General features: G+C 40.0%; 2 protein-coding genes across 3 annotated transcripts in view; both read left to right on the forward strand.

The window, feature by feature from the left end:
* LOC139745721 (uncharacterized) overlaps positions 1 to 389 on the forward strand; it is a 46,207-nt gene extending 45,818 nt beyond the window's left edge. The window contains exon 6 of the mRNA XM_071656181.1: positions 1 to 389. This exon is cut by the window's left edge and continues 885 nt beyond it. Coding sequence (XP_071512282.1) covers positions 1 to 366 — 366 coding nt within the window. The 3' untranslated portion in view covers positions 367 to 389.
* A 29,906-nt stretch (positions 390 to 30,295) lies between these two features.
* Positions 30,296 to 59,734, forward strand: LOC139745722 (2-acylglycerol O-acyltransferase 1-like). 2 transcript variants are annotated; one of them, XM_071656183.1, is made up of 9 exons: positions 30,296 to 30,533; positions 36,464 to 37,106; positions 37,923 to 38,120; positions 38,954 to 39,022; positions 42,205 to 42,385; positions 44,481 to 44,565; positions 46,135 to 46,309; positions 48,332 to 48,531; positions 52,872 to 59,734. In XM_071656183.1, the coding sequence occupies exons 1-9, from the start codon at positions 30,494 to 30,496 to the stop codon at positions 53,024 to 53,026; spliced, it is 1,746 nt and encodes a 581-aa protein (XP_071512284.1). In that variant the 5' UTR covers positions 30,296 to 30,493; the 3' UTR covers positions 53,027 to 59,734. The 2 variants fall into 2 exon arrangements, with proteins under 2 accessions (XP_071512284.1, XP_071512283.1); XM_071656182.1 differs by lacking the exon at positions 44,481 to 44,565 and adding an exon at positions 44,656 to 44,740 and having other exon boundaries at positions 30,298 to 30,533.
* The last annotated feature ends 12,355 nt before the right edge of the window (positions 59,735 to 72,089 follow it).

Genomic DNA, 72,089 nt, shown 5'->3' on the forward strand with positions numbered 1-72,089 from the left:
TATGCGTCGATTCGCCCCCATCATAGCCCAAGGGACGAGGAGAATTACCCCGGTGGTCGAAGCCCAGACGAAGGTGAGCGCTACCCCCACCACAGCCCCAGGGGGGACCAGACTTACCCTGGGGGCAGGTCCTCCACCTACAGGGCACCGAGGGAAGTCCATAGTTACATCGGGGTCAGAGTCCATCACCCCACGAGGGGCGCGCCGCCCCCCGGGGGTCGTCCTCAGCCCACCGGCAGGGAGGTGGGGACTTACCCCGGGGTGCGGGGGGGTCGTGGACGACGGCACGACCAGAAGGTCGTCTCCAGGAGCGACCTCCATTGCCCCGTGGACCAGCTGATCAAGGCGACGGAAACTGTGGTGTAGGACGCGCTGCTGCTGTTGTGGTGGTAAGGAGTGTGGTGGAGTGCTGTTGTGGTTGTGGTGGTAAGGAGTGTGGTGGAGTGCTGTTGTGGTGGTAAGGAGTGTGGTGGAGTGCTGTTGTGGTGGTAAGGAGTGTGGTGGAATGATGTTGTGGTTGTGGTGGTAAGGAGTGTGGTGGAGTGCTGTTGTGGTGGTAAGGAGTGTGGTGGAGTGCTGTTGTGGTGGTAAGGAGTGTGGTGGAATGATGTTGTGGTTGTGGTGGTAAGGAGTGTGGTGGAGTGCTGTTGTGGTGGTAAGGAGTGTGGTGGAGTGCTGTTGTGGTTGTGGTGGTAAGGAGTGTGGTGGAGTGCTGTTGTGGTGGTAAGGAGTGTGGTGGAGTGCGTTGTGGTGTGGTGGTAAGAGTGTGGTGGAGTGCTGTTGTGGTGGTAAGGTGTGGTGGAGTGCTGTTGTGGTGGTGGTAAGGAGTGTGGTGGAGTGCTGTTGTGGTTGGTAGAAGGAGTGTGGTGGAGTGCTGTTGTGGGGTAAGGAGTGTGGTGGAGTGCTGTTGTGGTGGTAAGATTGGGAGTGCTGTTGGTGGTAAGGAGTGTGGTGTGCGGTGTAGAGTGTTGTCTGGTGGTAAGAGTGTGTGGGTGCTGTTGTTGGTAAGGAGTGTGTTGGAGTGCTGTTGTGGTGGTAAGGAGTGTGTTGGAGTGCTGTTATGGTGGTAAGGAGTGTGGTGGAGTGCTGTTGTGGTTGTGGTGGTAAAGTGTGTGGTGGAGTGCTGTTGTGGTTGTGGTGGTAAAGTGTGTGGTGGAGTGCTGTTGTGGTGGTAAGGAGTGTGGTGGAGTGCTGTTGTGGTTGTGGTGGTAAAGTGTGTGGTGGAGTGCTGTTGTGGTGGTAAGGAGTGTGGTGGAGTGCTGTTGTGGTGGTAAAGTGTGTGGTGGAGTGCTGTTGTGGTGGTAAAGTGTGTGGTGGAGTGCTGTTGTGGTGGTAAGGAGTGTGGTGGAGTGCTGTTGTGGTGGTAAGGAGTGTGGTGGAGTGCTGTTGTGGTGGTAAGGAGTGTGGTGGAGTGCTGTTGTGGTGGTAAGGAGTGTGGTGGAGTGCTGTTGTGGTTGTGGTGGTAAGGAGTGTGGTGGAGTGCTGTTGTGGTTGTGGTGGTAAGGAGTGTGTGGAGTGCTGTTGTGGTTGTGGTGGTAAGGAGTGTGGTGGAGTGCTATTGTGGTTGTGGTGGTAAGGAGTGTGGTGGAGTGCTGTTGTGGTGGTAAAGTGTGAGGTGGAGTGCTGTTGTGGTGGTAAGGAGTGTGTGGAGTGCTGTTGTGGTTGTGGTGGTAAAGTGTGTGGTGGAGTGCTGTTGTGGTGGTAAAGTGTGTGGTGGAGTGCTGTTATGGTGGTAAGGAGTGTGGTGGAGTGCTGTTGTGGTGGTAAAGTGTGAGGTGGAGTGCTGTTGTGGTGGTAAAGTGTGTGGTGGAATGCTGTTGTGGTTGTGAGGGGCATGTGGTAAGAGTTGTGTACGAGGGGTGGAAAGGAGTAGTGATGATGTGGCCACAACTTGGAAGTTGTAGTTCATGGGAGTTGTAATTTATAGTTCAGATATTGTGGAAATAAGTGGTGTTGTGAAAATGTTGTGGGTTGTGGTGTTGTAAAGTGTAAGTGAGGCAGGAGAAGAACAACTGGTAGGTGTTGTAGTGTTCAGGGTTGTGATTGTAGAGAAAACTTATTAAAAAGTATATAATATTGATTATAATTAAGACAGGGATCCCTATATGTTTTATACATATACAACAATATACAGGAATACATACGTATTTTTATATCTTAGTTTCTATACTATAAGTAATAGTAATAAAAGATGATAGAATATAAGTAATAAGAGATAATAGAAGTAATAAGAGATGATAGAATAGAAGTAATAGTAATGAGATAGTCTATTATAAGTAATAGTAATGAGATAGTCTATTATAAGTAATAGTAATGAGATAGTAGATTATAAGTAATAGTAATGAGATAGTAGATTATAAGTAATAGTAATGAGATAGTCTATTATAAGTAATAGTAATTAGATAGTCTATTATAAGTAATAGTAATGAGATAGTAGATTATAAGTAATAGTAAGGAGAGGTGGTAGACTACTAACTTAGAAACAGGGTAGAAAGTAGATGGTAGAGGTGTAATTGCGTGGTGGAATGACCCCATAATGGTTATGAACACGACTGTGTCAAGGGTCAGGTCAAAGGTCATGCCGTCGTGCTCAACGACACCGCTGTCGTTAGGCGTCTTGGAAAAGGGGGTTCGTTTAGTCATTGTAAACGACCTCGTTACTCTCGACCCTCGTTAAGACTTGAGAATAACACTTGGATGCGCCTTGATGGCGATAACCCTCTGGCCGTCTAGGGTTCGAACCCAGCCATTACCGCGTTGCAGGCCGCTGGGTCGACCAGTGCGCCGTACTCAAGGGGTTCGATCGTCGTACTCAAAAAAGGGGTTTGAGGTTGAGTGCTGAGTCCGCTACCCTCGTGTGTGAGTGAATGCAATTACAAGAGGATGGGTAATTAGTGATTACATCAGCAGTAATTACATCTCCAGGTCCTGCGGGATGATAATTACATAAGTAATTATCATCTCCAGATCGTGTGGCATTAATTGGAGTGTAGTGTATGTCTTTAACGAGGTCATAGGTCATGACCCAACCACAATATACTCTTTATGACGAATCACATTATAATTTGACCCCCGTTTTTTTTTGTTCTTAATCTCCCGTGACGTCACTAATGAGGCCGTTAATCACTGACGGTAATTACCAGAGTTTATATCATTCGCTGGCGTGGTTTCTGCTGGTCTGAGAATTCTCAAGAGTTAGTGGCAGCATTTGGTGAAGATGATGTAAATACCGAGTATTTAACAACCCGGGTGAACGACCCTTAGAGTTATGGATGAATGCCCTTTGACCTGAGCCTTAAGGTGTGGGTGGGTCAAAGGTCATGCCATAAGGGGTGGGTCAAAGGCCATGCCATAAGGGGTGGGTCAAAGGTCATGCTATCATACTTTAAGGTCGTACCGTCTCAATGCTCAAGGGTCGTACCGTCGTGTTCAAGGGTCGTACCGTCTCAGTGCTCAAGGGTCGTACCGTCTCAGTGCTCAAGGGTCGTGTACCGTCGTGCTCAAGGGTCGTGTACCGTCGTGATCAAGGGTCGTACCGTCGTGCTCAAGGGTCGTGTACCGTCGTGCTCAAGGGTCGTGTACCGTCGTGTTCAAGGGTCGTGTACCGTCGTGCTCAAGGGTCGTGTACCGTCGTGCTCAAGGGTCGTGTGCCGTCGTGCTCAAGGGTCGTGTACCGTCGTGTTCAAGGGTCGTGTACCGTCTCAGTGCTCAAGGTCAACAAAGACAGGGTTTTATTTGTTTTTGTTCTTGTTGTTCTTATTGAATATACCCAAACGTCTACTCAGATATGCAAATTCATTACAATCTCCGTAATGTTCTGTGTTATTGTAGAATGAACAACCTCGCTATGTAGAATGTTCTCTGTACACCAGGAGTACCTCGTGTGTGTGTGTGTGTGTGTGTGTGTGTGTGTGTGTGTGTGTGTGTGTGTGATTGTATGTGTGTGTGTGAGTGATTGTGTCTGTGTGTATGTCTGTGTGTGTGTGAATGTGTGTGTGTGTGTGTGTGTGTGTGTGTGTGTGTGTATGTGTGTGTGTGTGTGTGTGTGATTGTATGTGTGTGTGTGAGTGATTGTGTCTGTGTGTATGTCTGTGTGTGTGTGAATGTGTGTGTGTGTGTGTGTGTGTGTGTGTGTGATTGTATGTGTGTGTGTGAGTGATTGTGACTGTGTGTATGTCTGTGTGTGTGTGAATGTGTGTGTGTGTGTGTGTGTGTGTGTGTGTGTGTGTGTGTGTGTGTGTGTGTGATTGTATGTGTGTGTGTGAGTGATTGTGTCTGTGTGTATGTCTGTGTGTGTGTGAATGTGTGTGTGTGTGTGTGTGTGTGTGTGTGTGTGTGTGTGTGTGTGTGTGTGTGTGTATGTATGTGTGTGTGTATGTGTGTGTGTGTGTGTGTGTGTATTGTGTGTGTGTGTGTGTGTGTGTGTGTGTGTGTGTGTGTGTTGCTTTTCCATGGGCCCGTCTCGCGTGACCCTTACAGAGTTCAGTTACAGCAAGAATAATGCGATAGGATACAGCAGATACAAAATACAGCGGTAATATATATATATATATATATATATATATATATATATATATATATATATATATATATATATATATTTTTTTTTTTTTTTTTTTTTTATACTTTGTCGCTGTCTCCCGCGTTTGCGAGGTAGCGCAAGGAAACAGACGAAAGAAATGGCCCAACCCCCCCCCCCATACACATGTACATACACACGTCCAGACACGCAAATATACATACCTACACAGCTTTCCATGGTTTACCCCAGACGCTTCACATGCCTTGCTTCAATCCACTGACAGCACGTCAACCCCTGTATACCACATGACTCCAATTCACTCTATTTCTTGCCCTCCGTTCACCCTCCTGCATGTTCAGGCCCCGATCACACAAAATCTTTTTCACTCCATCTTTCCACCTCCAATTTGGTCTCCCTCTTCTCCTCGTTCCCTCCACCTCCGACACATATATCCTCTTGGTCAATCTCTCCTCACTCATTCTCTCCATGTGCCCAAACCATTTCAAAACACCCTCTTCTGCTCTCTCGACCACGCTCTTTTTATTTCCACACATCTCTCTTACCCTTACGTTACTTACTCGATCAAACCACCTCACACCACACATTGTCCTCAAACATCTCATTTCCAGCACATCCATCCTCCTGCGCACATCTCTATCCATAGCCCACGCCTCGCAACCATACAGCATTGTTGGAACCACTATTCCCTCAAACATACCCATTTTTGCTTTCCGAGATAATGTTCTCGACTTCCACACATTTTTCAAGGCTCCCAAAATTTTCGCCCCCTCCCCCACCCTATGATCCACTTCCGCTTCCATGGTTCCATCCGCTGACAGATCCACTCCCAGATATCTAAAACACTTCACTTCCTCCAGTTTTTCTCCATTCAAACTCACCTCCCAACTGACTTGACCCTCACCCCTACTGTACCTAATAACCTTGCTCTTATTCACATTTACTCTCAACTTTCTTCTTCCACACACTTTACCAAACTCAGTCACCAGCTTCTGCAGTTTCTCACATGAATCAGCCACCAGCGCTGTATCATCAGCGAACAACAATTGACTCACTTCCCAAGCTCTCTCATCCCCAACAGACTTCATACTTGCCCCTCTTTCCAGGACTCTTGCATTTACCTCCTTTACAACCCCATCCATAAACAAATTAAACAACCATGGAGACATCACACACCCCTGCCGCAAACCTACATTCACTGAGAACCAATCACTTTCCTCTCTTCCTACACGTACACATGCCTTACATCCTCGATAAAAACTTTTCACTGCTTCTAACAACTTGCCTCCCACACCATATATTCTTAATACCTTCCACAGAGCATCTCTATCAACTCTATCATATGCCTTCTCCAGATCCATAAATGCTACATACAAATCCATTTGCTTTTCTAAGTATTTCTCACATACATTCTTCAAAGCAAACACCTGATCCACACATCCTCTACCACTTCTGAAACCGCACTGCTCTTCCCCAATCTGATGCTCTGTACATGCCTTCACCCTCTCAATCAATACCCTCCCATATAATTTACCAGGAATACTCAACAAACTTATACCTCTGTAATTTGAGCACTCACTCTTATCCCCTTTGCCTTTGTACAATGGCACTATGCACGCATTCCGCCAATCCTCAGGCACCTCACCATGAGTCATACATACATTAAATAACCTTACCAACCAGTCAACAATACAGTCACCCCCTTTCTTAATAAATTCCACTGCAATACCATCCAAACCTGCTGCCTTGCCGGCTTTCATCTTCCGCAAAGCTTTCACTACCTCTTCTCTGTTTACCAAATCATTTTCCCCAACCCTCTCACTTTGCACACCACCTCGACCAAAACACCCTATATCTGCCACTCTGTCATCAGACACATTCAACAAACCTCCAAAATACTCATTCCATCTCCTTCTCACATCACCGCTACTTGTTATCACCTCCCCATTTACGCCCTTCACTGAAGCTCCCATTTGCTCCCTTGTCTTACGCACCCTATTTACCTCCTTCCAGAACATCTTTTTATTCTCCCTAAAATTTACTGATAGTCTCTCACCCCAACTCTCATTTGCCCTTTTTTTCACCTCTTGCACCTTTCTCTTGACCTCCTGTCTCTTTCTTTTATACTTCTCCCACTCAATTGCATTTTTTCCCTGCAAAAATCGTCCAAATGCCTCTCTCTTCTCTTTCACTAATACTCTTACTTCTTCATCCCACCACTCACTACCCTTTCTAAACAGCCCACCTCCCACTCTTCTCATGCCACAAGCATCTTTTGCGCAATCCATCACTGATTCCCTAAATACATCCCATTCCTCCCCGACTCCCCTTACTTCCATTGTTCTCACCTTTTTCCATTCTGTACACAGTCTCTCCTGGTACTTCCCCACACAGGTCTCCTTCCCAAGCTCACTTACTCTCACCACCTTCTTCACCCCAACATTCACTCCTCTTTTCTGAAAACCCATACTAATCTTCACCTTAGCCTCCACAAGATAATGATCAGACATCCCTCCAGTTGCACCTCTCAGCACATTAACATCCAAAAGTCTCTCTTTCGCACGCCTGTCAATTAACACGTAATCCAATAACGCTCTCTGGCCATCTCTCCTACTTACATAAGTATACTTATGTATATCTCGCTTTTTAAACCAGGTATTCCCAATCATCAGTCCTTTTTCAGCACATAAATCTACAAGCTCTTCACCATTTCCATTTACAACACTGAACACCCCATGCATACCAATTATTCCCTCAACTGCCACATTACTCACCTTTGCATTCAAATCACCCATCACTATAACCCGGTCTCGTGCATCAAAACCGCTAACACACTCATTTAGCTGCTCCCAAAACACTTGCCTCTCATGATCTTTCTTCTCATGCCCAGGTGCATATGCACCAATAATCACCCACCTCTCTCCATCAACTTTCAATTTTACCCATATTAATCGAGAATTTACTTTCTTACATTCTATCACATACTCCCACAACTCCTGTTTCAGGAGTATTGCTACTCCTTCCCTTGCTCTTGTCCTCTCACTAACCCCTGACTTCACTCCCCAGACATTTCCAAACCACTCTTCCCCTTTACCCTTGAGCTTCGTTTCACTCAGAGCCAAAACATCCAGGTTCCTTTCCTCAAACATACTACCTATCTCTCCTTTTTTCACATCTTGGTTACATCCACACACATTTAGGCACATATATATTATTAACCCCTTGAGTACCATTATGTATTTGGCTTTGACCTTTGACCCATATGTCTACCCACCATCAATTGTTCATTAGCATAAGTTTAATTACATGTTTACATGATATTCTCCAGTTCCTATATGTAATCTCAAGTAATATTAAGGACATTATATATATATATATATATATATATATATATATATATATATATATATATATATATATATAGAATAAGGGAAGTTAAGAATATTTTGTCTTTTTCTTTTGGTTACAGAAAACTACTACTACTACTACTACTACCCCCTTCTCCCCCCCCCCCCGAAGAAGCCGTGGGACTGCCTGTACTCTGCCCACTGTACTCTGTATTCGATGTTACAGAGCTGCCCCGCCCCGCCCCGCCCCGCCCCGCCCCGCTTCCTCCTTGGATCTGCCTGCCTCTCGCTTTCCAAGTTAAAAGTTTCCATTGTTTTAAATAAAAGTTGAAATATTTCCCCCTTGTTATTTTATTGAGACACCCGTCGTGAAGGACAGCATAGAAAATGGGTTGATGGATCACCCATTTTCGCATTATATCAACACTAAATACAGTAAACCTGTGTGGTTTATCCTCCTCCTCTCTCGTGGATGATGCAATGTACCTCCACGAATATTCCGGTACTGGCTAGGTAGTGGCGGAGTCAGTGTACTAGCTAGGTAGTGGCAGGAACAGTGTACTGGCTAGGTAGTGGCAGGGACAGTGTACTGGCTAGGTAGTGGCGGAATCAGTGTACTGGCTAGGTAGTGGCGGAGTCAGTGTACTGGCTAGGTAGTGGCAGGGACAGTGTACTGGCTAGGTAGTGGCAGGGACAGTGTACTGGCTAGGTAGTGGCAGGGACAGTGTACTGGCTAGGTAGTGGCGGAATCAGTGTACTGGCTAGGTAGTGGCGGAGTCAGTGTACTGGCTAGGTAGTGGCAGGGACAGTGTACTGGCTAGGTAGTGGCAGGGACAGTGTACTGGCTAGGTAGTGGCAGGGACAGTGTACTGGCTAGGTAGTGGCAGGGACAGTCTACTGGCTAGGTAGTGGCGGGGTCAGTGTACTGGCTAGGTAGTGGCAGGGACAGTGTACTGGCTAGGTAGTGGCACGGACAGTGTACTGGCTAGGTAGTGGCGGGGTCAGTGTACTGGCTAGGTAGTGGCGGAGTCAGTGTACTGGCTAGGTAGTGGCACGGACAGTGTACTGGCTAGGTAGTGGCACGGACAGTGTACTAGCTAGGTAGTGGCGGAGTCAGTGTACTGGCTAGGTAGTGGCACGGACAGTATACCGGCTAGATTCTGTGATGGAGTCAGTATAATCCATAGGGGGCGACAGGGTCACAGTTACATGTTCTTTTTCATGTTTACGTGTAAAAAACCCCAAAGCTCTCTGCAATAATAACTATAAACTTAACGAAAAATGTTTTAAGTAAACTGAATAGTACTAGAATATATATATATATATATATATATATATATATATATATATATATATATATATATATATATATATATATATATATGAGAGTATTTGAGTATTTCTAACATCACAGTAGAGTATTGTAACACACTGTAGCTATATTACATCAGAGTACAGTAGAGTACCGTAATATACTGTAGCTATATTACATAACAGTACAGTACAGTATTGTAAGACACTGTAGCTATATTACATAACAGTACGGTACAATATTGTAACACACTGTAGTTATATTACATCACAGTACAGTACTATATTATTGTAACACACTGTAGTTATATTACATAACAGTACGGTACAGTATTGTAACACAGTAGTTATATTACATCACAGTACAGTACTATAGTATTGTAACACACTGTAGTTATATTACATAACTGTCACATCACTAGAACGTGAGATATTGTGAAATTTCATATTTATTCTTGTTCTGAATTTTTGCATTGCATGGGAACCGGGAGATGAGAATTTATTTGATTGTGGAAGTAGAATTGTCCAAGAAATAATTTTGAAGTGATTTTTTTTTTCATAATGGATTTTAGTATTGTGAATTTTATATTTTCAGTTAGATGTGGATAACTATGTTGCTGTAGCCGGGTACAGGTCACGCTGTATCCGTAATGGCGATGTGGTTGCTGTACTGTTGACCAGAACTATGTAATTTGACAAAGACCAAATTGGGGTTTTCTAAACCGGAGATAAACCATTAGAATTGCGCTTAAAGAAAATGAATTTTTATCCTGAGGACTTTGGAAAAAATAATGTATTCAGTACAGTATTAATGGCCTCTAAATGGCTAGAGGTCATCCTAACTACATCATAGTTAAGGTCAGGACGAATTACACTTAACGATGGTTGTATTCACATGCGACCGGCAGCCCCAGTCATGTAGGAAGGGATGGTGCAACCGTACGATATGTTTTCCACTGTTTTGGTCCGCCACGTTCGAGTTTGTGTTAAAAAAATGTTTTTTTTAATCGTATAATTAGCGTTGTATTAATTCATAGTACAAAGGCAAAGGGGATAAGAGTGAGTGCTCAAATTACAGAGGTATAAGTTTGTTGAGTATTCCTGGTAAATTATATGGGAGGGTATTGATTGAGAGGGTGAAGGCATGTACAGAGCATCAGATTGGGGAAGAGCAGTGCGGTTTCAGAAGTGGTAGAGGATGTGTGGATCAGGTGTTTGCTTTGAAGAATGTATGTGAGAAATACTTAGAAAAGCAAATGGATTTGTATGTAGCATTTATGGATCTGGAGAAGGCATATGATAGAGTTGATAGAGATGCTCTGTGGAAGGTATTAAGAATATATGGTGTGGGAGGCAAGTTGTTAGAAGCAGTGAAAAGTTTTTATCGAGGATGTAAGGCATGTGTACGTGTAGGAAGAGAGGAAAGTGATTGGTTCTCAGTGAATGTAGGTTTGCGGCAGGGGTGTGTGATGTCTCCATGGTTGTTTAATTTGTTTATGGATGGGGTTGTTAGGGAGGTAAATGCAAGAGTCCTGGAAAGAGGGGCAAGTATGAAGTCTGTTGGGGATGAGAGAGCTTGGGAAGTGAGTCAGTTGTTGTTCGCTGATGATACAGCGCTGGTGGCTGATTCATGTGAGAAACTGCAGAAGCTGGTGACTGAGTTTGGTAAAGTGTGTGGAAGAAGAAAGTTAAGAGTAAATGGGAATAAGAGCAAGGTTATTAGGTACAGTAGGGGTGAGGGTCAAGTCAATTGGGAGGTGAGTTTGAATGGAGAAAAACTGGAGGAAGTGAAGTGTTTTAGATATCTGGGAGTGGATCTGGCAGCGGATGGAACCATGGAAGCGGAAGTGGATCATAGGGTGGGGGAGGGGGCGAAAATTTTGGGAGCCTTGAAAAATGTGTGGAAGTCGAGAACATTATCTCGGAAAGCAAAAATGGGTATGTTTGAAGGAATAGTGGTTCCAACAATGTTGTATGGTTGCGAGGCGTGGGCTATGGATAGAGATGTGCGCAGGAGGATGGATGTGCTGGAAATGAGATGTTTGAGGACAATGTGTGGTGTGAGGTGGTTTGATCGAGTAAGTAACGTAAGGGTAAGAGAGATGTGTGGAAATAAAAAGAGCGTGGTTGAGAGAGCAGAAGAGGGTGTTTTGAAATGGTTTGGGCACATGGAGAGAATGAGTGAGGAAAGATTGACCAAGAGGATATATGTGTCGGAGGTGGAGGGAACGAGGAGAAGAGGGAGACCAAATTGGAGGTGGAAAGATGGAGTGAAAAAGATTTTGTGTGATCGGGGCCTGAACATGCAGGAGGGTGAAAGGAGGGCAAGGAATAGAGTGAATTGGAGCCATGTGGTATACAGGGGTTGACGTGCTGTCAGTGGATTGAATCAAGGCATGTGAAGCGTCTGGGGTAAACCATGGAAAGCTGTGTAGGTATGTATATTTGCGTGTGTGGACGTGTGTATGTACATGTGTATGGGGGGGGGGGGGTTGGGCCATTTCTTTCGTCTGTTTCCTTGCGCTACCTCGCAAACGCGGGAGACAGCGACAAAGTATAAAAAAAAAAAAAAAAAAAAAAAAAAAAAAAAAAAAAAATTAATTCACATGGATTAGTATTTTTTTTAGGTTATTAAATCAGCAATGTAGATGTTATTTTTATGAAATACAAGCAGTTTGGAATCGATTTGATGAGATAAAATCATTTTAGATATTTTACGTGATTTTTTTGTTGACGATTTTGATGGAGAACATGACGTTTTAATTAACTGGTCAACTTCTTATCGAGTTGGTGATGTTTAATGGTTTTTTGCAGGTTTTTATGACCTTCCATAGACAGTTATAAGTATGTAATTATTATATGATATAGAGCACATACGGTATATACTTAATATTTAGTTTAAATATAATTGTCTTGTCTGAAGCCAGTTTAAATATCTTTGTCTTATCGAAGAGCTAGTTTAAATATCTCTACCTTATATAAACGCTAGTTTAAACATCTATTTAAAGCTAGTTTAGATATCTTTATTTTATCTCAAAGTTAGTTTAAATATCTCTACCTTATCTAAACGCTAGTTTAAACATCTGTTTTAAGCTAGTTTAGATATGATTATTTTATCTCAAAGCTAATTTTAATACCTTATCTAAATAGCTATCAATATGCGTTTAATGTCATTATTCACTCGTGTCAGTGCTATCTTCCCCTGCCTCCCGTTTTCCTTGCAGTCTCGTCCTCCGTTTTCATTAACACAGGAAGACACACACACACACACACACACACACACACACCATCACAGATCCACTGGAGGTTTATTTCAGTTCTCAAAAGAAAAAAAAAAATTAGAAAATGGCTTTTGAAAAGCATTTCGCAATGAGAGCAGATGTCTTCATGGCCTACAACTGGAAACAAAAGACAGTCATGAGGGCGTTTTTTTTCACACACACACACACACACACACACACACACACACACACACACACACACACAATGACACACACACACACACACACACAATGACACACAATGACACACACACACACACACTGACACACACACACACACACACACACACACAATGTAAACAACGAATTAGAAAATGGCACGATGGTTTTGTATTGTTCTTCAGAGAACATTATTTGTTCTTAGACGTACAAGAACATAGTTTAGATATTATTATCATCAGGTTCGTTTTCTTCGTGATGTGGTATCCGGATTTAATGATGAGGTAATACAATTTTTAACTAGGTGATTAGATGGTATTTTAGGAGTCTGTCTTGACAGATAGCAGTAAAGGTATTTTTCTAGTGGTGTTACCGGGCTCCGCCTGCTGGAGATTACACCTAGAGTGTGAGGCCACATATAGTGCTGCTCACTTCCAAGGAGTCGGCCTTTCCCTGCTACTGGAGGTAGCGCAGACTGAATTATATTCATTCTCTCTCTCTCTGTCTCTCTCTCTCTCTCTCTCTCTCTCTCTCTCTCTCTCTCTCTCTCTCTCTCTTCTCTCTCTTCTCTCTCTTCTCTCTCTCTCTCTCTCTCTCTCTCTCTCTCTCTCTCTCTCGGGGTCAGACTTAACGACTCGGAGCGAGGTGGGTGATCGTAATGGCCCCGCGCAGGTCGTTCGAGGACGTTAACAGGTTCTTAATTGCCGTGGAGGGTTGGTTGCTGTAGGAGAGGAACCCAGGTACGCCAGTCGGCTCCTGGAGGAGGAGGAGGAGGAAGAGGAGGAAGAGGAGGAAGAAGAGGAGGAGGAGGAGGAAGAGGAGGAGGAGGAGGAGGAAGAAGAGGAGGAGGAGGAGGAGATCCTCCTCGCTATAGGAGGAGACCCAAGTTCAGTAGGCTATAGGAGGAAGATAACTTGATATAAGAAAGATCTAAGTTTATATAAGCTATAGGAGCAAGATAAGTTGATATAGGAAAGACCCAAGTTTATATAAGCTATAGGAGCAAGAAAACGTGATTTAGGAAAGACCCAAGTTTATATAAGCTATAGGAGCAAGAAAACGTGATATAGGAAAGACCCAAGTTTATATAAGCTATAGGAGCAAGAAAACGTGATTTAGGAAAGACCCAAGTTTATACAAGCTATAGGAGCAAGATAACTTGATATAGGAAAGACCCAAGTTTATATAAGCTATAGGAGCAAGAAAACGTGATTTAGGAAAGACCCAAGTTTATACAAGCTATAGGAGCAAGAAAACGTGATATAGGAAAGACCCAAGTTTATACAAGCTATAGGAGCAAGAAAACGTGATATAGGAAAGATCCAAGTTTATACAAGCTATAGGAGCAAGAAAACGTGATTTAGGAAAGATTCAAGTTTATATAAGCTATGGGAGCAAGAAAACTTGATATGGGAAAGATCCAAGTTTATACAAGCTATAGGAGGAAGATAACTTGATATAGGAAAGACCCAAGTTTATACAAGCTATAGGAGCAAGATAACTTGATATAGGAAAGACCCAAGTTTATATAAGCTATAGGAGCAAGAAAACGTGATTTAGGAAAGACCCAAGTTTATACAAGCTATAGGAGCAAGAAAACGTGATATAGGAAAGACCCAAGTTTATACAAGCTATAGGAGCAAGAAAACGTGATATAGGAAAGATCCAAGTTTATACAAGCTATAGGAGCAAGAAAACGTGATTTAGGAAAGATTCAAGTTTATATAAGCTATGGGAGCAAGAAAACTTGATATGGGAAAGATCCAAGTTTATACAAGCTATAGGAGGAAGATAACTTGATATAGGAAAGACCCAAGTTTATATAAGGTATAGGAGCAAGATAACTTGCCCTCGCGTAAGGTCGCGTGCTACGGGGGTACACACACACACACACACACACACACACTGAACAGTAGATTATATAAGTGATATAGAAAAGCGACGAAGCGGAAACAAACAGATATCGAAATGGAATGTATAGGAGGGGGGAGGGGGGGGCACTTGGAGGCGGGGGGGGGGGGGGGGGGGGGGGGTGTGTGAGGGGTCAATGGTCGTTTAAGCCAAGGACTTGGCGCTCGCTATAGATCTCGAGGGGGGGGGAGGGGTCATCCCTGTAGATGACGTCAGGAACGGGTCGCCACTGACGTAGATGTGGTAGAACGCTATGTATGACGTAGGTCTGGATGTGGTAGAACGCTCTGTGATATAGTCTGATGTGGTAGAACGCTATGTATGGCGTAGACCTGGATGTGGTAGAACGCTCTGTGACGTAGTCTGGATGTGGTAGAACGCTATGTATGACGTAGGTCTGGATGTGGTAGAACACTATGACGTAGATGAATGTGGTAGAACGCTATGTATGACGTAGGTCTGGATGTGGTAGAACGCTCTGTGACGTAGGTCTGGATGTGGTAGAACGCTATGTATGGCGTAGACCTGGATGTGGTAGAACGCTCTGTGATGCAGTCTGATGTGGTAGAACGCTATGTATGACGTAGGTCTGGATGTGGTAGAACACTATGACGTAGATCAATGTGGTTGAACGCTCTGTGACGTAGATCTGGATGTGGTAGAACGCTCTCAGACGTAGATCTGGATGTGGTAGAACGCTCTCAGACGTATATCCGGATGTGGTAGAACGCTCTTTGACGTAGACTCGTGAAGGAAGAGAAAACGGGGGGGAGGTAATACTTAAGGAAAATGGACAAGACGAGATGAGAGAGAGAGAGAGAGAGAGAGAGAGAGAGAGAGAGAGAGAGAGAGAGAGAGAGAGAGAGAGATAGGGAAGAAAAGGGAATCTGGAGGAATTTAGGGGACCAATAGAAATAAGGGAAGATGAGAAGAAGAAAATGGTGAACGGGTCATGATGAAGAAAGGGGGGGAAAATGGGAAACAGACCAAAGAAACAGAGAACGGGGAAGAACAGATTAGAGAAATAACGAGAAATAAGATAAAGAAAAAAATAACTGATAAAGATATCAGGAAAGAAAATAAAGCAGAAGTGATCCAGACTATATCATAAACGTAGCATTGAGAGAGAGAGAGAGGGGGGGAAACACGGGAAAGAAAATGGGATGTGGGGGAGTTACGTGTATGTGGGGGGGGGGGGCGTTGGTAAGATGGCGTCTGTAAGATGAAAATGGCGACAAATTCGCTTATACCAGAAGCCATAACTCAGGGTAATGGCGACATCTTCCCTCGCATCGCCGCCTTAAACCCACCATACATTTACCGTCGTGTTTCCTGGCGCTACCTCGATGACGCGGGAAACGGCGATTTAGTATAATGAAACGTACAAATGTATGAGAGAAGTTATACCTCACTTATACACACTGACTTATACCACACTTATACCCTCTAACTTATACCACACTTATACCGTCTAACTTATACCACACTTATACCCTCTAACTTATACCACACTTATACCCTCTAACTTATACCACACTTATACCCTCTCACTTATACCACACTTATACCCTCTAACTTATACCACACTTATACCCTCTAACTTATACCACACCTATACCCTCTCACTTATACCACACTTATACCCTCTAACTTATACCACACTTATACCCCTCTAACTTATACCACACTTATACCCTCTAAGTTATACCACACTTATACCCCTCTAACTTATACCACACTTATACCCTCTAAGTTATACCACACTTATACCCCTCTAACTTATACCACACTTATACCCCTCTAACTTATACCACACTTATACCCCTCTAACTTATACCACACTTATACCCTCTAAGTTATACCACACTTATACCCTCTAACTTATACCACACTTAAACCCTCTAACTTATACCACACTTATACCCTCTAACTTATACCACACTTATACCCTCTCACTTATACCACACTTATACCCTCTAACTTATACCACACTTATACCCTCTAACTTATACCACACTTATACCCTCTCACTTATACCACACTTATACCCTCTAACTTATACCACACTTATACCCTCTAACTTATACCACACTTATACCCTCTCACTTATACCACACTTATACCCTCTCACTTATACCACACTTATCTGTGAGTTTGTAATATCTTCCTTTATCATAAAACTCAACCCATTTGGTCTTCTGCTGTCTGACTTCCTTTGTATATTCTTTGTACCAAAAACTACAATGAACAGAATAAACAACAATAAACAATAAAATAAATAATAATATAGAAATTTCTACGACATAAATGACTTTGAACATACGAGAAAGAGGGAAGATGTGTTAAGTAGGTTAATTGAATAAAGTTGTAAGGAGTGAGATTATAAGTGCGTTAGCCCCACACTGCACACTACTTCACGTTAAGTACTCCTAATAGTGAGGGAGAAATCTACTTAAGTGTTTAATTTTGTAAGTGACCAATTATCCCCAGCTGTTCTGGTGTGTGTGTGTGTGTGTGTGTGTGTGTGTGTGTGTGTTCTGCTTCCTCAATACTTCAACTTTTATTTTTTTCTAAATAAAGTTTGTTATGTAACACGGAAGTACCTACTATCCAGTACCTGCTAGCCAGTACCTACTTACCAGCACGTACTGACCAGTACATACTAGCGAATACCTACTGACCAGTACCTACTTGCCAGTACGTACTGACCTGTACATACTAACGAATACCTACTAACCAGTACATACTAACCAATACCTACTTACCAGTACCTACTAACCAGTACATACTAACTAGTACCTACTAACCAGTACCTACTAACCAGTACATACTAACCAGTACATACTTGCCAGTACCTACTAACCAGTACATACTAACTAGTACCTACTTACCAGTCCCTACTAACCAGTGCATACTAACGATTGACTACTAACCAGTACATACTAACCGGTATATTCTAACCAGTACCTACTGACGAATACCTACTAACCAGTACATACTGATGAATACTTACTAATCAGTACCTACTTACCAGTACCTACTAGCGGATACATACTAACCAGTTCCTACTTACTAAGTACGTACTAACGAATACCTACTAACCAGTACCTACTAAGGAATACCTACTAACCAGTACCTACTTAGCAGTACCTACTAACGGGTACATACTAACCAGTACCTACTTACTAAGTACATACTAACGAATACCTACTAACCAGTGCCTACTAAGGAATACCTACTAACCAGTACCTACTAACCAGTACCTACTTACCAGTACCTACTAACGGGTACATACTAACCAGTACCTACTTACTAAGTACATACTAACGAATACCTACTAACCAGTACCTACTAAGGAATACCTACTAACCAGTACCTACTTACCAGTACCTACTAACGGGTACACACTAACCAGTACCTACTTACTAAGTACATACTAACGAATACCTACTAACCAGTACCTACTTACTAAGTACATACTAACGAATACCTACTTACCAGTATCTACTAACCAGTACCCACTAACCAGTACCTACTTACCAGTACCTCCTTACTAAGTACATACTAACGAATATCTACTAACCAGTACCTACTTACTAAGTACATACTAACGAATATCTACCAACCAGTACCTACTAAGGAATACCTACTAACCAGTACCTACTAAGGAATACCTAGTAACCAGTACCTACTAAGGAATACCTACTAACCAGTACCTACTAACGAATACCTACTAAGGAATGCCTACTAACCAGTACCTACTAACGAATACCTACTAACCAGTACCTACTAACGAATACCTACTAACCAGTACATACTAGCCAGTACCTACTAATCAGTATGTACTAACCGGTACCTACTAACCATTACATACGAACCATTACCTACTAACCAGTGCCTACGCCGAGACTTACCATTGAGAGAGAGAGAGAGAGAGAGAGAGACCATCTATGAACCAACTACGACCAAATTTATATATATATATATATATATATATATATATATATATATATATATATATATATATATATATTATATAAACTAAGTATATAAACTCGTAGGGGAAAATTTTGACATAGACACACGCAGCAGCAGCACCTACCCCCCCCCCCCACCGAGCAACATACCCTGCCACGTGCCAAGGGATACAAGGAGGAGGAGGAGGGGGTTCGAACCCCTTCCGTGTGGGATCCAACCCCACATCTGTACATCCCTAGTTCAGACGTCAGACCTGAACCTCAACATGGAACCCCCACACACACGAGATGGATGAGTTTATAGATTCGAGTTTCCATATAGAACATGGACTATAAACCGTGGCTTTTGGAAGAGAAAGAAAGAAACATAGGCAACCCGCACCCCATTTTCTGTGTGTTGGGGGGGGTGGGTGGGGTTCTGACCCTCCCTCCTCCTCGAATTGGTATGCCCAGCTCGCATCTATAAACTTGCGTTTTCAAGATCGGTTATTCGCTAGCGCGCGCGCGCGCACACACACACACACACACACACACACACACACACACGAGAGAGAGAGAGAGAGAGAGAGAGAGAGAGAGAGAGAGAGAGAGAGAGAGAGAGAGAGTGAGTTTGCCCTGATATAAAATATAGGTTCCTGGCCTAATTGGAATTGTATTTCGGATCCGATTCGATAAGACTTGTCCCTTCAACAACCTCCTACTTTATATAAATGCCTCCTCCAATCACTTTTGTTCCATCTTGATACAAATATTTCGCTTCCAGTTCGTGTGAATCTTCCGCCGTTGCGCTTTACACTTGCGCATCATCATGCCTTAATCATCTTTTAATACTACCCCGCGTTTCATTGTATTAGTTTGTTTTTCCAAAAGATGAATTAGTTTAGGGTGTTGATTGCCTCTTGATTTCTTTCATACTGACTTTGAACGCGAGAGATTCATTCATTTATTACCTGAAGCCAATTGTATATTTGAAGAAGTGATGTGGTATACAGGGGTCGACGTGGCAATGGACTGAACCAGGGGCGTGTGAAGCGTCCTCGGTAAAACATGGAAAGGTCAGGTCTGTGGGGCCTGGATGTGGTGGAAAGGGAGCTGTGGTTTCGGTGCATTCCACATGACAGCTGGAGGAGACTGGTTCAGCGCGAATGGGTCCAGTCATTTATCTGTTCCTGGCGCTCCCTCTTAATGTGGGAAAGTGTGTGTGTGTGTGTGTGTGTGGTAATCTAAATGAATAAAGGAGACATTTTTCTGGAACGATGAAGTGGGAGAGGCATTCTTCCGCAAGACATTTTAATTAAATTCATAGGATTTATTGTCCGCCATGTTGGTTAGGAGTCCCCGGATGATGACGTATATCCGCCTTATTGGTTGGGAGTCCTCGGATGATGACGTATATCCGCCTTATTGGTTGGGAGTCCTCGGATGATGACGTATATCCACCTTATTGGTTGGGAGTCCTCGGATGGTGACGTATATCCGCCTTATTGGTTGGGAGTCCACGGATAATGACGTATATCCGCCTTATTGGTTGGGAGTCCACGGATGATGACGTATATCCGCCTTATTGGTTGGGAGTCCTCGGATGATGACGTATATCCACCTTATTGGTTGGGAGCCCTCGGATGATGACGTATATCCTCCCTCCCCTCCCCCTCCCCCCACGAAAACATTTCGCCATTGACCACATCATTGCACAGCGTCTTCGCCTCTTCCCATTGGTTCCTACGTGGTGGGAACCGTCGTTAAGTCGTGCTTGTCGTGTATGGTCGTTAACCAGTGTACCTCGCTTCGTGTACAAGAGAGATGTTGTGGTCATTTCTACAACAACAAGTGTTGTGAGTCCACCCCTTACATTAGTACGTTTACGTAGGGCCCATTAAAGTCATCTATTTCGCTACAATATCTATTTCTACAACATCTCGTCTATATATTAACGATCGTTCGACCTTCAATTGGTCATTGTGACCCCCCACTGAGACTGTGAACTCCCCAGTTACCACACTGTTACAAAAAAAGGAAAAAAAAAACAGGATCTGTCTGTCTGTCGTTTCGTTCCTTCGTTCCCTGGTCCGGGAAAACACACATTCCCAGCTTCTGACCCGTTTCGTTCCTTCGTTCCCTAGTCCGGGAAAATACCTCCATTTTGCAGCTTCTGACCCGTTTCGTTCCTTCGTTCCCTGGTCCGGGAAGACCCCCCCCCCCCCCATTTCCAGCTTCCGCTCCGTTCCAGTTCGTACCCTGTATCGTACCGCTCCCTCGCGCCCAAGATGGATCGATTTCTTCCACCACCTCAGAATGATCTTAGCTTCCGTCTGTAAATCTAGCTTTTGATTACAGGTTATAGCTGAGGATGTGAACCATTTCCAGGATAGATTTAAAGAAAAAAGGCCCATAAAAGGCCCAAAAAAGGCCCAAAAAAGGCCCAAAAAAAGGCCCATTTGGCTTCTAATCCATAAGGAAAAGCGAGCTGATAATATTGTCCCTTGTGAGAGAGGTCAAAATAACCTCGCTTTAGCTGCCAACAGCTTTGCTTTAGCTGCCAACAGCTTTACCACAGCTACCAGCAACAGCTCCACCATAGCTGCCAACACCTCCACTATAGCTGCCAGCACCAGCTTCACTACAGCTGCCAACACCAGCTCCACCACAGCTGCCAACACCAGCTCCACCATAGCTGCCAACACCTCCACTACAGCTGCCAACAGCTCGATCATAGCTGCCACCACCTCCACTACAGCTGCCAACACCAGCTCCACCATAGCTGCCAACACCTCCACTACAGCTGCCAACACCTCCACCACAGCTGCCAACACCAGCTCCACCATAGCTGTCAACACCTCCACTGTAGCTGCCAAGAGCTCGATCATAGCTGCCACCACCACCATAGCTGCGGGGAGTGTGGTAGTGAAGGTAAGGGTCGTCCGGGTTAGCTGTGGCTAGGGTGTGGTAGGGGAGGTGGTAGGGCCACTGTGGGGGGGGGGGACAACCCTGACCACAGCTATAGTCGGGTATTGTCAGAAGACCACCAGCTATTATGAAGCGAACACCATACCTTCTCTGGGTCTGTGTGGTCTGTTTGAGGACCCACCCTGTCGTTAGCAGACTGGCGAATCAATCCTTCAAAATCATTCGTTACCTTCTAAATCATTCGTTACCTTCTAAGTCATTCGTTGCCTTCTAAATCATTCGTTACCTTCTAAATCATTCGTTACCTTCTAAATCATTCGTTACCTTCTAAATCATTCGTTACCTTCTAAATCATTCGTTACCTTCAAAATCATTCGTTACCTTCTAAATCATTCGTTACCTTCTAAATCATTCGTTGCCTTCTAAATCATTCGTTGCCTTCTAAATCATTCGTTGCCTTCTAAATCATTCGTTGCCTTCTAAATCATTCGTTGCCTTCTAAATCATTCGTTGCCTTCTAAATCATTCGTTGCCTTCTAAATCATTCGTTACCTTCTAAATCATTCGTTGCCTTCTAAATCATTCGTTGCCTTCTAAATCATTCGTTGCCTTCTAAATCATTCGTTACCTTCAAAATCATTCGTTACCTTCTAAATCATTCGTTGCCTTCTAAATCATTCGTTACCTTCTAAATCATTCGTTACCTTCTAAATCATTCGTTACCTTCAAAATCATTCGTTGCCTTCTAAATCATTCGTTGCCTTCTAAATCATTCGTTGCCTTCTAAATCATTCGTTGCCTTCTAAATCATTCGTTGCCTTCTAAATCATTCGTTACCTTCTAAATCATTCGTTGCCTTCTAAATCATTCGTTACCTTCTAAATCATTCGTTACCTTCTAAATCATTCGTTGCCTTCTAAATCATTCGTTGCCTTCTAAATCATTCGTTACCTTCTAAATCATTCGTTACCTTCTAAATCATTCGTTACCTTCTAAATCATTCGTTACCAATCATTCGTTACCTTCTAAATCATTCGTTGCCTTCTAAATCATTCGTTGCCTTCTAAATCATTCGTTACCTTCTAAATCATTCGTTACCTTCTAAATCATTCGTTACCTTCTAAATCATTCGTTACCTTCTAAATCATTCGTTACCTTCTAAATCATTCGTTACCTAAATCATTTGTTACCTTCTAAATCATTCGTTACCAATCATTCGTTACCTTCTAAATCATTCTAACGATTTTGATGAGAAATGATGGGAGTTGTGAGGGGTAATTTTTGATTTTGTGGGGGGGGGGGGGTCTCGTTAGCTTGAGCCCATGAAGGTGTTGTGGCTACAACCACAACTGTTATGAAGTGCTTTTGATTGTACCCGGCCTTTGACCACCCGGGGCTCCATGACCTCCCCCAGGGTTCTGTCTAAGGGAGGTGGGTGGGGGGAATTAAGGAGGGGGGCCCCCTTTCCTTTCCCCCCCCCTTTCCCCTCTCCACAACCCCACCCGTCGTGGTTGTGACCGAGCAGTGAACGAGATGAGTTGTAATTGAAAGTTGTTGGTGGTCTGGTTATGCTTGTGGGGGAATGGGTTGTGGTTGTGGTATGGTTGTGTGGTGCAAGACGGGTACGACCCTTCAATTTAGACGGTACGACCCTTGAATACGACGGTACGACCCTTGAATACGACGGTACGACCCTTGAATTCAGACGGTACGACCCTTGAATACGACGGCACGACCCTTGAATACGACGGTACGACCCTTGAACAAGACGGTACGACCCTTGAATACGACGGTACGACCCTTGAATACGACGGTACGACCCTTGAACAAGACGGTACGACCCTTGAATACGACGGTGCGACCCTTGAATACGACGGTACGACCCTTGAATACGACGGTACGACCCTTGAATAGGACGGTGCGACCCTTGAATACGACGGTACGACCCTTGAATACGACGGTACGACCCTTGAATTTAGACGGTACGACCTTTAGATACGACAGCAGACTTGGTCCTCATTCCCCTGCTCCTGAATGGAGAGCAGCCTTCGGAGTGCAAAACCCTCCTGTCAAAGGTGTTCTCGGTGTATGTGTTTGTATTGTATGTGTGTCTGTCTCTCTGTGTCTGTGTGGCTGTATGTGTGTGTGTGTGTGTCTGTGTCTGTGTGGCTGTATGTGTGTGTGTGTGTGTCTGTCTGTATGTGTGTGTGTCTGTCTGTCTGGCTGTATGTGTCTCTGTCTGTGTGTGTGTGTGTGTGTGTGTGGCTGTATGTGTGTCTGTCTGCGTGTGTGTGTGTTTGTGTATGCCTGTGTGTATCTGTGTGTGTGTGTGTGTGTGTGGCTGTATGTGTATGTGTGTGTGTGTGTGTGTGTGTCTGTATACCTGTGTCTGTCTGTCTGTCTCTCTGGTCACACTTGAAAAATATAATATTCAACATCACAAAAATTACCTTTCAGTCATCCACACTTGTTTAACGTTAAGATTAAAGGCAAAAATCGTATGAATTATATACCACAACGCTGAGAATTACATTGGAGAATAATGGTATGTAATTGCTAATTACTACCTTATGTTAAGGTAATTCTAATGTCCCAATTGATCACACGAATTCCCTTTGAACTCTTATATATTTTCTCATAAATTCCCTGTTACTAATTGTATTAATTAAAGGCCACAATAATATTTTTTTCCCCCCACAACCCACTGGTTGTAATGATGTTTTTGCCTTGTTATAGGAACTCAAAGAAAATGGGTCTTGTATCAAATAGAGAAAATGGATAGTGACCGAGTTAATGGCAGACTACTATATATATATATATATATATATATATATATATATATATATATATATATATATATATATATATATATATATATGCGTACGTTTCGTTTAATTCCTCTACCTCTAAACTCAGAAATTAGTGCCAATTGAAGTAATTAACATTATTGACGTAAGATATGTTCATGTGAACATATGATGAACAATATATTCAAACCTTTACTTAATCTATTTTTTTCTTTCGTTCGTAATAACAGCGTAGGTTGACCTCAAATTACAGATGAATGACATACCCTTTCCTAAGGCGAGTTACATGTTCTTATGTAATTCGGGTTACAACTACGCTGTATTTTACGTTACTCGGGTTCTGGGTCGAGACGTATTTCAGCTGTATTTTACGCTATAGTCTCCATATCGTGACTTATTTCACCTGTATTTTACGTTACAGTCTCCATATTGAGACGTATTTCACCTGTATTTTACGTGACAGTCTCCACATCGAGACGTATTTTACCTGTATTTTACGTTACAGTCTCCATGTCGAGACGTATTTCACCTGTATTTTACGTTACAGTCTCCACATCGAGACGTATTTTACCTGTATTTTACGTTACAGTCTCCACATCGAGACGTATTTCACCTGTATTTTACGTTACAGTCTCCACATCGAGACGTATTTCACCTGTATTTTACGTTACAGTCTCCACATCGAGACGTATTTCACCTGTATTTTACGTTACAGTCTCCACATCGAGACGTATTTTACCTGTATTTTACGTTACAGTCTCCACATCGAGACGTATTTTACCTGTATTTTACGTTACAGTCTCCACATCGAGACGTATTTTACCTGTATTTTACGTTACAGTCTCCACATCGAGACGTATTTCACCTGTATTTTACGTTACAGTCTCCACATCGAGACGTATTTCACCTTATTTTACGTTACAGTCTCCATGTCGAGACGTTTTCACCAGTATTTCACGTTACAGTCTCCACATCGAGACTTATTTCACCTGTATTTCACGTTGCAGTCTCCATATCTCCATGGGCATGGCAATTGGCCGTACACGCCCTCATGGCGCGAGGGACGCCCTAGCACCTCTACCACGCCAACGGGTCGTGGTCGTGGCGCGCCCTTTGACCTTATCTGCGATAACAACCAAGGGGCCCCATTGGATCCCCATCTTATCATTGGCCAGGACATTGTCATGGCTTCGTCGTCTTAGTATCAGATGTTTACTGAAGAGAATATAAGAGAAAATTAGTTGTAAATTGGTCGTTAAGTACAACGTACAATAGAGAAAATTAGTTGTGAATTGGTTGTTAAGTACAACGTATAGCTAGTGAAGAGATGGTGTTAGAGACAATAAAGATAAAATTGGTTGTGAATTGAAGTTGTTAAGTACAATGTAGAACATATTACTGGTGAAGGGGTTGTTAAATACAGTACAAAACTAATTGGTTGTGAATTGAAGTTGTTAAATACAACGTAGAACATGTTACTAGTGATGTTGTTAAATACAGTGCAGAGCAAATTACTTGAAGAGTTGTTATTGAAGGCAATGTAGAACGAATTATTAACAAAGAGGAATTTATATAATATATATATATATATATATATATATATATATATATATATATATATATATATATATATATATATATCAATAGAAGTTAGTAAAGTCAATATATAATTGAGCACGACGGTACGACCCTTGAGCACGACGGTACGACCCTTGAGTACTGAGACGGTACGACCCTTGAGCACGACGGTACGACCCCTGACTACTGAGACTGTACGACCCCTGAGCACGGCGGTACGACCCTTGAGTACTGAGACGGTACGACCCTTGAGCACTGCGGTACGACCCTTGAGTACTGAGACGGTACGACCCTAGAGCACGGCGGTACGACCCTTGAGTACTGAGACGGTACGACCCTTGAGCACGGCGGTACGACCCTTGAGTACTGAGACGGTACGACCCCTGTGTGTATGTATGTGTGTTGAAGAAATTATTTCCTTTTTACTCCCATGTGTGTATGCACTGACACTTACGCCCCAAGCCTAAACCAGGCACTCATTTATCAACCAGCTCCGAGGGGAGGATGAACGCCTAGGATGGCTGTGGGCCGACTGCCCGGCCCAAGAGTCGAAATCATGCGGGCCCAACCCGTAGTCAGTATAGCTGACCGCTACACCACGGAGGCCCCTGTGTGTGTGTGTGTGTGTGTGTGTGTGTGTGTGTGTCTGTCTGTCTGTGTAACGTTCAAGAAAGAGATTAAAGTAATCTAATCAAATGATTTACATAATTGTTGTTTCTCTTATATTGAACTATTTACTTTTTAATTTCAAATGAATTCATCTCATTGTTCACTGCCGCCTGTTTTTTTTTTTTTTTTTTTTTTTTTTTTTTGTTTTACCTTGCAGCTTCGCAGGATAAAGTAATCAAAGGAATATATTTGGTTACAAGTAAAGATTCCCTTGCTGGAGTTATCATAATAACTTTGTTTATATAATATTTATACAAATTAGTGTCTTAAAATAATTATGTTTGTATTGCAGAGCGTTTAAACCTTCATTATTATGTATTATTATTATTATTATTATTATTATTCACATTATTATCTAGCATTATTATTATTTATTATTCATTAGTAGTAGTGTTATTATTATTATTATTATTATTATTATCATTATTATTTGCATTATTATTCGATAGATAATGCAGGTTAAACCGACGATAGACAGGAGGAGTGAAGGTTACCAGGGTAAACTTGGGTTTACATAGACCTATTGATGATAGAGGAAGTGTAGTGTGTTCTCGTGTTCTGTATATGTTGGTGATAACAGCAGAACAAACACAAACAAACAAACAAATACACGTTGGTAGTGTTGGTTATTTATCTTGGAACTTATTTATATTTATCAGTTGGTCGTAGTGTCATTATTTATTGTTTTTTTTTATATTGTTAGACCACTTATTGTTATGGTTTATTATAATTATTATTTATTACTATTATTATTATTTTTAGTATTTAGTAGTTATTGCTTATTATCATTATTTTTACTATTATTTAGTATTTACTATTGTTATGTTGCTTATTATTATTATCATTATTATTATTAATTATTATTATTATTATTAATTATTATTATAGTGGGAGTATATGGTTTACCAGGTATATAACAAGCTGTTGCAGTGGCTTTCTCCTTCCACTCCTACCGTGATGTAGGCAGACGCAACCTTGCCCTTTTAAAGTCTCATTTATCAGTGTATAATTTACTATAATTTTGGTACATAATGTCTTCTTTGCCTTGCTATACGCCAGTCGTAGTAGTAGTAGTAGTAGTAGTAGTAATTTAAGTAGACTGATTAGCGACCGCACTACATAGCCTTGGTAGTATAAGTAGTATGTATGGTTGTAAGTAATAAAGAATAATTTAATGTAATTAGAATAAATGTGGAATATACTACGAAGGTCTCGAGTTTTGGTATTGTGGGAGATTTTGAATTAGAAGTTAACTTTAGAATGTGGAATATATTACTAAGGTCTCGAGTTTGGGTATTGTGGGAGATTTTGAATTAGAAGTTAACTATAGAATGTGGAATATATTACGAAGGTCTCGAGTTTTGGTATTGTGGGAGATTTTGAATTAGATGTTAACTTTAGAATGTGGAATATATTACGAAGGTCTCGAGTTTGGGTATTGTGGGAGATTTTGAATTAGAAGTTAACTTTAGAATGTGGAATATATTACGAAGGTCTCGAGTTTGGGTATTGTGGGAGATTTTGAATTAGAAGTTAACTTTAGAATGTGGAATATATTACGAAGGTCTCGAGGTTTTGGTATTGTGGGAGATTTTGATTTAGAAGTTCACTTTAGAATGTTTATTGTTTACAGAAGCTGTGAGGTGTATTGTACATAGCTTCACGTCTATCATGGACGGGGTGGAGGGGGTCATGATGTATCATTGGGTCCTTCTAATGGACGATAACAAAGATAAGAGAGATTAGATCAAGATAAGGGGAGAAAAAAAAAAAAAAAGGGTATTTGACCCACCGACTGACTTGTTGAACCTTTGAGTAATCCCTGATGATAGATGGAGTTGTTTCGTATTCCTTTAAGGGCGTGTTTACATCGTTACGAGCTGATGGGGGGGGAGTAGGAGGTCATGACCCCGTGGGGGGGAAGAGGTCAAGTGTTCGAATGGCCATGACCTGGAGAGGTCAATATAAAGACGAGACAGGAGTAGATAATGGAGGTCATTTTTAAACTTAAAAGACTCGGTCAAATAGAACGAGTTTTTGAATTGTGATTTTTGATTTTGAAGTTGGTTGTACGATGTATGACGGGAACACACACACACACACACACACACACACACACACACGATTGTAGAACTCCCTTCCTCCATACAGTACAAAACTGGTGGTAACGAAAAGGTGTTTCGTACGCTTGAATAAAGACGCAATTTCTCTCTCTCTCTCTCTCTCTCTCTCTCTCTCTCTCTCTCTCTCTCTCTCTCTCTCTCTCTCTCTCTCTCTCTCTCCTCCTCCCTCTCGTCCATGACCGCGTTCTTATCGGCAATGTCCAGCCGATAACCCAGCTTGTATCGGCCCCCACCCTCCACCACCGAGCCGAGGTCTCTGACATAGCCATGCCAAAGGTAACTGGTTACTTGGCTTAGTAACAACGACCCCTGTCAACCCCCAACCCCCCACCCTTCACCAACTTCCCCTTCTCGAACATGGTTATACGACCCTTGAACATAGAGGTACGACCCTTGGGTATGGTGGCCTGATATTCAGGAGTCGTATCGTGTCAGTGCTCAAGGGTCGTACCGTCTCAGTGCTCAAGGGTCGTACCGTCTCAGTGCTCAAGGGTCGTGTGTACCGTCTCAGTGCTCAAGGGTCGTACCGTCTCAGTGCTCAAGGGTCGTGTACCTTCTCAGTGCTCAAGGGTGGTAACGTCGTGCTCAAGGGTCGTACCGTCTCAGTGCTCAAGGGTCCTACCGTCGTGCTCGAGGGTCGTACCGTCCTGCCCAAGGATCGTACTGTCGTGCTCAAGAGTCGTACCGTCGTGCTCAAGGGTCGTACCGTCGTGCTCAAGGGTCGTACCGTCGTGCTCAAGGGTCGTACCGTCGTGCTCAAGATATGGAAAAATAATAACAACAGCAGCTGATGAGATGGCAACATTTTGTAGGTCATTTATCTACAAAGGAAATACTATGTAACCTGTGAACTCATTTTAATGTGGTATATATATATATATATATATATATATATATATATATATATATATATATATATATATATATATATATATATTGTTTAGCTTGACTAAATCTACATTGTCATATACTATATATTCATCAGCTGCTGTTGTTATTATTTTTCCATATCTTGAGCACGACGGTACGACCCTTATATATATATATATATATATATATATATATATATATATATATATATATATATATATATATATATATAATATATATATATATATATATATATATATATATATATATATATATATATGTGTGTGTGTGTGTGTGTGTGTGTGTGTGTGTGTGTGTGTGTGTGTGTATTCCTGCCTCTGTGATCATATATACTTCTATTTTTATATCTTTTGGAATATATATTTTTTAACCTCTACATTTCATTGTAAATTGGTATATATAGTTCAAAGTGTTGATTCCAGTTCAACCATTTTCATATCGATATTCTCTGCATAGCTTGAGTTATTATGATTACAGTTTTCATGTAATGAGACCTATGAGTAATTGGCTGTCCTTTGACCGATGGAATTTTTAATGACTAATGTGTTCTAAATTACTGATAAAATTTCTCCTACGTCTGGCAGATGAGTGTAACTCTAAATGTCGTATATATGTATTTTTGTGCAACAGTACGTGACACAAAGTTTCTCAGTTGTCGTCTAATCAAAAGTATTATCATGATGGGATAATGAGATATTTTACCATTATTTAAAGGCTATAAGGAAGGGGAAAAAAATAAATGGTGTGTAATGGTAGAAAATGAGTATTGGCACCCTCCTGCTGAGCGGCAAAACCGAACCCATTTCACCGCGTCTATATCACACCAACATACACCACATCATCCTTAATGGCCGTATTATACGTCAAAATAACCAAATCCATTAAAATCCACGTATTGGAATTGAGGTAGAGGACCCAAGAACTGGGAGTAGATAGGTAGAAGGGAGGTGTTTACACCTCGTGGTCTACCCCAATGTAAACAACACTTGCAGATGACACCCGACCTGCATCGGCCTCGCGCCGCACTCTCAGGTATGGCCACCTTATATTACCCCATTTCTAATGTCATTATCGATATATAATGGTCCTTATATTATATAAGAGGAGGTCTATATCCCTGGGTGGAGTAGAGGGGCGTGGGATGCGTAAATTCGCGTAATGGCGACGAGGGGGTGTTGTGACAGGCGTAGAGGGGGTTGTGTATAATCCCCAAAGGTAAAGAAATAAATTATTTATCATGTGTCATAATTGTAGATTGTGCATGAATGTCATGGGGTTCGGTGGTGTGAGTATCCCAGGGTGATTAGGGTGGTGTCTTGGTATGAAGGTAAAGGCCTTCCCTTTCGACCAAGTTCATTATAGACTTAAGGTTGGTCTAAGGTCGGTTGTAAATAATTTATGTTTAATTACTTTTAAGGATAACTGAATATTTTTTTATGCCCTTGGTAGATGTATAGTAAGTATAATTAGAGTTTGCCTCTGTGTGTGTGCGACATGATCCTCCGTCATGGTCAGTCAGTGTGGCATTATATTAATATATAAACTTTTTATATGATATACAATTATTCTAAACTTCATTAGGTAGGATGTTTATAATTACCAGACCTTTTACAGGTACGGTAGTATGTTATTAACATATTTTTCAGTTTAATATGTTCTCATGAGCCTCAGACGGAAGTGAGCTTAGCGATATGTTTTATGTGAAGTTCGAGTTATAGCTCTTAAGTCCTTTTATAACCAGCCATGACACTTTGCTTTCCCATTATTAGGTAATTTTTCAAATAGGATATCTATTATAAGTGATATTTTTTGAAGTTCAAGGTTTTGTCCGGCACAATGTTTTTGCCTGGATGGCGAATAATGTTTCACGTTGTGAGTCTTTCGTGCAAAACAGATTCTTATGCTTGTTGCGAGGTATTTTGCCAATTGATGAATCAGGTTAGATTAGTTAGATCATATTGCGTCAATATTTTTTCTTAACCCACATCATGTTTGTCAGAGATTTATATAGTGCACCTATTAATGATAGATTGATTTCATGATTTTCACTTTTGTTAAAGTAGCTTAGGGTCAAAGGATGAGGAATGGGCAGACTTTCTCATTTGGGGATTAAGTAAAGTTCATTACTTTGTGTTACTCGACTTTCTCTTTTCACTTCATGATGACAACTTGTAAGAGCTCTCCAATTATCTCCGCTGGACATGGTAGTATTGAAAGTCATCTTTTTACTCTTTAGAAGTGATATCTACACATATCATATATCCATCTGTTGAAATTCTGTTTGGCAGGCCTTAGTAAGTATAGTAATGATATTCAGGTGTCATATGTCGTCACATCGTGGTGGGTAATCACTCATAACGATTAACTGATTTCATTAAGAATGTAGATGATCATTATAATTTCAGTATATATTTTGTATTCACATTTACATATACTTCATCACTGTCTCCCACGTTAGCAAGGTAGCACGAGGAAACAGACGAAAGAATGGCCCAACCTGCCCACATATACATGTATATACATAAATGCCCACACACACGCACATATACATACCTATACATTTCAACGTATAAATACATGTACATACACAGACATATACATATATACACGTGCATATTCATACAAGCTGCCTTCATCCATTCCGCCACCACCCTGCCACACATGAAATGGCACCCCCTTCCCCCTGCATGCGTGCAAGGTAGTGCTATATATATATATATATATATATATAGTAAGAATGTGGATAAACTTGTAACCACCTATTAAGTATAGCGAGTACATGTAAGTATGGATTGCTTATTTGACATCTTCCCACAGTTTTTTCTGCAGTTGGTAAGGTTATGTTTAGCTTTATGTAATTATTAATTATTTATGCCTTACAGAAGAGAATTTTACTCTTGTGTTGCCCTGTCTCTTAACCTTGTATACATGCACCTTGTCTTTACTACTTTGTTACACACACACACACACACACACACACACACCTTAGTCTGTACAGGGTATGCATTACTGTAAGCTAGATTGGTTGTAAATGAATGGATTGAAATTGGAAGACATTGATAAAGGTATCGTCTGATTCAAACTTTCATACACCTACATGCTTGGATGAATGTAGTACATTTCATGTGATTACCATGGTTTGGAAATGTTATTTTTATATTTGCTTTACTCAGTGAACATGCAAACATACCTCTGAAATTGTAAGGCATTGATAAATTTTGCTTTTTATAATCTTTTGCAAATGACAAGGTTTAATTTTACGTTATCAACGAATATCTGTTACAGTAGTTATTTAAAGTTTAGGTTGCTCGTACCTAAAAATGGGATCAGAAAGCAGCCTTCCAATAGTGTCGCTGATGTTTTGAATTGTTGTCATGTGCATTTTATTGTATTTGATTTATATCAAATATTTACATGTAAAACAGTTCACATATCATCATTGTTTTTCAAGTATGGAACATATTAGTCTTTTTTTAGCCTCTGATTTTAGTAGTTGCATCAATATTTTAAGTTGTGCAGTGTGTATCAGGTATATCTTTCCCACATTAATAGCAACAATTTTATAATTCCTTATGATTAGTAACAAGAAGCATAGATACATTGGATTTTATTTTAGGGAATATTTCATATTTATAAGATGCAAAACTTTAGCATCTAAATTTATTGATCATTTGAACCACTTGAGAAACATCACCAGGAGGTGCTAAGAGGGTTCTGATCATTACAGTTAACATTGTCCAGTTCCTTCATAATGATTCTCTGAGCCACGAGCATTGTTCTCTTCCAGTACAAATTCCATTAGCTGTTGCTTGCCTGGTAGTTTTTGTCTACATTAATAAGATACGAGATGATGTGATATGTTTTGATGTTGGAATTAGTTTAGTTTTGTGTAGTTCTATTTTCTGTGTCACAAACACATTATTGATTTGATATTTATATGAATATTGTGATGCGATTTAGTTTGTAAGACTATTTGATTGTAGCACTATCTCTTTTAACTAGTATTATGGGTTATATGTCTTTAAGCATAATTAGTGAGGCATTAAATGCTGAGAATCAGCATTGGAGTTCAATAGTTATGGAGAAATTATTGCCATGGCTAATCCCTTGGGTGAGTTCCTGGAAGGAACAAGCATCAGAGATGTAGATAAATAGTTTATTTGTTGCTTCTGGACATGGAAGAAATAGCATAAGGAAATTAGGTAATGTAAGAGAAGGGGAAAGATGAGCAATAGATGATGAACGGACATCATGAGTTAAGATGCATGGTATGAAAGACCATGACGAGAGAGTAATCAGGTAAGGGCAAAAGAATTCATGGGATAAATGAAATTGAGAAAATAATGACATACAAATGAGGATAGGTACTGAGGGAAGGGGGTGATAATGGGGTGGTAGTGAGGTGGGACTGTTATGAAAAGAAGTAACTGAAATACTCTCAGAGAAAATAAAGATAAGCAAAGATGAAGTGACGAGGTAACAATGAAAACACTTGGACTTTGTCTGTAGATTGGTGATAATAGGACCTCCACAATATTTTGATAAGAGAGATTAAACCAAGCTTGTGGTAATTACTGTACTTATATGAATATACAGGCAATCATTTTTTTTCTTTAATAATCTTTCAAAGAGAAATGTCAGGTAGATGTACTTATGGTCTGCATTTGAAGTACTTTATGAAGTATGTATTCATTGTCCATGGAAGATGTGGATTGATGAAAATATGCAGAAACCTTATTATACCATAGGACTTTCACCATCACATTTTTGAAGATATTTTCTCACTTTTTGATTATGGTTGGATTTCAGCCACCTTGCAATAGATTTTTCAGAGTTAATCGGAAACACTCCTCCAAATTCAACCTCTTAAGAAAAGTCATGGATTAAGTTATGAGGAAATTATTTATTACATAGGCCTAATGAAGTAGTTGGAGTTATTAAAGAAAAGATATTTTATTTATTTATTTATTCCTTGCGCTACCTCGCAAACGCGGGAGACAGCGACAAAGCAAAAAAAAAAAAAAAATTTTATCATTAAAGAAAATGTTTTGTATTTTTTGGTTTAATGGATCCATGTGTAAATTTGTAAACTTTTGTATGTAATGAATTAATTGTAGAGCTTCTTAAGAATTTTAGAGAAGTAATGTCACTGATCATTCACAGATCACCTAGCTTGCTGAAACGGCTTAAAGATACTAATGAATTTTTGTCAAGTAATACATGATATATGAATTACATGCATCGTGACACAACCACAAACTTGTTCCTTTCATTTAGGACTCGTTTATCATTGTGGTCAGCTGCAGCTCATTTGCTTACTAGCTAATCTTTATCAGATAGAAATGTTTCTCACTATTACTGAGTGAATTGAAACAGTTTATCAGCTGCTCTGGAAGCACATCACACATGAACAGGAAGGAAAATGGGCAGTACAGAACTTCAACCATATATATATATACACTAGGGCCTCATGCTGCAAGTTTCATGTTCCTGGACACCTTTCTCAAGTCATTTCCATCATAACTCAAACCAGTAGAACACATTTTAAGTAGGGTTATAATCATCACCAAGCATTTTACGGGTCTAACTTTTATGGATGGCCTGTGCTGTACCTATAGCAACTTACTCTTATCACTCTTATATAGTACCATATTGTCATGAAGTAGTTTGCTTTAGATGTTGCTGAACTGGGATGAACTGAATGAAGGGTTGCAGGGAGAGGCACTTAAGTTTATCTATTCACCCCAAAGTTATATTTCATCAGCTGTTGCCAAGTTACAGATAATGCAAAAGATATTGATAGACTTGAAAAAAAACCTGTCAAAAAATTCCTGAGGTAGTAGGGAAGGGAAATTTATTTCTTACTAATAAAGAAAATACTATATTAATGTTGACATCAAAAATATAAAGGTAAGAAGAAAGTTTTTTTGCGATTTGTTGCAAGTCAAAGCGTAGTGTAAATACAATGAACCCTGATTCAAAAGTTCCATACTCTGAAACATTACAACTCAGGGCCCTGGTGAACCACAATTAGATTTCATGTGTTCCAAAAGTGTGTGGTATGGTATCAGTCATGAGGTTTCTTTCATTTTTCAATAATACAGGCCTCATGTGACTTTTGATCATGAAAAGTTTTAATGCAAAGCATGCTATTTTTTTTTTCTGAAAGTTCCGTGCTTAATCGTACCTCACTAAGACAAGAAAGAAGAGCATGTGTAAATAGGTTTCCTGTATTGACTGGATTCATGAAATATGAGTTGAAGTATGGCAGTAAGGAAGGGTAGAATGTAGTAGGAGTACTGTGTGAAGCTTGCTTTTGCTTAACTTTGTTAGTCTAGTATGTTTAGTTCATGGTTTTGTGTTTAGTGCACCTGTACTTTTATAACACACTTCAGCTTTTTAAAAAATTCTCTCTCTTTCTTAAGCCTTTTTATGTTATCTGTAAGTTTGATATCATTTGTATACATGGATTTTATGTGTGTCTTCACAGTATTCGAAGTGCATCCTTAGAATATGTGCAGTGTATTGGATCTGTTCATATATTTTGTCTGTTCATATATTTTATTTGCTTAGGCAGTTGATTTGGAATAGATAGTGATTCGTCTTTTCCAAAAACTGTTCTTTAGTTTCTGTAATTTCAGAGTAAATGTCTGATGAGCTGAATTGACTAAATATAAGACAGAATTTCATGCAGCCATTTGAAATGCTGGATGATTGGTAGTAATTTATCTTAGAACTTCCTATCTTATCAGAAAGTTGGAGAGGTTATAAGTTATATCTCTGTAATCAGGAAATCATATGTAAGTGTATCTAGACAGTGTATAGTGCAGTGACTTTACTGCAGTCCACCAATAAAGTCATTCTGTTTATCTTTCTTACTACTGGTGTTGAAAACGCATAAATATAGGAACAGTAAACTGTCATTACGGAGTGTGATAACTTTAAGCATTTGGGTCTTGCAGAGACAGCCCAGTTACCAGCAGCAATGGAAGCAGAGACCAACAACAGCAGTGAGGCTTGTTTTCCGAAAACCAGTGTACCTCCTACTCCTCCGAATACTGCAGAGCTGGATCACAGGTCTGGGGTGGATGCACCCCTCGGTCGTCGCATAATTGAGGAAATTTCTCAAACCAATCAGAATTTTGCTTTACCAGGTACTCAGAAAGCTGAAAATGTTGTGCCACTCATCCAGGAAATGAATGATGTTACACCAAGCTTACAGGAAATTAGAAGTATATCTTTATTATTAAGTAATCACAAAATTGAGGACATTTCTGGAAGCTATCAGGAGTCAAAAATTTCATCGAAAAAAAATGTGAATGTTAGAGATGGTTCTATAAGCAGCAATGAAATTAAGGATTATGGGAAGAAAGAGGTAGATGATCTTGTGGAAAGCCACAAAGGGCAAAATGGAATGAAATTTGTAGAGAAGATTGTTGAGGAGGAAAAAACAAAGAAGGAGACATATGAAGAGGAGAGGGATGAAGACCTAAATGAAACAGATTTAAAGAGGGAAGAGGATAAGGAATTAAGAAAATACAATAAAAAGATTCCAGAAGAACGAGCAACTGTGCAGAAGGATGAAATTGAAGAGCATTTTGACAAGTAAGTGGAATCCATTCCATCTTGAAAATTACATGTGCTTATTACATTCTTGTTAATTTTTAAGTTGTCATATGAGTTCGTAAAAGTTTCTTTGTTATAACATATACTGCGTTTAGGGTGATGGTCAACAACATTGATCCAGTGAAATACATATTTGAAGGCAGATTTTGTTTATGCACAGTATGATTGTTGTATACCTTCCTAAGGGTATGAGGGACTTTGCTGGGTTGATTATTAGACTCAGAAACTTCATTGAAAGTCGCAGGAAAGTCAGATGTCAAATGAAAGCATTTTCCCACAGACTTCACCTGAAGATATGATATTATTTCGATGAACACAAATATTAAGTTTTTATAGATAAAGTCAAGAATAAGAGTTATAATTTTCAGAATTCAAGGAAAATAATTGTGCCCATGTGAACTAGAAAGAATGGCTTTGATATCTTAAGAAATCATTAGTGCAGTAATGAAAGCATTGCAGTTTAAAGCATTTTTTCCAGTTCTGTATCTTCTGAATGCTGCACTTCATGAAAAGTAGCAAATGTAGGTACTGTTATATCTATGATGTACATATTTTGTTTAACGAAGAACGTATCACATGCTTTTTCTCATACTTGTATGAATACCATAAAAGGCCTAGATCTGAATAGTTATTTCACAGAATAACCTGCCTTAAATGGCTGCATTATTAATTGCCCTCCTCAAGTAGTATCTGTTTTTTCTTGCATTAGAAATCGTAGAGGAATTCACATTTAGTAAAATACATATTTATGTCGAGCAGACTTATGTATGGAGCTCAGTAATATCTCTTCCACAGGTTACCATGGGTATTTGGAGCGCTAGGGCGGGTCCTTAACCTTGGTATTAGGTATGGTCCAAAGTTTGCTCCTATCAACATCCCATTAAGACGAAGGTTACAGACTTTTGCTGTGTTCTTCTGGATGTCGACATTCCTCTTCATGGGTCTTGGTTCCACCTTCTTCCTTTTATACCTCTTCTTCTTTACACAGTATTGGTGAGTGTTACAATTCATTATATATAGATGAAATAGAATCTGAAATCCAAGAAACAAATGGCTTGAAAGAAATAGAATATATTACTCCTTTGGTGTAGGTTGATAAGTGAATCCCAGGGGATGTGCAGGGGTGTACACTCATAAACACCCTTAAATGTACATGCTTGAATGTGTGGACATTCAGGTACATGCACACTTACATACATGAATACAGACACCAACACACAGATATTTCTATAATTCTGTGGATAATTTTGCAAGCCATGAATTTCATTGGTCCATGTTTGAGTTGGGGAAAGGGTAAATGGTTCAGACTCCCCTTTGAGAGGTCATTATCTGGGAGGGCAAAGATAGACTTGTTAGAATGTATAGTACTCTCAACGGTATTATGTGGATGCAAGGCATGGGTTCATGATGGGAATATGGAGAAGAGGGTGAATGTGTTGGAAGTGAAATGTTATGAAACCCATCATGTTCTTTACAATATTTTCAGGGGCCTTATAGTCTCTTAATTTGAACATGATCACAGTGCTACCATGCACCATGATTTCCTTTTACTACTGAATGCATTACGAGAAACATTAGACTAGCCCCTTTTCATGAGATGAAAATCACCTGTTTAGTATCATTCTGACTGCAGCACAAGTATCCTAATCCTCAAAAAACTGTGCGTAGATTATTGATTTCTTATCATAAATTTTGTCACAGGTCTGCATGAATGATGATGCTGAAATTTGTTTTGTTTACATAACCTTTTTCCTGGCAAGATTTTATGATGTTTAGTCTTATCTGGCAAAAAGCTTTCAATAACATATATTTTATTAACATGATAGGTGGGTGTCTCTCTGCTATCTGACTTGGTTCCTTGGAGACCGTTCTGTCTGCAACAGAGGTGGGAGAAGGTAAGTTTTGTTCCTTCACTCATTTATAATTATTTCCATATCACCAGTTCTTAGTAGCGTGAGCCTTATTCGATAGGGCTACCCAACCTTGATATTAGTAGTTTTAATTTCATTATGTGAACGTTTTTGTGTCTGCATTCAGAGGTTCATAGGTTATTGTGTGGTCTAAATGTTGTAAACAACAACAGCATGATCCTTCACAAACCCTCTCCTAATTATATTTATTACATGTTACACCCTTTTTTTTGTACAAGGGGGATATCTTCAAAGATAAGGCCTTACAAAGCAAATCTCTTGAAAGCAAAACTATTTTACTTAGTTTTTCAGGGATTTATCCTAGGGTCCCACTCCAGTATTCAGACTTCTGTCTTGAAAATAACAGCTTATGGAGACTTATAGCAAATATACATTTATTGTATTACAATACATTATATTGAAGAGTGTGGTGGCATTCACAGAGCATCAGATTGGTGAGGAACAATGTGGCTTTGGTAGTGGTAGAGGATGTGTGGGTCTGGTGTTTGCTATGAAGAATTTGTATGAGAATTACCAAGAAAAAGATTTGTATGTATTATGCATGGGTGTAGAGAAATTGTAAAGATGCTTTCCTGGAAGATGTTACATATATATGTTACTAGAAGCAGTGAAGAATTATTTTCAAAAGAGTAAGGCATGTGCACAAGAAGGAAGTGAGGAGGGTGTGTGTTTCCAGGTGTAGATGGGTTTGCAGCATTGGTGTTTAGTGTGGGAAGTGACTGTGGGGATCATTGAGAGAGGGTCAGATATGCATTCTGTTGGGGTTGGGGGACCTGGAAAGTGAATCATTTGCTGTTGATACAGCTCTGGTGGCAGACTCAAATGAGAAACTGCAGAAGCTGGTGTCTAAATTTTGAAGAGTGTGTGTGAAAGGAGAGAGGTAAGGTTTAATATGAATAAGTTGAAAGTTATTAAGTTTAGCTGTGGAGGGATGCAGGTTGTGTGGATTGAGTTTGAGTTGAGAGAATATGGCCGAATTGGTGTGTTTTTGATGCTAAAGAGGGTTTGCTGAAATAATTTGAACATAATGGAGAGGTTAAGTTGGGAGAGGATGATTAAAATGGTGTACGTATCAGAAGTGCATGGAACAAGCTGGGGGAACCAAGGGGGAGGTGAAAAGATGGAGTGAAGGATGCTTAAAATGTTCAAGGAGAAGAGGATGACTGGGAGGGTATATGAGTCAGAAGTGGAGGGGACAGGGTAAAGATGGGAACCACATTGTAGATGGGAGAATGGAGTGAAAAATAAATGGGATGACTGGGTCCTAAACATGCAGGATGGTGTACGATATGCATTGAATAGTGTGAACTGGAGCAATGCGGTTTATACATAATGTCGTTGGGCTGAACCAGGACATATGGAGTTGTCTGAGGACCCACAGAAATGTTGATGGGGCTTAATGGAGTATTGTGGTATATGCATGCTGTCATTGGGCTGAACCAGAGTAAATGGAGTTTTCAGGGGAACCACGGAAATGTTGATGGGTCCTCCTAGTACCAGTAGTGCTGTATGCATAGAGCTAGAATAACAGTGCAGCCACCTTACTAATGTAGAAGCACTGCCAGTTATCAATCACACAACCATAGAAACAGTTTTATTGATTAGTACCGTTATATCATTCATTTTTAGTAAACAGTGATGCTGTGGAATTACTACAATAACCAGTCAGAAAGACCCAGATATTCTGTTATATCATTTGCTCTTTAGGTATGCATTTGATTGTTATTGAAGATGATATGCTTAAGCTCAACTGAAGTGAGAATAAGGTGACCTAGGTTTGAGGAAAAACAATTCTGACATAGTAGTTCCTGTAAAGCATAGTTTGAAGAAGATTTGTGCCATTATTTTAAAATCCCTTTTCACATTCCTGGATACACTTGTTGTTACAGAGGATTTTTGATATTGAAAGAAGGGACTAATGATGTAAACTGGAGCAAGACTGACAGAAAACTATATTTTCCTTGGAAGAACAATGATTTTCTCTTCAAATTAAGGCAATGATGTCACAAAAAGAATGAACATAAGATTATTGTACAGTAAGATTAAAGTAGTTTCATTTGATAAAATGTATTGAAATAATGATGGTGCTCGCTGTTTTCTAATGCTACTGCATGTTCCAGAATAACATAATCAACAACAGAACATATAATTTTTTTAGTGACTAGAGTCGTGAGATTTACAAATGCAAGATGCACCTAGTGAAGGTTTAGAATGATTTCACTGAACATTTACTAGATGTTATTATGTCAGAAAACCTTGAGATCTTGAAGCAGTATCAACACACTTTTATGGTTAGATACCATTAGGGACGTTCCTGCTTACCTACTCTGGCATTTCACTTGGTTAGTTAGGCAACAATATTTGATGCTTGTTTAAGATAGTAGTGCCTGGATGTTATCTTTTAAGTTACTGTTGGTATGTCATTTTGTTGATTAGAGAAGTAGAATTGTGATTACAAGAACTTCTAGTGTACCCATTTAAGGGTGTGGAACTGTTATTGTGTATAATGATTATGTGGCATTAGTTTTCAGCTGTGTTTGTTTTAAGTTTTAGGAATAAGTAAACATGTTTTGTTTGTAGTGGGTCTTTTAAAGGGATCTGTGAGCTTGATTTTGAAGATGATTGTTGTACCTTACAGTGTCAATCTGATAAACAGTTTGCTATCTTATTTTGCTGCCTTCATCACTTGGCAGACACTCAAGAATTACTTTGCCTGCCTTCGTCATCATTCATTTAGTTCCATCTGGCCACCAGTCCATTGTTAGCAGTCATTCCTTAACCTACAGCTTAACCTTGTTCCTAACTTGGAAATTTTAGATTGTGTGCTTATTAATTTCATACCATTATTTCTCTTTATCTAAAGTACCAGTTTGGCGTAATTCCCAATTTTGCCTGAGTTATACCCTTTATAAAAAGTTTTAGCCAGCTCATATCTTCAAGAAAACTTCACTCTTGGCCATGGAACTTAATTTGTTTTTGATATTTTTTAGACAATATTTTTACCCATACATGTTTCTCTTCCAATGACTGTGCTGCTCTGCAGGTGGTTCAAATGTACCAGGAACACCCTTCTAGTTATCTTAAAACTTTTTATTTAACATTTATCATGATATTGATATATTCATAATGCTGTGTCGCTGTTTCAGGTTTGAGTGGCTGCGACGGTGGTGTCTTTGGAAGCACTACCGAGATTTCTTTCCAGTTCATTTAATCAAGACTGCTGACCTTGACCCTTCAAAGAATTACATCATGGGTTATCATCCTCATGGAATCCTTTCCGCCGGAGCATTTTGCCATTTCTCTACAGAAGGTTCAGACTTCAGTAAGGTGGGCTTAGTTATAGTCTTATGATGCTTTATGAAATCTTTTTGTTGAATGTGAATTTGTTTCATTAGTGTCCAGGTAATAGCTTAAAATATATTGCAAGATACAGTAGAAATTGAAGCAGCTGTTATTCAGGAAGTTGAAATCAATATTTTTTTCGTCTTGGCAAGAATATGTTATTCTTGGGGATAATAGTGAAAGTTTATGTATATATCCTGTTTCTTTTTAAGGCAGTATTAGGTGTTGGGATGGGGGCCAGGAATTCATCTGTGATTACTTTTCAAAATATGTAGCAGGTGTTATGAATGTTAGGGGAGAGGAGTACTCTCAGTATCCCTGAGGTGAACAAGACACCTCAGTCAACCATGCTTAAAGCATTTTTTATTTGCGTTGATTCATAAATGATTGATATTTAATGCTCCAAATGGTAAATCTTGAACCATCATCTGAAGTACAGTGAGTTCATTGAGATATGTACAAGTGCAAGCACTTAATTTTTTAAATAATTTTAAGATTTGTAGCTGTTTTTGGTCATATAATTTTTCATGACATATTGTTGTACAGTATATGATACACCAGGTAGTAGGTAGTAGTTGGTAGGCAGCCACCAATCAGGGACGTATATGACCATTACAAACTGCCTGGGTATCGTAAGGGTCAGCAACCACAGCACAGCAAGCCATCACTTGAGTGGTTGTCAAGTCCTCAGACCCAGGTAACTGGCTTCTTCTGTCTTACCTACAGTGGGACTGCTGGCATTGTCCACAAACAAGGCCTTTCCTTGTCACAAATAACATTTGACAACTTTTAACTCGCACTACTTATTCTTGGTAACTAGATTTTCCTGCTGTGAGCACTATATGCTAATCCTGCCTTTTAGCAAAATGGTAGGAGCAGCAGATAGAAGTAGTGGGTGGGGACATAAGACAGGAACATTAGGGAAGTAGTAGATAGAAACATTAGGTGGGAGCATTGAGTAGTAGTAGATTGGAACATTATCCAGAATCATTAGGTAGAAGTTGTCAGGAGAAACAATAGGTAGGAGCCCCTTAAAATGCTGTGCTAGAGATGCCCTTTGCCATTGGCCTGTTAATGGTGAGGAACAAAAGGCAAAGAATCAGCACTGGAGTTTACCAGTTATAGAGACACTTTTGTCATGCCACCCCTTCGAGGGAGTTCCCAAAGCAAATGGGCATCAGAGATATAGATTCAGAGAATAGTAAATCACAAAAGTTTGCTGTGATGTGTAATACTGCAAACAGACAAATGATAACGGTAATTTTAGATTAAATCTTTGAAAAAATGTTGCATATTATGTACAGTCATAGGTACTTTATTCACGGGGCTGTGCTTTGAGACATCCTGCACCAGAGCGTAAAATGTAAGCAAGTATGAATATGAATTGGAGCCCAGAAGTGAAATGGGGAAACATGATGAGGTTATAAGGCTTGTTTAAGTTGTGTCACTTTGTAGTGGGGAACATTTTACAAGAACTGACGTTTGTTGACTAGCTGTTTTAGTGAGCATGGTGCATTAGGGCAAAAATGTCTTTTAAGTCATACATGATAGGTTAGGCAGTAGTTTGGTTGAAAAGTACCCTGGCTGAAGTGTATTGATAAGGTTTTACATAGACTACCTTGACATAGAACTGGAAAATTGTAAGTTTCATACCGAATACATTGACCAACATAGATTTTAGAAAGTTCCTCATTAGTGAAATAAATTTATGATGAATTTTTGGAAATCAAAAGATAACCATGCTTTCTTGTATAAATTTTTTTTTACTAGAATTGATTCTTCCTAGAGAGTTTTTATGGGATTATCGAAACAAAGAAAGTGTGCTTATTCTAAAATCTAGTCTGAAGTATGAAAACATGTCAGACTTAGAAAAACATTTTTTGAACATTAAGTAAAAGTTTTCTGACTAGTATTATTGCTTTTACTGATTTGATATTTTAGAAAACTGCATATTGTTAATTTTAGGGTAAGGATCTTCATCGATCTGGAAGTACTTGGTTATAAGGTCCCTTGATTCTTCTCTATGACTTTTGAAGTGGCTTATTAATATGCTTCTCTGTTTATTGCATTGCTGCCTCAGAGGTTTCCAGGATTCACACCATATCTGCTTACAGTGGAGGCTCAATTCATTCTTCCTTTCTACAGAGAATTCTTCTTGTGCACTGGTTAGTACACTTGGATAACATTGTAGTGGAATGCAGTTATTCAGGATTTGCTTCATTAATTGATAGATTTGTGTGCATTTATTACAACAGACGTTCCCAGGCTTCACTCCATACCTGCTTGTTTTGGAAGGCCATTTCCTGCTTCCTTTCTACCGAGATTTCTTCATGGGGACTGGTTAGTATTTGTAAGCTTAGAAGTAGATTTTTGTGCGGATTGGATCTTACTATGTTTGTCCCTGACTGTTTAATTTATTTTTTTGTGTAGTGTGGACGGTAGTAGAATTATGAAGTAAGCTTTGGCAAATTTAATTGCTGGTAGAGAAAAGCTGTAGATGCCCTTACTGGTAATTATCACATCATGCAGGACTTAGGACTCGCAATAGATTTTTGCACATACATGATATGAAACTGCTTCCCTTTCATATGGAATTTTATTTCAGTAGACCTATATAAGAGAACCAGAGTAACAGTTTTTTTGGGGTCAGGATCATTCTTTAGTATATCTTTCAACATGAATGTAAATAACAAATTAAGTTTCTAGATGCAAGGCAGAATCAGCTTGTATTTACCAACAAGAATGCAAGCAACAAATTAGTACATGAAAAACTGAATCCTTCCATGTTTGTCGGCTCAAATACACATATTTACCAAGAGACACACAGGACTTTTGCAGCATGTACTTAGATAAGACTTGGTATACACCACCTTGTGTGTTAGTCAGACTTATGTTATATCCCTTAATTGCTTTGAATTGTCATGATTCCATATGAGGTGCCAGTGAGTAACATGTCGCCAGACGGCTGTGCTTACTTTTTATGGAAAACACTAGGCGTTTTGATTGAACATGATGTGACCTGTGACCCTTGTTGATAGAAAAGACATGTGAAAATCAGGTGTACGTATGGGAGCGAAGAAAGGATTAAAGAAGAGAATAGGACTATGCAGATGAAACATGGACTTGGAATGGGTCACAGGAGACAGGAATCCAGACTCTGTGAAAATGAGTTATTTATGAGCTTGTGTTGTGATTAGATGGAATGAAGATAAAAAGCCAGAGGTTATATAAATGAGAGATATGCCAAGGAATGCAAAAGGAATGAATCATGGAATGTTAGAGTGAGTGAAATGTAATTCTTTGAGATGGTTAGGGCATGTTGTAAGAATGCATGTTGAGGAGTTAGCAAGGAGAGTGTGATAGTACTATTAAAGGGAGTGGTGTTAGAGGAGGACCAGCTGTGATATGGGGAAGTAGAGTGCAAGAGAAATGGTGGAAGAATGCATAGAATGGTGTATACAAGGGAGGCATGTGAGGCCATGGATAAGTTGAGACTTTTGCCATGGCCACCCCTTTGGTGTGAGTTTCCTTAGAGAACGGGCATCAGAGGTATAGATAGAAGAGTTTTATTATTTTTCACTCAATATTGCAATGATTTCTTGTCTGGTTACTATTTGACATAAAACTAAAAACCATGGAATTCGTTCAGGATTGTAGGTGAATAGTTTCAATTTTAAACTACAGGGTACAAGATTTTTGATATCATGGCATTAATTTTTTTTGTCTCCATTTAGGTGCAGTTAGTGCTACACGAGAAAGTATGGACTACCTATTAGGGCGAGAAGGGGCAGGTCGTGCCCTCTGCTTGGTGGTAGGTGGGGCAAAGGAATCACTGGACTGTCACCCTAACACAGTTGTCTTGCACCTTAACAAACGTAAAGGTTTCTGCAAAATGGCTCTGAGGCATGGGTAGGCTTAATTTTTTTCTTTAACTACTTGATACTTATCAGTCTTCCTAATATCAACCTCTGCTTCTTCCCATGCATGACTTGTGCTTCATTCACCAAATTCTTACTCTTTACTATAGTTGGGTTGTGAAAAGATAAATAAAGCACAGAACAGTTTAGGGAAGTGTCAGAACACAGAAGTGTGCATAGAACACATTTTTTTTTTTTTTTTTTTTTTTTTTTTTTTTTTATACTTTGTCGCTGTCTCCCGCGTTTGCGAGGTAGCGCAAGGAAACAGACGAAAGAAATGGCCCAACCCCCCCCCCCATACACATGTACATACACACGTCCACACACGCAAATATACATACCTACACAGCTTTCCATGGTTTACCCCAGACGCTTCACATGCCTTGCTTCAATCCACTGACAGCACGTCAACCCCTGTATACCACATGACTCCAATTCACTCTATTTCTTGCCCTCCTTTCACCCTCCTGCATGTTCAGGCCCCGATCACACAAAATCTTTTTCACTCCATCTTTCCACCTCCAATTTGGTCTCCCTCTTCTCCTCGTTCCCTCCACCTCCGACACATATATCCTCTTGGTCAATCTCTCCTCACTCATTCTCTCCATGTGCCCAAACCATTTCAAAACACCCTCTTCTGCTCTCTCAACCACGCTCTTTTTATTTCCACACATCTCTCTTACCCTTACGTTACTTACTCGATCAAACCACCTCACACCACACATTGTCCTCAAACATCTCATTTCCAGCACATCCATCCTCCTGCGCACATCTCTATCCATAGCCCACGCCTCGCAACCATACAACATTGTTGGAACCACTATTCCCTCAAACATACCCATTTTTGCTTTCCGAGATAATGTTCTCGACTTCCACACATTTTTCAAGGCTCCCAAAATTTTCGCCCCCTCCCCCACCCTATGATCCACTTCCGCTTCCATGGTTCCATCCGCTGACAGATCCACTCCCAGATATCTAAAACACTTCACTTCCTCCAGTTTTTCTCCATTCAAACTCACCTCCCAATTGACTTGACCCTCACCCCTACTGTACCTAATAACCTTGCTCTTATTCACATTTACTCTCAACTTTCTTCTTCCACACACTTTACCAAACTCAGTCACCAGCTTCTGCAGTTTCTCACATGAATCAGCCACCAGCGCTGTATCATCAGCGAACAACAACTGACTCACTTCCCAAGCTCTCTCATCCCCAACAGACTTCATACTTGCCCCTCTTTCCAGGACTCTTGCATTTACCTCCCTTACAACCCCATCCATAGAACACATATCCCCAGTTTTCCATTTTGTTATCTATCATTTCTTGCAAGTTTACCTGATAGTAATGGAAAACATTTGGTTGTGTTGTTAACTTCACTGATTTTTTTTTACTGCAATAATTCTTTTCATTAAGGGTTCATAATCCAATAAAAGTTTGAGACTAGCTTTAGATACCTCTCATTTCCACCATTTTCAGAATTAGACTAAGTTAATAACAGAATTGATAAAGTTTCCCTGCTCTGAGTATATGACTGGTATTCATGTACATCCTTTGTTCAGTCACTTTGCTTTTTATTAAATAGTATTCTCAGTCACTTTATACAAGCTGCTATTTTGCATTTTCTGTCCAATATTTTGACTTGAAGAACTATACTGTATAATTATGATTATATTGCAGCCATTGACTGCTTTTTTTCGTCTTTGCCTACTCCTCCACTTATAATAAGATTTTGTGTCCATGCTGTCATATACATGCATTTTCCATATGAAAGAATTTTATGGTCTTTGGTACTTAAAGAATTAATGAAATACTTTGAAATGTAGAAATGAGCCCATGGGTCTTTATGCATGTGTATGAGGGGAAAGATATGAATGCCCATTTATTAATTTCCTTTTCAGTTCATTGATACATGCAATTCATATACTAATTAGTTTGTATTACATTTTGAATATTATTAAAGAATCAAAACTGAAATGAACTAGTCTATAAAGCTTATCTGCTTTTTTTATTTCAGTGCCTCACTTGTGCCGATGTTTTCCTTTGGGGAGAATGAGATTTATGATCAGGTTTCTAACCCAGAGGGATCATTTATACGTCGTTTCCAAAATGCCCTTCAAAAAATTATTGGCTTGGCTCCATGCATGTTCATTGGGCGAGGTATATTTCAGTACAGTTTTGGAATTGTTCCCTTCCGCAAGCCTATCTACACAGTTGGTAAGTTGTTTTTTGTATTTCTGATATTTGTGTATTTCTGAAATGTATGGTGTTTTGACAAAATACAGTAAGAATAGGAAATTTTAATTGATATTGTTGGTAGTCCAGATATTTATGGTGGTGATTTAGGTAGATGAAATCATAAGAATTTCTTACAAATCATTGAGGTTGATGGTCAATGTAGCAATTATGCTCATTCATTTTTATTATTTCTTTTCCACCTTAATGTGGTATTGATAGGAACAAAGTAGTGGAGCAAATAGGGAAAATCCTCATTTGGCTCGTTCATCTGGTCATTCTTTTGGAAAGCAATAGTGCAGAAGGATATCTCCTGCCATTGTAACTCATCTTTTACATTATGTAGGAGAAATGAGGGTAGTTTTCATTCTTCCCTATTTCAAGGATGATTATTTGTATGTTATCAATATTTTTTAACATTATTATTATTATTATTTTATTATACTTGATCGCCGTTTCTCGCATCAACCCATATTTGCACATATACTTAAATATACATATATATACATACATATATACACAGACGTATACTTTTATAAAAAAGTATAGATTCATACTTGCTTGCCTTCATCGATTTCTGGTGCCACCCCACCCCACAGAAAACAGCATTGCTACTCCCTGCTTCAGCAAGGTAGTGCCAGGAAAACGGAAAAAAAAGGCCACTTTCCCTATCTGCATCCAAGCCCCGCATGACATTTCTATGATTTACCCCAGACGTTTCACATGCCCTGGTTCAGTCCATTGACAACACATCGACCCTGGTTTACCACATTGTTCCAATTTACTATATTATTATTATTTTTTTTTTTTTTTTTTTTTTTTGCTTTGTCACTGTCTCCCGCGTTTGCGAGGTAGCGCAAGGAAACAGACGAAAGAAATGGCCCAACCCACCCCCATACACATGTATATACATACGTCCACACACGCAAATATACATACATATTATTATTATTAATATTATTATTATCATGACAGCTAGAGACTGAGTGTGAACGAATGGGGCCTTTGTTGTCTTTTCCTAGCGCTACCTCGCACACATGAGGGGGAGGGGGATGTTATTCCATGTGTGGCGAGGTGGCAATGGGAATAAATAAAGGCAGACAGTATGAATTATGTACATGTATATATATGTATGTCTGTGTGTGTATATATATGTGTACATTGAGATGTATAGGTATGTATATTTGCGTGTGTGGACGTGTATGTATATACATGTGTATGGGGGTTGGTTGGGCCATTCCTTTCGTCTGTTTCCTTGCGCTACCTTGCAAATGTATAGGTATGTATATTACCTTGAGATGTATAGGTATGTATATTTGCGTGTGTGGACGTGTATGTATATACATGTGTATGGGGGTTGGTTGGGCCATTCCTTTCGTCTGTTTCCTTGCACTACCTTGCAAACGTGGGAGACAGCGACAAAGTAAAATAATATGATAATGATAATACTTTATGAAAGTTTCAATTAATGTATAGGGAAAATGAAGAGTTTTTAAAAGCACTGATGAGAAATTCTTAGAACGAAAGTAAGGCATGTGTGTGAGATTGAGGATGATGCATGGTTCTCAGTGAAGGTGGGTCTGCATCAGGATCTATGATGTCATCTGGGTGAGGGCAGTGACTGCAAGGATCTTAGGATGAGGGGCAGGTCTGCAGCATACTGATGTTTGAGAGGGGGCTTGGATTGGGAGGTGAATTGGTTGCACTTTACTGATGACAAACTTCTGATGACAGAGAATGAAATTCGAGGTAACACTCTTAAAACCTGAATAGGGATGGTGGGAGAAGAGACAAGTATTAGTATGATAAGACTCAAGACTCAAAGACAGGAGAGTATTGTGTTGGACTTAAGGATAGGAAGAGATTACTTAAGAAAAAATGATAAAAGGAGAAGTTAGGGATGTGGAATAGTTATACAATGAAGAGTTGTTGAAAAATGAAGTTGAAGCTGCTGCTGAGTGGATTTGGAGTGTGTTTGTGCTAGAATGAAAAAGCCATCTGAGTTGAGTTGACAAAAGCAGTGATTGTTCTGTGTAAAATTGAAGGGAGTAAAGATTATGGGCTGAATTATTAAGTGGTTTGTTTTTTGTAGTTAGCATGGTATAGTATGTCATAGTTACAATTGAATAAAAAAGTTCTAAGTTTTTTAGAAAGACAAGATGGAGTTAGGATGTGAAGAGAGTGTGTAGATTGTATTTTTTGCACTTCAAAGGTGGTTGAGAAAGTTTTAGAGAATTGCATGTTGCAATTGTAGATTTAGAAAAGTTACAAGAGAAGTTGATTGGTAGTAGTTAGTAGGTACCACCCGCCGCAGTAGCAGGAGAGTTATCGATGGCTGCTTAATGAGCCAGCACTTCATTAGCTATCAAGTTGTACTCTCTTTTCTTTCAGCCTCACCCACATGTGGACTGTTGGCATTCTGTCCACAAATATATATTTTCACCTTGTCACATAAAACTCTTAACAGCACTTAACTCATACAGCTCATTCTTCATAACACAAAATTTTTCCTGCAGTGAGCAGTATGTACTTGCCCTGCCTTTTGGCAAACCTGTGGAAGTAGATAGCAGTAGTAGTATTAGGTCGGAACATTTGGTAGACACATCAGGTAGAAGTAGATGGTAGGAACATTAGGTAGGAGTATGAAAGTATTGTGCAAGAGTTGCTGTCTGCCAGTGGCCTGTTAGGAGTGAGGCACAAAAGGCTTAAAAGTGGTACTGGAGTTCGTCAGTTTTGGAGACTCCTCTACTGTGGCCACCCCTTTGAGGGAGTTCCTGAGGAGAACAGGTGTCATGGATATAAATAGACAGATAGACAAGAGGAAATTCAAGGAACAGTTTAGGCTTCCAACTTTGTGTACATTAGTGCTGCTCACCACACAGCTTGCGGGCCACATTCAGACTCTACCTCTCTCTCATCAGCATCCCAAAAGAGAAAGTAGAAATAAATGATAAATATTTATATAAGAGATGGTAAATGGTGATTATATGTATAAGGAAAAGTACTTTCATCATCAAACTATGGCATGTTGGGTGGAGATTATTCATTTATGTACTAAGATAACATTGTTGTGCACTGATTTTTAATGTATATATTTGTACAAAATCTTTGCGTCCAAATCAAAAGTGTCTATTGCCTCAGTTGACCCTGATTATTTTTTTAGTGAACAGAATTACTGTATGTGGACAACATCAGACTTTTGTTTTGAGCTTTTATAAGTAGTTTGTGTGCTAGTATAATTCATTGTGTCAGTTGAAATAGATGTTGGAATGTACATTCAAACTATGATATAGGGATGTGAAATACTAGCTTATATAGGTCATGATGGGGAAGAAGTGGAACTAGTAGAGATTGGTAGATGTATTGTGGTTGGAATTTCAAGAACAGACATAGTAAAAAATGAAGAATAAGTTTAAATTTGAGATGAAGAACTCGTTAGAAAATACCCAGGTAAAGATTTTGAAGGTAAGAGAATGTGACTGTTTGTGGTGAAATATATGGTAGTCAGTACAAATAGTTAGATGCAGTACTGTGAACAGAGTTTTTTTTTTTACATTATTTTACTGTTTTGCCATATGCTTACAAGGGTGGGAAAGCTTCCATAGGAACAGGATGTCTCTGTCCTTTGTCAGCCTGTGGGGGTGTAGACATTAGTTTTACTAAATGAATTACCACAAAAGGTTGCATCTATAAATGGGAATGGTGTTAATAATCATAGGTTTACTGTACAGTACTCAATTGTTTTCCCATTTTATGTAAGCTGTACATAGCAAGTCTGGCTGTAAACTGCATTTCTTTTTTTTCATTTGAAATATTAGATATGCCTTTTTATTCTTCACTATTACATGCTGCAGTATCATTGAATGAGGTTTGGCATAATGGTTATATGTGTGATATTTTGCTCATTATTTGATTCCTTTTGTAAAAGTTCTTTTTGATGACTCGTCTATTTCTCTATAGTAAACATGTAATGTACTCAAAATAATCTATGCAAATGGAACTAGCAAAATGAGTGCAACCATATTGATAACCCTGGACTGATGCACCTTAACTTTTGCCTAAATGTCTTATGTGCTTAGGCCATAATCATGTTTTGATTTTAGCTTGTTATAACAGCCTCTTTTCATGTGAATTTACTATAAAAGACCTGTTCCTTCAATAAGATGATGTTTGAATTATCTTCAGTTATTAAAGACTGTACTGCAAATTAGTAAATTGATAATGAAAACAAATAATTCAAACTACTGTTATTATATTTTGTAATTTTAAGGCATTGTTACATAAGTTTCACTCAGGTCAACCTGATTAACTTTTCATTTCAGTTGGTGCTCCAATTGACGTCCCTCTGGTGAAGAACCCCACTAAGGAGCAGATCATAAGTTTACACGAGACTTATGTTAAATCTGTGATTGATCTTTATAATAAGTACAAACAAAAGTATTCTGAATATCCGGAATGTGAAATTAAGATTGTTTGAAGAAATTAAAACTTCCACTACATTTTTAAGTTTGGAAGGTATTGTGAATGCATTTTTGATCATAAGATGTTGTATATGTTGTAGTTTATCTAACATGTTAGAGTTCAAACCACAGTCTGACAAGGTGTTTTGAAATTTTCAAAGTAATTTTGTGCAGACACATATAGTTTCTGTCTCTGCCTACATTTTCGACTGATTGATATGATTAAGAAAGGGAGAGTATTATTAATAAACATTTGTCCCGTCCTGTCTTATTAAGTTTATTTTCAAATTATGTGGATTGGTCTAGTGATGCATTCACAATGCCTAGAAAATTGTGATTATAGAATTGTAATTTCTGTAGTATAAGGTTTACTAATTGCTTCTGTTACTGTGAAAGTATTGTCATGACTTATTAGCTAAATGATGTACTCAGTAAATGAGGAGTTATTGTAGCTATGAAATTATTCACACCCATTTTCTGTTGTGTGATATATCACAGTTGCAAATCTATATGCCCATCTTGTCTATTTCAAAGGAGGCATTTTAATTCTCTTAATGATTTAATGGAACTTCAGATTTTTATAACTGAAAATTCTGTGAAGAGTAATGAATGAAGATGTATAGAATTATTTGTAGAATCTTATATTTTGCAATACTTTACACATCGATAGTTAGAAATGAATATAAAAGTGTGAGCATATATGTATGTATATCTATAGAGGTGTTACTGAACTACGCTTGCTTAAGGTTGTACAGCAAGTGAAAAGTCACTTTTGGCGAGGCTGTATTATTGGGAGTGCAGACCCATCAAAAGAACTTTCCATTCCAAAGGAGTTTACATTTCCCTGTTCCTGGAAGTAGCATACCTTGGACTGCAGGAGCCTTTAGAAAGGTCCTGGGTAACACCAGGACTCTTTTCTAGAAATTGGTCTAATGGAAATAAGTGAATAATATAGAACACGTCACTTCCTCTGATTTTCCTCCATTCAAACTTAATTCCAACTAACTTGTCCTTCAGCCCTGCTGAACCTAATAATCTTGCTTTTATTCACCTTTACTCTCAGCTTTCTCCTTTCACACACACTAACAAACTCAGTCACCAGCTAATGCAGTTTCTCACTTGAATCGGCCACCAGTGTTGCATCATCAGCAAACAGTAACTAACTCGCATTCCTGGCCCTCTCATCCCCAACTGACTGCATACTCACCCCTCTCTCCAAGTCCAAGACTTTTGCATTTACTTCCCTCACCAACCCATCCATGAACAAATTCAACAACCATGGTAACATCACCCTTTCACTGGGAACCATTCACTCTCCTCTCTTTCTACTCGTACACATGATCCATACAAGCATTATATATCCTTATCAACCAATCGACAACACAGTCACCCCCTTTCTTAATAAGTTTAGCTGCAATACCATCCACTCCTGCTGCCTTGCTGCATTTCATCATTCATAAGGCTTTTACCACCTCTTCTCTCTTCACCATGGGGCACCTGCAGCTTTAAGGAAGCACTGCATCCAATAGCAGGGAAATGATGGACTCTGTAGTAAGATATTTCTTTGATATACAAGTATAAAGGAATTCAAACAGCAAAAGGTCATTAGGTCTTTTCACAGCTGTATGATAGTGGAAGATATCAGAAACTCACTGATTAGTGTGGTAAATGTTAAAAGGTATACAAATCATTCAAAGAGAATGACCTGAACATTTTCAGCGTGACTTAAGGAGTTGCTAATAATGCAAATCTTGTTCTTGAAAAGAAATACGTATGAAGTCACCTTGTACTCTTTATTTTATCCATCAGTGATGATACACCCTCGCCAGAGGTGACTTTTAATTGGCAGAGTCTATCATCACCATTGAAATACATACCTTACTATTTTACCTGTCTGTTCCATAAACCCTTTTGTGGAGATCCAGCAGTGCTTAGGAAGCTAGCCAGGTCCACCACATAGGAGCATATAGGGCAAGGGATTTGGTGAAGTAGTATGTAGTCTGTGTGAGGTGATTGCTGGACAACTTAGTAAATGTTGTGTCTTCATTGTGGAAGTTGCATCTTGGGCATAAGTGGCCTTGTGATGTATTGAATTGTTCGTTTGTATTGTTATAGAGATGATTGTTGTCCAGAGCACAGATGAGAAATTGTTAATATCATGTCTGGGGAGTGAGGTTTCAGATGGGTGTATGTCTTGTGGGGTGTTGTTCTAGATTGGGCTAGGAGGGTAATTGTTTGGCGCTAGCTGGGTCATTTCAGTCTGTATGTTTGTGAGTGCTGTGTTTACTGGGATTGAAGGGATCTGCTAATACAGGTTTTTGAAGTGAGAAGCAGGGGTAAGCATTTCATTTGTACTTGGGGGATGTGGTTAGGTATGGAGTGATGTGGATGGGAAGGGTCTAGTACTGTTGCAGAGAATTGAGTCCTGAGCTTCATATATGTGGGAATGCACTGGGAGGAGCTGTGATGCATTATGTAAGTTTGAATGTTTACGATTGCTTTGCAGCCAGTAATTATTCTGAGGGCTTTGTTTGTGTGTTTTGCAGCATTGGTATTATATTTGTTTTTGGTAGGGTGGGTGACCAGGTAGGTGAAGCATAGTTGTGGATGAAGCAATGAATTGATTTTGGAGGATACTAAGGGATTCTTTTACTTAACCAGATTTGGTTCCAGTAAGTGTTCAGAAGGCATTCAGTTTGATGCTTTTATGCTGATGTTTGTAGTTGGCGATTGAATATCATGTGTCATATGTGATTCCCAGAATAGCTGAAGTTTTGAGTGTGATCAATTGTCCATTAACGATGACTGGAGGTGCAGGTTGGATTTTTGTCTCTCTGAGATAAAGAGGATGACTGAAGACATCTTTGGAGATGCTGACATTCAGTTGTTGCTTTGTTAGTGTGTAGGTGCTGTTATGTGACTGTAAGATCGTATGCATTTGAAGGGACCTTCACATCATGGTCTGCAGGAGGTGATAGAAGGCCATGTTGGAAGAGATCACAAAAGATAAGCAAAAGGAATGCTCCTTGTGGAACCCCATTTGTGGGTTTAAGAGATGAAACCTTTGTGAGTGACTCGGGCTTGGTGGCCAGTTATGAAGCTGGCAGCCCTGTATACCATGTTACTCCAGGTCATTCTGTCCCATGCATGCCTCTTTGCCTCACTAACACGGGAAATGGCAAAAGGATACATGTTTTGGTGTTACCAGACTCTCCCTGCATGAGGTTTCACTACTAGTGAAAAGTCTCCATTATAGAGGCTGTATCATTGGGAGTATAGTCTCATGAAAGGATTTCTGTCCAAGGAATACACATTTCACTGCTATTGGAAGCATAGCAACCTTGGGTCACTGCAAGGGCCTCTGGAAAGAAGTCCTGGGTAATATGAGGAATCTTTCATAGAAAGGGATTTTGAAGGCTCTCCAACCGAGCCGAGTCACACTCTTTTGCTTATGCTCTGAATATCACCCATCACTACAACACTACAAACCCCTTTTCAACATGTCCCAAGATCCTTCATCCCCATGACACAACTACAATAAAGAAGACGCTAAGAACTTACCACTCGGTTGCCCTTCACTGTCTGCACATAGATGCATGCAAGTAATCACATAACCTTATGACCTGTGGTTCTGAATGATGGACATGGTCAGCTTCCTGAGTGTTGCAGGAGCCTTGTAAGGATAAAAGGGGTTTTGGGGACAGAAAGTAAGTAGTAATATATACATATATATACATAAATATAGATTTATTTCTGACCTAAAACTATAGTGAATATAAAATTTGTTTGTGATAATTGTATTTTAACCAACTGTGGATACCTTAATTGTATATATAGGTTCATCTTAGATATATTGTCGTTATGTCCTGGGTGTGTAGAAATACTGTAGTTAACCTATGATGTGAATGGCTCACAGTGAGTAAAATATCACTTGAGTGTGTGTGATGTTATCAACTAGAGTTGAGCATCAGTTCCGTGTCTTACACAATGCAGGATTAAAGGTTTTCTTTGTAATTTATCTTCACTAGTATTTTTGAAGACTAAATTCTTGAAGACTTGTTCTATTGATGGAGAGGGTAGTTACTCCGTCTGTTTATGTGGTGCTAGAAATTTCAAGTAAATGAATGAAGTTAAGTGGTGCTCAAAGACATTTTTTTTACCCAGGTATTATTGTATTGTAGTTTTTTTGTTTTTTTTATACATATTCACCATTTCCTGCACTAGTGAGGTAGCATTAAGAATAAAGGACTGAGCCTTAGAGGAAAGGGGGTGATTGTGTTATTGACTGGTTGGTAAGGTTATTTAATGTATGTGTGACTCATGGTGAGGTGCCTGAGGATTGGTGGATTGCTTGCATAGTGCCATTGTACAAAGGCAAAGGGGATAAAGGTGAGTGCTCAAATTACAGAGGTATAAGTTTGTTGCGTATTCCTGGGAAATTATATGAAAGGGTATTGATTGAGAGGGTGAAGGCATGTACAGAGCATCAGATTGGGGAAGAGCAGTGTGGTTTCAGAAGTGGTAGAGGATGTGTGGATCAGGTGTTTGCTTTGCAGAATGTATGTGAGAAATACTTAGAAAAGCAAATGGATTTGTATGTAGCATTTATGGATCTGGAGAAGGCATATGATAGAGTTGATAGAGATGGTCTGTGGAAGGTATTAAGAATATATGGCGTGGGAGGCAAGTTGTTAGAAGCAGTGAAAAGTTTTTATCAAGGATGTAAGGCATGTGGACGAGTAGGAAGTGAGGAAAGTGATTGGTTCTCAGTGAATGTCTGTTTGCAGCAGGGGTGCGTGATGTCTTCATAGTTGTTTAATTTGTTTATGGATGGGGTTGTTAGGGAGGTGAATGCAAGAGTTTTGGAAAGACAGACAAGTATGCAGTCTGCTGTGGATGAGAGAGCTTGGGAAGTGAGTCACTTGTAGTTTGCTGATGATACAGCGCTGGTGGCTGATTCGTGTGAGAAACTGCAGAAGCTGGTGACTGAGTTTGGTAAAGTGTGTGAAAGAAGAAAGTTAAGAGTAATTGTGGATGAGCAAGGTTATTAAGTACAGTAGGGTTGAGGGACAAGTCAATTGGGAGGCAAGTTTGAATGGAGAAAAACTGGAGGAAGTGAAGTGCTTTAGATATATGAGAGTGGATTTGGCAGCGGATGGAACCATGGAAGCGGAAGTGAGTCATAGGGTGGGGGAGGGGGCAAAAGTTCTGGGAGTGTTGAAAATTGTGTTGAAGGCAAAATTGTTATCTTGGAAAGCAAAAATGGGTATGTTTGAAGGAATAGTGGCTCCAACAATGTTATATGGTTGCAAGGTGTGGGCTATAGATAGAGTTGCACGAAGGAGGGTGGATGTGCTGGAAATGAGATATTTGAGGACAATATGTGGTGTGAGGTGGTTTGATCGAGTAAGTAATGAAAGGGTAAGAGAGATGTGTGGTAATGAAAAGAGTGTGGTTGAGAGAGCAGAAGATGGTGTATTGAAATGGTTTGGTCACATGGAGAGAATGAGTGAGGAAAGATTGACAGAGGATATATGTGTCAGAGGTGGAGGGAACGAGAAGTGGGAGACCAAATTGGAGGTGGAAAGATGAAGTGAAAAAGATTTTGAGTGATCGGGGCCTGAACATGCAAAAGGGTGAAAGGCGTGCAAGGAATAGAGTGAATTGGAACGATGTGGTATACCGGGGTCAGCATGCTGTCAATGGATTGAACCAGGGCATGTGAAGCGTCTGAGGTAAACCATGGAAAGTTGTGTGGGGCCTGGATGTGGAAAGGGAGCTGTGGTTTCGGTGCATTATACATGACAGCTAGAGACTGTGAACGAATGTGGCCTTTGTTGTCTTTTCCTAGCGCTACCTTGCACACATGCGGGGGGAGAGGGTTGTTATTTCATGTGTGGCGGGGTGGCGACGGGAATGAATAAGGGCAGACAGTATGAATTACGTACATGTACATATATGTATATGTCTGTGTGTATATATATATATGCATACGTTGAGATGTGTAGGTATTTATATGTGCGTGTGTGGACGTTTATGTATATACATGTGTATGTGGGTGGGTTGGGCCATTCTTTCGGCTGTTTCCTTGCGCTACCTTGCTAACACTGGAGACAGTGACAAAGTATAATAAATAAATAAAAATCTATATTATCCCTGGGAATAGGGGAGAAAGAATACTTCCCATGTACTCCCTGCATGTCGTAGAAGGCGACTAAAAAGGGAGGGAGCGGGGGGCTGGAAATCCTCTTCTCTCCTTTTTGATTTTCCAAAAGAAGGAACAGAGAAGGGGGCCAAGTGAGGATTTACCTCAAAGGCTCAGTTCTCTGTTCTTAACGCTACCTTGCTTGTGCTGGAAATGGCAAATATTATAAAAGAATATATTTATATGTTTATGTATATTTTTTTTTTTCCGCTTAATCTTAGTATTTCTGAAAATATGTAAAAGGAGTATTTTATTATTTCCCCAATATTATAAGTTAGAAAAATCAGCAGAAGCCCTTTTCTTCCTTTAAATAGACATTGTTTCATATTTTGTAACATTATTTTACTGAGTGTTATTCTTAAGAAATATAATATTCACCAAAAAATATTTTGAAAATATATATAAGAATGAATTATCTTCTATATCATATGATTTATGATCATGCCACATCATAGACTGTATTTTTACAAATAAAACAATAATATGAGTATGTTTATGATAAATTTGAATTCAGCCAAATTTTGTGTATTTTCTCTTTTCCCCATAATCCAGGGATGCATGTAATGATTTGTAATATTTCAAGAATGTACTTCAAATCCTGCTCTATGAAAATTTTATATTTCCTGCATATGTTGAACCTTCCATTATGCCACCTCATTTAAAGTCACTGAGCAGAAATTTCTCTCTGTTTCTTATACTGGAGGATGCTCTCCTGTGTTCTCTAAGCAGTTTAAAGCAATACACTTTAGTTTGTTTAACTGTTCATTTATGTGTACATAAATTGAGACATATCCAGTTATGTCATGCAAAATTTTCTGAAGGTGCACTACCTCGATTACCTAAAGTATATGGGTTAGATGTGATGCAGGATTGTAAATCTGAATTTGTTTTGTGTAATGAATGCCTTACATAATGTCTTCAGGATCTTAAGTTACTGATGATTCTTGTTGTCTGTCTATAGCCAGTATGATGTGTATCCTTATGTATGTGTATCTGTGTGGGGTGCATTTATGTCTATATCTTTACCATGGTTCAGTTTTAGATGGACATGGTAAATCGATGAGTAGATGTAGTTGGTTGGCAGGCACCAACCTGGGAGGTATATTACTGGTGCTACCTGCCTAAGTATCGGGAGAGTCAGTGATGGCTGCGTAGTGAGCCAGTACTAAAGTGGTTGTCATGATGCACCCCTATGACTCGGGTAGCTGTATTTTCTTTCTGCTGGACTGTTTGCATTCTGTCCACAAACATACAACCTCTCCTTGTCACACAAACACTTGACAAATGCTTAAACTTGAACAACTCATCCTTTTTGGCCAAATTGTAGGATTAATATATAGAAGTAGTAGGTAAAAACATTTAGCTTGGAGCATTAGGTAGACATAGTAGGCTGAAGCAATAGGTAGACACATTTCATTAATAGTTATTGGTGGTAACATTTGCAAGGAGCTCCTGAAAACACTTCTCTAGAATTTTCCTCTGCCAGTGGCCCACTAAGGGTGAGGGACAAAAGGCTAAGAAGCGGCAATGGAGTTCACCCGTTATGGAGACACTCTCTGTGGACACTCCCTCTAGTGAGTTCCCAAAGGGAACAGGCATTATATAGATAGACATAAGTGGATGTTTGAATAAGAATAGCATTGGGGTGCCTCTCAGGACTTTATTATCAATATGCACATTACTGTAACCAAAATAGACTGTGTTAAGATCCAGACCTTAGGAGGTGAAATACTAAGATGGCATCTGTTCATCCATTGGCATAGTGGTAGGGGAGGCAAAAAACAGTGAAGAAAAATTGCTTTTTATCAATTCGAGAGCTTGGAAATTCATAACTGGGAAGAAAATGGACACGGTAGTGATCGTCTTGTGTAAGTATTGTATTGTTTCAAGGTTTATGTGAGGGTTTAAGTGATGGAAGAGAGTTTTTTTTATTTAAGAGCGGTAAGATTACAGATACTTGGTTAAACAAAATTTATCAATGCATATACATGAGTGAGGGAGAAGGGTGGTTAATGGACACTGTTGGATTATGTTCTAATTGACAGGCATGCAAAGGAGAGACTTTTGGATGTGAATAACCTGAGAGGGGAAGCTGGTGGTTGTCTAATCATTTATTAGTGGAGGTGGGTGTGAAACTTTTTAGTTGCTTTAGAAAGAGAGGAAATGATGACTGAGAAAGTGATGGAAGTGGGTGTGCAGATTTTAAGAAAGATTATGTGAAGAATGGTATATGGGGAGTAGATAAAACAAGGGAAGTAGGGAAAGTATTTAGGGAAGTACTGCTTACTCATGCAGTTAAAGTGTTTGGTATGCGGGAGATGGGCATATGAGAAAGGGTATTGTGTGATGGGATGAGGAAACTAAGTTGGTTACTCATGAAAGCGAAAAGATTGGTATATAGGCAGTACCTGCGGAGGAGTACGGGTGATTGGAAGGTGTGTAGGATTAAAAGAAAGCAGCAGAAGATTGAAGGAAGGTGCAGGGGAATGAAAAACAGGGCAAACGAGAGATGAGGTGAAAGAGTATTGGAAAACTTCAGAGAGAATAAGAAAATGTTTTAGAAGTACATGACTAGTGTGAATGGAACAAGGGAGAAAGTAAGGAAGTGGTGGCAGGCAAATAAAACGTGAAGAGATGGAGTAAGTATGTTATGTTAAAGGATTGTTGAGTGTGGTAAGTGAAGGTTGCCAGATGTGATTATCGTATGTTCTGAGTAGTTTTTTTTTTTCTCACGACGTTTAAACTTAGATCTGAAATTGCAAGATTCGTTAGATTTCGGTTGAAGGTTAACGTTCGTAAATACTTTCGTGCTGTATGCGAGTAAAATTATCATTGCAGTGCTGTATCACGAATGCGAAGTACGTCATCATTAGTGGGGATTAGACCAGACATCACCGAAAATATATCGAGTAGTAAATATTTATATTATATGGCGGCGAATGTGGCAGGATAAATGACCGACACGCGAATGTAACGTATTTTCAGAGCCGGATTCTGAGGGTGAGGGAGAGAAGGTTCAAATAAAGAAAGGGGGTTTATAAAGGAAAACTGGCGAGGCCGTCTCCATCGCATATAATAACTGCCCATCCATTCGTGTGGATTGGATAGGAATCGAACACCTTGAATGTTGATTGTACATCACAACACGTATTGGGCGATGTACAGCAGTAATTATAACTTGAGCCCTGGTTGGGAGAGCTATTACAGCTGACGCTGACGTACCATGATGGGGAAGGGGTTACAACAGTCAAACGAACAGTGGATTTCTACTTCTCTTCTTTATCCTCCGATTAAATATGAGGTTCAGTACGCAGAACGGGTAAATGAAACTGTTATGCTTGTTGCATGTGATGGTCCGTACGATCAGCGCGATGAATGTGTAGAAAATCATGAATGATATGCATGCCAAGAATGAGTGTAAATATCGTGGAATGACATCGTACCTCAGTGGAGAGGAGTTGTACTTCCTGTTTACAGACAACTATATCTATAGAGATTTATTTTTCTGATACTGACAGTACATGTATATATATATACATCAGCTGTTTCTATAGGTTATTCTTTCTTAATGTCAAGTTCATCGTCATTTTGACTTGTGAAACTGCCCGATAGGCGATAGTTTAGGATGCATTACAACGCTCGAGATGGAATTGATTGTAGTATGTTATGGCGCTGTTTCACTACAAGTGTGTGAATTGTAGTGATGATTCTCATTCGTATATGTGAATTATAGTGATGATTCTCATTCGTATCTGTGAATTATAGTGATTCTCATTTGTATATGTGAATTATAGTGATTCTCATTCGTATATGTGAATTACAGTGATGATTCTCATTCGTCTATGTGAATTATAGTGATTCTCATTCGTATATGTGAATTACAGTGATGATTCTCATTCGTCTTTGTGAATTATAGTGATTCTCATTCGTCTATGTGAATTATAGTGTTGATTCTCATTCGTCTATGTGAATTATGGTGATGATTCTCATTCGTCTATGTGAATTATAGTGATGATTCACATTCGTATATGTGAATTATAGTGATGATTCTCATTCGTATATGTGAATTATAGTGATTCTCATTCGTCTGTGATTTATTGTGATGATTCACATTCGTCTATGTGAATTATAGTGATGATTCTCATTCGTATATGTGAATTATAGTGATTCTCATTCGAGTATGTGAATTATAGTGATGATTCTCATTCGTCTATGTGAATTATAGTGATGATTCTCATTCGTATATGTGAATTACAGTGATAATTCTCATTCGTCTATGTGAATTATAGTGATTCTCATTCGAGTATGTGAATTATAGTGATGATTCTCATTCGAGTATGTGAATTATAGTGATGATTCTCATTCGTATATGTGAATTACAGTGATAATTCTCATTCGTCTATGTGAATTATAGTAATTCTCATTCGTCTATGTGAATTATAGTGTTGATTCTCATTCGTATATGTGAATTATAGTGATGATTCTCATTCGTATATGTGAATTATAGTGATTCTCATTCGAGTATGTGAATTATAGTGATTCTCAATCGTATGTACGAATTGTACATCAGCTGCCCAGCGTAATATGGCTAGGCTACCAGGTCGATGGCAGCCTTAGGTAACTCTTCCAACAATGATCTATCCTCTATCCGCCCTCACACACACACACACACACACACACACACACCACTATCCCTTTCTGTCCCACAAGACGAGTCTCCTTCCTATCCCCCATCCCTGACATCCTTCACCTAAGAGACTCTTTTAGAATAGTGTTTTGAGTATTAAAAGAAAAAAAAACCGCGTTTGTGAATATCGGTTTTAGTTATGTGAATATTTAGATATTGTGTCCCAGGAACGAGAATACTCGTGGTATATATTTTGGCCATCACAACTCTTATGTAAGATCCACTGTTTGTTGTGATATCATAAGCATCCTCTAGTATTTGTTATATGTTTGAGGATGTCAGCAGGTCTGCTCCTTACGTAAGATTAATTAACATACAAAAGAAACTTTTCTCTCCTTTATATAATTTGGTCTTTCGCCCTACTGCCACAACAGGTATTATACAACCTGCAGTAATGTGGGTACTAAACTTGTTACTGCTGCTCCTACTACTACTACTACTGATACTACTACTACTACAATTATGTTGTTATTTAGATTTAATTAGGTACTGTAATAAGCAGTTTCTTTTTTTAATTTTCGCCAGAAAGCTGAAGGTGAGTGACAGACATGCAAGGGAAACAGCCATAACCTAAACTGTCACAACCAGTTTGAACTGTCAAGGACTGTCATAGCCAGTTTGAACTGTCAAGGACTGTCATAAACAGTTTAAACTGTCAAGGACTGTCATAGCCAGTTTGGACTGCCATAAACACTTTGAACTGTCAAGGAATAACACAGCCATATATGAACTTGTCAAGGTAAGAGCTGTCTAGATTTATTGTTAAGATTGGACATGGAAATGCAAAGGTGTTAGAGTATTATAAAAGGAGTAATAGGGATCAAAAGACTTGCTCGTTACTAGAGTGTCATTGAGAGAAGTGTCAAGGTAAAGGCTTGCTACATTGCAAATGATGGTCTGGGAGAGTGTGTAAAATTATCAGTCTTAAAGCTAATAAGATCATCAAGGGTTCACTTATTAAAGTGTTTTGTAAGTACTTCAGACTTGAACTTGCCAATGCCCCTTCAGTGAAAGTCATCATGGGGTCTTATGATAATTTAATAGAACTAATCATGGCAGAATTTGATATAGAAGATTATAGAGATCTTTTAAGGGTAGAGATGTGTATTGTTGTAAACAACGGGTTAGGTAATTTGTACCAACGTGAATGATGGTATAAGTTCTAAACAAGGAATTGGGTGATTTGTACCAACGTGAATGATGGTCAAAGTGTCGCCAGCTGTGATTATGTAACGGTGAGGAGCCACATAAGAGGCCTCGCCTCATTGAGGTGGTTGTATTTTTACAACCCTGACGGAGGATTACCGCACGCTTGGGGTTGTCGTCGTGCTCGGGTTATGTAAAGCGCGCAATTCTCATGAAGAAGGGGGGGGGGGGGGCCTTACTTCGTACCTTAGAGGTCAAATCGTCGTACTTAAAAGAGCTTAAATCGTCGTACACCGGCGTTGTATGGGGTTATATCGTCGTGCTAATGGGGGTTAGATACGTCGTTCTCACTTTAAATCTTCGTACCAGAGGTTGAAATTGTCGTACTCATGGGGGAGCTGTCAGTCATCTTCAATTTCAAATCGTCCTAATGTAAAACCGTCGTACGGCTTGAAGGGGTTTAACTGCATCCCAAAAGGGGTTAAATGGTCGTGCTAGAAGGGCTTTAACTGTACCCCTAAAGGGGTTAAATCGTCGTGCTAGAAAGGGGTTAAATGGTCGTGCTAGAAGGGGTTTAACTGTACCCCCAAAAGGGGTTAAATCGTCGTGCTAGAAAGGGGTTTAACTGTACCCACAAAAGGGGTTAGATCGTCGTGCTAGAAGGGGTTTAACTGTACCCCAAAAGGGGTTAAATCGTCGTGCTAGAAAGGGGTTCAACCACCCCAAAAGGGGTTAAATCGTCGTGCTAGAAGGGGTTTAACTGTACCCACAAAAGGGGTTAGATCGTCGTGCTAGAAAGGGGTTTAACTGTACCCACAAAAGGGGTTAGATCGTCGTGCTAGAAGGGGTTTAACTGTACCCCAAAAGGGGTTAAATCGTCGTGCTAGAAAGGGGTTCAACCACCCCAAAAGGGGTTAAATCGTCGTGCTAGAAGGGGTTTAACTGTACCCACAAAAGGGGTTAGATCGTCGTGCTAGAAGGGGTTTAACTGCACCCCCAACAGGGGGTTAGATCGTCATGCTAGAATGGGGTTTTAAAATAACCATATGTTCGTGGGGGGGGAGAATTTTCGAGGAGGTTGGGAGTAAGGGAACTTTCTAGATCTCCTTGACCCGTTAGAGGTAGGATGGAGCGGTGGTGGTTGGCGCCACTAGCATACTTTCATGTTGAGCTCCTTGCCAGCTTGACCCCGCCCCATCGCCATCCACCCCCACACACAACCCCCCCCTGGGTGCAAGCAGGGGTAAGTAACTACTTCCTCGGGGGGGGGGGTTAATTACCCCGTATGAAACAAGGTGAGGTAGAATCATTAGGGCTAATTCGGTGCTGGGTGTTCGTATGTAGTGGTGAGGTTGGGAGGGTAAGTGGCGATTGTAGTGGTGGTGTAAAGGCAGCGGTAGCGATGATAGTTAGTGGCATTACTGAGCCGTTATCTGTTGTTTGGGGGGGCGTTGGGGGGCCCCCACACCCCCCCCACCCACATCGGGTTGTTATCGATCACAAACACGGGCGATCCCCCCAGGCCTGTCTTACTGTCGGGCAACAAAGGTAGACTTTGCCTTTCCTGTTATGGTATATACACCAGTATCTAAACCCTCCTCCTTTTTTTTTTATTCTCCTTGCTTTAATTCCCTAAGATAGAATGATCCTTGGGTTATTATAATGGTGTGTTTTTTCCCTTGCTTTAATTCCCTAAGATAGAATGATCCTTGGGTTATAATGGTGTGTTTTTTCCCTTGCTTTAATTCCTTAAGATAGAATGACCCTTGGGGTTATAATGGTGAGTGACCTTTTGACCTCCAGTGGGGTCAGGTGGGGAAAAAAAATTAAAGGTTAGGACCTTATAAGTGAGGGAGGGGGTTGTAATTTTCATGGAGCCAAGGGCCTCACTGTCGTACTTGAGAGACAGATGTGGTGGTTGTGGTTGTGATGGTAGTGTAGCGATGTTGTGGTTATGAGTGATGCGCATGGCGGGTTGTGGGGTCTGTATGGTGGATTTTACGTGGATGGCAAGTACGGTGGTTGTGGTGGTTGTGGTCTCCGCCGCCACAACCACCATGCCTCAACGCCTGCTATTGTTGTGGTGGCTTTGTTGTGGTCTGAGTGCGTGAGGTCGACTGTCATTTGCGATAACCCACTGGGGATCCCAGGGGTTGGGTGGAGGGGGATAGTCACTCACACACATCCCCCCAGGGGATCACGTTACTGGGTCTTTGGTGGGACTCGGGGTGGGATGATGTCCCAGTGGATGGAAGACGCTTCTTTTCCCTATTACCAGAGCAACGACCCCCCCATTAAGATGCCATCTTTTTCCTTCAACGCCGTACGGTATACGACCTTTTACTTGCGTACGACGGTATACGACCTTTTGAGTACGACGGTATACGACCTTTTACTTGCGTACGACGGTATACGACCTTTTGAGTACGACGGTATACGACCTTTTACTTGCGTACGACGGTATACGACCTTTTGAGTACGACGGTATACGACCTTTTACTTGCGTACGACGGTATACGACCTTTTGAGTACGACGGTATACGACCTTTTACTTGCGTACGACGGTATACGACCTTTTACTTGCGTACGACGGTATACGACCTTTTACTTGCGTACGACGGTATACGACCTTTTACTTGCGTACGACGGTATACGACTACTTGCGTGCGACGGTATACGACCTTTTACTTGCGTACGACGGTATACGACCTTTTACTTGCGTACGACGGTATACGACCTTTTACTTGAGCACGACGGTATACGACCTTTTTACTTGAGTACGACGGTATACGACCTTTTACTTGAGTACGACGGTATACGACCTTTTACTTGCGTACGACGGTATACGACCTTTTACTTGAGTACGACGGTGTACGACCATTTACTTAAGCACTACGGTATACGACCTTTCACTTAAGCACTACGGTATACGACCTCACTTAAGCACAACGGTATACGACCTGAAGCACAACGGTATACGACCTTACTGAAGCACGACGGTATACGACTCAGTCTTATCCTAGTCGTAACCTGTTCTGATCAAGGTCGGCTCCCTCACGCCCCCCCCCCCCCCCTTACGCCACCACAGTGGCCCGTCTGCACCGCCCAAGTTGGATGGTCGGTCGTCGTAATTGTCGTGCTTAAGGGGGGGGTTGGGGAGGGGGTCGTCGTCATGCGTGGTCGTACTACCGTGCTCTGAAAAGGGGGGTGGGTGGTTACCCGTTGTTCTCAAAGGGTGTGTGGGTGTGTGGGGTGTGGATATGCACCCCAGGTGCAAGCTCTTTGGAGTGAAGTTTGTCTCGTGTGGGGCGCGTGTGTGTGTGTGGGGCGCGTGTGTGTGTGTGTGTGTGGTGTGGGGCGTGGGGCGTGGTGGGGGGAGTGGGGCAAAGCTAGGCCCCACGCCAGCAAACCCCCCTCCCTCCCTCTCTCTCTCTCTCCATATTCCTCTACATTTTCTTTCTTTCATATATTCCTCTTTGACCAGGATTTTATTTGCTGTGTTTTCTCTCCTCTTCCTCTGGACTCAAGGGTGTTTAATCTATTAATTCCTTTGTCTCTTATATTACTTCGTCGTCTTATTTTTCACTTTTTTTTTCCATTATTCTTTCTTTCTTTCTTCCCCCCCCCGAATATTACTTTCAGTTTAATGATTCCAACCATCTGTTCTGAAGTTTTTACTTCCTCATGTTTTAGTTATTGCACTTGTTTATTCGTAACAATCCTCTTGGTTTTGCGAATATCGCTTGAGGAAAAGAATATTCATGGAATACGAAGGAAATTCAGACAGCAGAAGACCACTGGGTCCTTTTTGAAATTGTGTGTGATGGAGTAAGACCATCAGAAACTTCACATAACAGGATATGGTTAGAGTTAGAAGGTACACGTATAATTTAAAGTCAATAATAACTTGCCAATTCCTAATTATAGGCATAATGCAGTTATTTTTATTTCTACATCGAATTTAACGCTTGCTATTGCTGAATATTTTTTTTAAAGGCCACATTGAGAGTGGCCAAAATAGGTTGACGTATATCACTGTGTTGTATCTAGTGTTGTACTGTGAGGCCACGTTTGTCCCACTAGACTGGACGTCCCAACCTTGGGATTGACGTCAGCAAGTCCCGTGGTCCCGTTTTTTTTTTTTTTTCGGGCCACCACTGCAATGGCTCCCACTGGTGGGACGTGTTCTCCTCTTGAATTTCGCTCCTTTTCGTCCCTTCTTGGACTGATTTCATGTGCTCACAAGTCGTGAAACTATGGCAATTGGTTTGTATTTCGTTGTGTTTTGTGTTTGTATTGTTATAATGGGTTATGGAGTCGGTGGATATTTGACTTGTAAAACATCGGTAGGTCAGCGATGGGCAAAGGAGCCACACACACACACACAGACACACACACACACACACACACACACACACATATGTTTAGCACAAAGTCATGAAATATGTCAAAGTTTGCGTAATGCAAGACGAGCTCCTTCAGTGTACTTTGAGATGATTACTACTTTGATCGTGTCATACAGCTGTAGGAGAGGTGTAGGAGAAATGTATTCCAGTATCTTCTTTTTCCCACCCGTTGAGAGAGAGAGAGAGAGAGAGAGAGAGAGAGAGAGAGAGAGAGAGAGAGAGAGAGAGAGAGGGTTATGTGAGTGAGAGAGAGGGTGTGTTTATTGGAGTTCTCGCTCGCTCACCCACCTACCATTCTGGTCTTGAGTGGAGGAACAGGTACCTGGTAATATGAATATGACCGCAGAAGCACACACACACTTGTACCGGGCCAAGTCGCTCCCTGGGTAAATCCCAAAGAACAGGTGGGCATGGCCAGCCAAACAGCGTAGTCTAGCTCGTAGGTGCGATTGTGGCAATAGCATATATTATATATTAATAAGCATGGGTCATCCTTGCACCTGTAGTTTGTCTTAACTATCAACAATCAAGTTACGGTAATTTTTTTTTTTATATATATATATATATGGCATTAAAAGCTGCGTGTGTGTGTGTGTGTCTTGAGTGTAGAACTTATTTTTTTATCTTTATATTGTAAGCTACCTCGTACGAGTTCATCAGTTTTCACTTGTAAGCGTTATTTTTCGCATCTGCAACTTAAAATAGTTTTTTTTTTAATAATCATATTTTTATATGCTTTACATGAATTACACTCATGACCTGCCCTACGCCTCATTCCAGTGAAGCCATAGCTACAGTTTACACCCTAACCTAGCCTAGCTTAGAAGTGGATCAGTCTATTAATTATGTAGTGTTTAAGGCTAAGCAGAGATGTATGTACTTAAATTTCTTTATTTACTGAAGGAAGGTCATGATACTTAGTGTACGTGGAGGTATTAAAGTCTAACAGGAAGGAACACATATATATATATATATGTTTCTCTCTTGGGTCTCCCCTAATGATGTGATTATTACACGAAAGTGCACTTGGGAACTTATCGTGTTTCATTTTCCCCGTGGACTCATATATATATATATATATATATATATATATATATATATATATATATATATATATATATATATATGAACTGGGGTTGCACGTGACCTAGTGTGTCAGATCCGGTAGGACGTGGTAAATGCTTTTCCTCTTTCGTCAATGCATCAAGGACCCTCATATCCTGGGCTAACGGATATTTCAGGTGTGTGTGTGAGTAAGTACCTGATTCATCCAAGTACAAATATTTTCCCATTGGTATTATCATCCATGTCTTTAACCTATCGCCATTTCATACCTGGTCCATTTTATTTCGCCAAACGCGTCCATTTTGTCTGACCTAAACCTGGTTTTTTTCATAGTCTTGCATAGTAGTCATGACTAATGTATTGCTCATATTTGACACAAAGATACGAGTGTATTATCTAGAAGGTGCTTCATCCATTGATTAGACCCCAGTTTTGAAAAATTAATCACCAGGGCGATCCCAAACACCCCGGGGGGGTAATTCGGTGACTCAACCCGCGTAAACAAAAAACAAAAATATTATCTCATACAAAATGATGAATTTGCATCCTTGAATCCTTATCAGGTCGTGCCTCGTTATCACCACCGCCTCCCTCTTCGATAAGCTATAATGAGGCATCATCATAGACGCCCTCCATATCCCCCTTCCCTTCCCTTCCCCCCCAAAAAACTAGGGGCCCCCCCAAGCCTGTGTGAGCAGCAGTGATCATGAGTGTAGTCGGGTTTGCGACAGCCATGGCCATGGGCCCCTGGGACTTATAAGCTGCAAATATTAATGAGAATGAGTTCAGTTATTAATTAATTAGGGTTAAGCTTTCAGGGGGGAAAAAAAAAATTTTCGTCTGGCATTTTTAGTGGCATTTAGTTTAGAGGGTTACAAACTCTGCCTTAGATTTTATGGTGAAAATATTGAGAGGTCAAGTTTGTCAAAGTGTTCGGAACTGTGTGAGAAAATGACAGTCAAAAAAATTAAAGTGTTCCATCGTGTTTAAGTAAATCATTCGACCAACGTAGTTTTCGAGTTTGCGGGCTTAACTTAGCTGTTTTGACTAGGCTTTTTAAGATGTTCGGGACGACCGCTGGCTGAAAAATACAGCAAAAGACTTTCCATTCACCTCATAATGAGTGGGAGCTTTCCAGGAGTAAGTCCTCACACATCACAATGTTAAGGTTGACTTAGGGGTTTCACTTCGGTAGATTGCATTATATATATATATATATATATATATATATATAGAGAGAGAGAGAGAGAGAGAGAGAGAGAGAGAGAGAGAGAGAGATTGGTGCATTGTTAAATTATATTACGGTTAAGTCACTATTGATGAGGTGGGGAATCTAGACCTATCCAAATTCGCTTTCCAGAATTCTGTTTCCAGACTCTTAATAAGCATTTTTATTATGTTCGAGCCCCATTCACCACAACCCACAACCCCATTTATTGCCATAACGATAGATGGATCTATGTCTGCAAGTTTAGGTTGTTTCCAAACCTCGACTTCGCTTGTGGCATTGGAATAACTTTATTGTTGAGATTTTCATATATATATTTCATGAAAAAATAAAGATGTTTCTT

Source organism: Panulirus ornatus, chromosome 62 (assembly GCF_036320965.1).
Source record: "Panulirus ornatus isolate Po-2019 chromosome 62, ASM3632096v1, whole genome shotgun sequence".
In the NCBI taxonomy this organism is placed as follows: domain Eukaryota; kingdom Metazoa; phylum Arthropoda; class Malacostraca; order Decapoda; family Palinuridae; genus Panulirus; species Panulirus ornatus.

Excerpts from the sequence above, each read along its gene's own strand:
- LOC139745722 (XM_071656183.1), top strand. The coding sequence starts at position 30,494 with ATGACACCCGACCTGCATCGGCCTCGCGCCGCACTCTCAG. Across the intron at positions 44,566-46,134 it reads AGAATTCTTCTTGTGCACTG|GTGCAGTTAGTGCTACACGA; the intron begins GTTAGTACACTT and ends GTCTCCATTTAG. Across the intron at positions 46,310-48,331 it reads AAAATGGCTCTGAGGCATGG|TGCCTCACTTGTGCCGATGT; the intron begins GTAGGCTTAATT and ends TTTTTATTTCAG.